The 72,089-nt window shown below is 33.9% G+C and overlaps 2 protein-coding genes, 2 non-coding genes and 1 pseudogene across 4 annotated transcripts; 2 read left to right on the top strand and 3 right to left on the bottom strand.

The window, feature by feature from the left end:
• Positions 1–38,746: 38,746 nt before the first annotated feature.
• TRNAR-CCU lies at positions 38,747–38,819 on the bottom strand. Its single transcript has one exon. It is a non-coding gene; the product is annotated as a tRNA-Arg (tRNA).
• Positions 38,820–39,259: 440 nt separating this feature from the next.
• On the top strand, positions 39,260–41,496 carry LOC120122672 (receptor-like cytosolic serine/threonine-protein kinase RBK1). The gene is made up of 8 exons (XM_039141794.1): positions 39,260–39,509; positions 39,599–39,970; positions 40,060–40,317; positions 40,399–40,553; positions 40,641–40,720; positions 40,799–40,937; positions 41,021–41,170; positions 41,242–41,496. Exons 1-8 carry the CDS (start codon positions 39,497–39,499, stop codon positions 41,401–41,403), a joined length of 1,329 nt encoding a protein of 442 aa, XP_038997725.1. The 5' UTR covers positions 39,260–39,496; the 3' UTR covers positions 41,404–41,496.
• Positions 41,497–43,367: 1,871 nt separating this feature from the next.
• On the top strand, positions 43,368–44,453 carry LOC120122722. The gene is made up of 3 exons (XM_039141836.1): positions 43,368–43,542; positions 43,654–43,937; positions 44,385–44,453. The coding sequence occupies exons 1-3, from the start codon at positions 43,368–43,370 to the stop codon at positions 44,451–44,453; spliced, it is 528 nt and encodes a 175-aa protein (XP_038997767.1).
• A 708-nt stretch (positions 44,454–45,161) lies between these two features.
• Positions 45,162–53,187, bottom strand: LOC120122721 (annotated as a pseudogene).
• A 17,816-nt stretch (positions 53,188–71,003) lies between these two features.
• On the bottom strand, positions 71,004–71,076 carry TRNAA-CGC. The gene has a single exon. It is a non-coding gene; the product is annotated as a tRNA-Ala (tRNA).
• Between the last annotated feature and the right edge of the window lie 1,013 nt (positions 71,077–72,089).

The raw sequence follows: 72,089 nt of genomic DNA, 5'->3' as shown, positions 1-72,089 counted from the left end.
TAGGTAAATTACAATGTAACCAGTATAATATACCGTTTATGAGAGAATATGTCTACATAATGTATCGACACAAATTTAAAAAGTGTCGATACATTTTGTCCAGAATGAATGCCAAATGAGGTGCACGCATAAAGTGTCGATACATTATTAAAAGTACGATCCCAAAACATCGAAACGATAATTACAATGTAATAGGTAAATTTACAATGTACTCGGTAGAAATATATCGGTTTTATGAGAAAATGTCTACATAATGTATCGACACATTTTAAGTTGTGTCGATACTTTTTTCCAGAATGAATGTCCAACGAGGTGCACACATAAAGTGTCGATACATTTATTAAAAGTATCGATCCCAAAAAATTCAAACCGATAATTACAATGTAATAGGTAAATTTACAATGTACCGGTAGAAATATACCGGTTTTATGAGAAATAGGTCACATAATGTATCGACACGTTTTAAGTTGTGTCGATACTTTTTTCCAGAATGAATGCCAACGAGTGCACACATAAAATGTCGATACATTTAAAATTGCATCGATCCAAAAACATTGAAACCGTAATTATAATGTAATAGGTAAATTTGCAATGTTACCAGTATAAATACCGGTTTTATGATAGAATATGTCATATAAGCGTACCTATTACATTATATAAACGCTACCTAATATTATTGTGCTTGATAATATTTCAGTAATTAACTTATTTTATATAAGCGCTACCTATTACATTACATAAGCGCTACCTAATTTGTTATTTTACTTAATAATATTTCCGGTTAAATGATAAAACATAACCAGTGTAAATTTTAACCGGTCACACCGTTTTTTAGCGCCGCACAGCAGAACTACCATACAAGTAGTTAATGCTATTTATTAAAATAGTAAAAATGTAGCATGAACCAACTTATCTTAATGGCTAAAGAAATCATTGTATTCTTAGAGGTTATGAGTTCAAACATCAACGACTGCAAAGTGATTAAACATTTTGTCAAATGATTAAGAGCACTTAAATAGATACTTTAATGTAATCACCTTTAACTTAAAAAAAATAGTAAAAATATTTAACGAAAATCAGTCAAACATGACCATTCTAAACATGTAAGCTTTTGAGCTTTAATGTAAGTGCATGGTTGAAAGAGAATAACGGTTTTAGAGTGTTTGTTTGTTATTTGTTTGGCATGATTACAAGGTAATATATGTTCGAAATATTATCAAACATTTGATAATGAATACTCAACACTCCTATAGACGTTGTACTCAAGCTTAAAAACTCTAGAGATAACAATCATCATTTTAATTATTGAAATCGATTCATTCGTACATAGTATGTACTTAAAAATAATTTATTAATGGTAACATATTGAACTCATTGAATGATCTCAGTGGTTAAAGAGAATGTTGTTATCTTTAAGTTCTAGATTTAAATAGTTACGTTTGCAGGTTGTGTGTAACTAATACTAACTAACATGCTTCTAGCTAATTAAAAATAAGCTAGCAACTTATGTACTTAAACGACTTCCAACATTCCCTCAATAAGATATTCATACTGTGTAGTTCAGAAAGCTTTTGTCATCGCTCTGACAGTTGCTGTCCGGTTGATAGATATTCATCACGAATGAAATCTTTTTATATCTTTTTTTTGAACAAAATGATAATTAATATCAGTAAATTTAGTGTGTTCATGAAACATTGGATTATACACAATTTACGGGGTCATTTTGTTATCACAAAACAACTTAGCAAGTTCCTTTTGGTTTATCCCGAGTTCTGTTAACATTTCATCTAACCAGATTAATTCAGTCGTCGTCATAACTATGCTCCTATACTTGCCTCTGCATATGAACTTACCACCGTATTGCTTCTTTGACTTTTAAGAAATCAAAAAAATTTCCAAATCAAGTTATTACTTAGTTTAATAGCAATCATTATATATTTACTCAAATAATCAATAATTAAGTTGGATCTTATGGTAATTCAAATGGTAGAAGATTGTTGATTATTAAGTTTATTTAGGCAATAATTTTATAGAGTAATGACTGTTGGTGAAGTTTATTTATCTATAGATATAAAGTAGGTCATAACCTTTGAATTATAGGTGAGAATAATTTTAGAGATGCAATCTTTTGTGACCTCTCCAACTTTGAATGTCAGTGGCAGAGATAAATTTTATAGGGATGTTAGAAGGTTTTTTTTGGGATACAAGAGAATTTCATATATTTGTGCTTTGTGATATTTATATTTATAATCAGTGGTAGATTTAGAAATAATTTTCAGGGTGGTCGCACAAATATATTAATCACATAAAATTTTATACAGGGTGGGCACATATAAAAGTTCAGGGTAGACACAACTATTAAAATAGTTATTATTTGAAGAAAATTCAGATTTAGGTGGGCACATGCCCAACCTAAATCTAGGGCCGACCTTAGGCCAGGACAAAAGTGGTACCGCCCAATGCCCATAATTAAATTTATTAGTATAACATTTTCTTATTTTCGATAAGAAATTTAAAACATATTGTAAAATAAAATAATGAGCCCCATAAATTTATTAAGATGACAATTTTAAATTATTGAATTTTTATATTAATGTTAATAAATTGTTCCACTTCCCATAATTCTCTAATTCAATATTTCTTTTCCAAATAAAAAAATTCAAATTGAATTGAATCTCTTTAATTTTAGTCTTCTCAAATTTCTACCATCAATGCATCAAATCTTTTTTTCAATTTTTCACGTCAATGAAATTTTTTATTAATATTATTTTTTTCTCTTCAAAACTCAATGGGAGAATTTTTTTTAAAGTATAGTTAGTCTTCTTCTTTGTCTTCCATATTTCACAATTCCTCTAAAATTATTACTCACTTTTAATTTCTAATATTTCTCAAAATACAAGTCACAATTGTTATCAGCAATTGTGGTGCTTGAATCATATTGAAGATTGTATTAAAATTCTAGGTAAGATCATGTTTTCAAATTATTTCTTTTGATTTTTATATATTTCCAAATCTATGTAATGTATTGAGAAAATATTCTAGAAAGCAATGATGTTTACACTATCATCAATGATTTTGCATAAGAAATATTGAAGGCAATATTTTTTATAAGTATTTGTATGCTTAAATATATTTGTGACATTTTTGACATTGTAATGAATTGCTATTTGATTAATTTAATAAAAAAATCTTATAAAATTTTTATATTACATATTTTTTTAATTTTATGAATTAGGGCCCATTTTTTAATTTTGTCCTGGGCCGAAATAAGGACCAATCTTGCCTGAATCCTTAATGAATTTGCCACTATTTACAGTGAATTTGTTTTTCTCATATGTGGAAGTAGACAATATTGAATCATGTTAAATTTGTGTGATCTTCATATTAATCAATCATTATTTTTAATCCTAACATATATTCACTTTAGAATTTGTTAGGGTATTATAATGATAAAATTTTAATAGTGGATATATTTTTTGTTATAAAAATATCTATTAGGAGTCTGTCAAATAGACAAATATTGATTGCTCTATTATGAAGTTGGGCCTCTAAGCTGTTAGTCAATTCACAACCCAAACTTTGGGTTGCCCTAGTGCCACAAATTTGATAAATTAAATGACATAAAGGGTTAGTTTATCGTTATTAATGAATTCAATCTCAGATTTTGGATGGTTCTAATTAGACATATTTGATGAATTTGTCGAATTAAAAAAAATATTGAACTTGAAAAGCTCTTAATTTATAGCTCTGATTCAGGTGGTCTATATCGAAATAAATTTAATGAAACTACCTGGTAAATGTTAGAACTAGCTACGTTCTACTTATGAGCACCCTATGCATTTAGCTAAGTATTGATCTTTCGTAGAACTCAAAGTGATATGAGATTAGTCAGGTTACGAGTTGATTCTTATCTTAACAAGTTCGAGATTGTGCAGTTATTAAAAAAAATTCTTATCTCACTATGTACTAGTTTAAATCTAACATATGTTGAACTTAAGTGACCGATTTCACAATTATTCTTTTATGTTATTTCTTTCTTTTCAAATCTATACCTTTTTTTGTATTAATGGGGATTTTTGGTATAATATAGTAATACAAAGAAGTAACTTGTATCTCACACCAGGGAGATACTAGCTTGATAAATATTTTATATTTGATCGCTTAGCTTTACTAATGTTGATTAACAAGGGATAATGCTCTTGTACGCGTACCGTAATCCTCTTGGTTCGATTTGTGTTTGTGTTAACATGTGTTATTAATACGACCATGTGCATATCTTTTGGGGGCCATATCCGTATTATTTTCACCAAACAAACTAAAATTTATCTGATTTGACAAAATCATATATCAATAACAACTTAAACTTCAAATCGGAGACTTATGGATAGGATGCATATTCTTACAAATCTGTTTAGATGATTCTATCTTTCTTTTTTAACTATAAAAAAAAAAGCGTCTTTCCCTCCATTGAAACTCATTCATAATCTTATTCTATCCCTTTTCTCTTCTCGTACCTTCGATATGTGTCACTTTCAGTATCATTACTTGTAAGTTTAATACTTGATTATGTGGTCATATGTAATCTAAACTTTGAAATAAACATATTTATATTTTATGCTAACATTTTCATTTTGTAAAATAAAACCGGCAAAATCTCTTTTGATCTTTGATATGTAATCCAATTAAAAAAATGTATTGTATATTCAAAGTTTATCAACCACAACCGTAATGCCAAGTGTGTTGGGTGTATAGAAAGCAAAAGACGATAACAAATTTCCTCAAAAATTTCATATATCATAATCTTAATTAACAAGGCAGTATACTTTATATACAAGGTATGTAACTAACTTCTTAGTTCAGCTAATCTAACTACAACAGAAATTAAACCAACTACTACTTTAATTCCAACACCCCCTAAAGTTTGGGGTGAAAACATCTTTTACCCCAACTTGGACAGAAGATGATCATGTTGCGTAACTCCAATGCTTGGTCAGTATGTCTGCTTGTTGCTCCCTCGTGGGCACATACTCCGTCTTAATGAGTCCACCTGAATTTCTCTCGCACGAAGTGACAGTCAATCTCAATGTGTTTCGTGCGTTCATGGAACATGGGTTGGCAGCTTTCTGCAAAGCTGCTTTATTGTCACAAAATATTGTAGCAGGTTGTGTCACTCACTCCCAATTCACTAATTAGGCCATGAATCCAAACTATTTCTGTTGTAGTTGCTGCTAGGCTTCTGTCTGCTTCAGCGGAAGACCTGGCCACTATTCCCTCCTTTTTTACTTTCCAAGAGATCAAGGATTGCCCAAATTTAACACAAAATCCCGTGACGATTTCCTTGACATGGGACATGTTGCCCAGTCAGAATCACTATAAGCTAACTCACATTTATTTGATAGCACAAAATCCCTGACCTGGATTTTTCTTCAAATATCTCACTACTCGCAGTGCCCCATTCATGTGTGTTTTCTTAGGCTGACGCATAAACTGACTAAAACATTGAACTGAATAAGCTATATCCGGTCTTGTACGTGTCAAGTATACAAGTCTTCCCACTAATTTCTGAAAAACAACTTTATCTTCCAACATTGCATCTTCTGTTTTCTATGATGCACTCGAATTAAACTCGACAGATGTTAATCTAGTAGTTTTCTATAAAGGTGTTGAAGCTACTCTAGCAAAACTCAAACCAATACCCTTGATCAGTTCAAGAGTGTATTTCCTCTGATTAATTATTATTCATTCCATAGACCTCAATATCTCATGTCCTAGGAAATATTTCATTCCCCCAAATATTCATCTTGAAGTTTTGATGATGGATTTGTTTGAGTTCTTCAATCATTACATCATCACTACTATAATGAGCAAATCACCCGCATATACCAACATTATCACTATCTTGCCATCTTGCTGTTTGGTAAACATGGAATACTCGTTTTTGCTTTAGTATAACTTACAACTAATAAGGCTTCTGTCAGCTCCAAATTTCAGTGCCTTGAGGCTTGTTTAAGCCCATATAAGGACTTTTGTAGTCTACACACCATGTTTCGCCCTGACTACAAAAGCCTTTAGAAGCTGATATATCTCTTCACACAATCACCCTGCAGAAAAGCATTGAAGACATCCATTTGCTATAAAGGCCAATCAAACATAGCTGCCAAGGCTAGAACAATGCGAACTGTGGTAAACTTAGCCACAGGTGAGAAGGTATCCGCATAGTCTACTCCTTCCCTTTGATTAGAACCTTTGGCCACAAGCCTATCTTTGAACAAATCACCCATTTACAATCAATAGGAACCTTACTGTCGCAATTGTCTTTCGGTTGTGCCCCGGAATTGGGCTTTGACGTGAAAAATAGATTGGGAGTCGCCACCGATCATTTACTTTACGAAAAGTGGGTTGATCGGATACCTTATTTCTTACATGATCTGCGTCTTACCAGTGATATGTCAGATCCGGGAGTCGGTTACGGTCAAGGAAGGATTAGCACCCTTGAACCGCCTTTTCGGTACTATGTAATTTCCAGTTGTCTTTAATTAAGAAAGTTGAAAGTTTAAATTGAAAGGTAAAATAACGATCCAAAACTTACATTTGATTGATTGAAAATGTACCCTTAAGAAAGTAAAAAAACCATGTTAGATAAAATGGTAAGAAGTTAATTAATTAAATTAAAATGAAAAGAAAACAAATTAAGTAAAATGATAAAATGAAGAAAGCAAGATAAAATAGTAAGTAAATATATATATATATATATATATATATATATATATATATATATATATATAAAAGAAAAAGAAAAGAAAATAAATAAAACAAATAAACAAAGTACAATAATATATATATATATAATAATAAAAAAGTAAATATACATAAATTAATAAATTAAATGACGAAAAGAACATATACACATATAATGTAAAAAAAAACAAATAAAGATAATTACATATATATATATAGTACCAATACTAATAATGTTAATAAGTAGTTAAAAAAAGACAATCACACCGAAAAGGGAAGAAAAGAAAGTAAGGTTTGGTGAAGTATAATTGAGAGGAAGAAAAAAATGATGAGGGGTGGGGACAAAGTAGGTAGATATAATTAACTTGTATAGAATATATATATATATATATAATAGTAAATGATATATAACAATAATATCAAAAAAAAGAAATAAATATAATATAATGATAATAAAAAATATAGAAAATTAATAGAAAAATATATGTATAATGGTTGTCCCTTTTTCCCATATGTATGGGGTAAGGGGGAGGTAAGATAGTAGGCTACCCCTAACACCAGGTTGAGAGCAGCTTCCGTAAGAGACCTTCGAATTATGAAATGCCCTCCGTGGGACTCGATCCCACGACCTCAAGGTTAAGAACCTTGTGCTCTACCAACTGAGCTGAATATTATAAAATATAGCACTTAAAATAAAAAAACCAAATATATATTAATAATAGGTATAAAAACTAAAATATTTAAAAAGAACATACGCATATATATATATATATATATATATATATATATATATATATAAAACAAAATAAATAATATAAAAATAATACAAGTAATAATACAAGAATAATAAAAAGAAAGAGAAAGTAAAAAATATAATAATAATAATAAAATATAAAAAATATACATATATAATATAAATAAGTAGAATAAAAGGAAAATATAATAGTAAAAATAATAATAAATATAATAGTAATAATAAAAATGCAAAGAAATAATATATATATATGGGTAATAACGTATATAAATAGAGAAAAATTAAAAAAGTGATAAATTAAAAATAAAATTAGCAAGTAGTATATATATATATATATATATATATATATATATATATATATATATATATATATAAACTAATTAAGGGATTAAAATGAAAGGAATGTAAATTAAGTAGGTAAATGCCAAAGAATATTGAAGATTAAAACCGGCAAAAATAAAAAGTTTTCATTTTTTGATAGATTTTCGTACTCTCATTCCAAAAATGTAATTTGTTTTTGCGAAATAGCCTCTAGGGAGCGTAGATCTGAAATCAAAGTTTCGAAAAAACTCCCTCTGGGTCATCGGCTAAAACATTTGTCTTTGGGGTTCTCCAAAGAAAACACGATTAATAACGCATGTAAGTGAAGAGTAAAGAGAAACAAACGAAAGATAAAAAAAGCTTTCACCTTTATTACTTCGAATCGTTTACAATAGCTTTGCCTTTGTATTTTCCGTGTTTTCCTCTGTATTTTGTCTATAAATCGTGTCTTACAATAGTGAGTTACAATGGCTATTTATAGTGCTTGTGGATCCTATCTTTAGGAGTTTAAATCATAGTAAAACTCTATCCTATTTTTAGGAGTTTAAATCCTAGAAAAATTCTATCCTATTTTTAGGAGTTTGAATCCTAGTAGAACGAAAATGTGTGTTGACAGCTGCCCCTCTTTGCCCATAGTCGTGTAACGGGGATAGGGCAAAGATTAAAAGACACACTTTTCGTTTGGTGGAGTTGAAAATTGACTCTGATGTTTCAATAACTCCCTGTCGAATTGAGTTACGGATGACTCCTCCGTCGTGAAGCCGAGTTCATCTTAAAATGATATGAAATTGAAGCCGTAGTTCGGAATTTAAATCAGCACGTGGCTTCTTGTTGCCCTTCGGTCTTCTTCTCGGTTTAAAGACCTTGGATCGGAATCGAACTCAGAAATCTTCATTGACAGATAGCTTTTGCTTGAAAATGGTTGCTTGTCACTAAAGCACGGTTAACCCAGGTCCTCTTCTCGACTTGAAAACCTCGACTGCAACCCGGAAAGTAGTGCGATTGATGTGTCATCGAGCTGAATGGAATCGAACTCGATAATTTTGATGGTAGATAACCCTTCTAGCCTTAGGTTATGCTGTAAATGATGTGCCTTGGAGCTGAGCGTAGTCGTACTCGAAGGTCTTTGTTGACAGATACTCCTTCTTTGAATTGGATATCCTTCGTCGTGAAGTTGAAATCAAATCTAAAGATGGATGATGCTTGTGTGCACAATTCCCTTCGTCGTGAAGTTAATACCGCGGGTGGCCCCTTCGTCGTGAAGTTGAGCCTGAAATTGGATATCCTTCGTCATGAAGTTGAAATCCAAGTAAGTAGCATTGTTCTGAGTCCAATATCCTTCGTCGTGAAGTTGAAATTAGCTCTGGAACCGGGAAATTGTTTGTTGACAACCAGTCGTCCCTTCTTTGTGAAGTTAAACTTGTGTTGTCTCGAGTCCAATATCCTTCGCTGTGAAGTTGAAATTGACTCTGAGTGAAATTTTGTTGACAATCAGCCGCCTCTTCGTCGTGAAGTTGAGCTTGTGTTGCCTTGGGTTCAAGATCCTTCGCTGAGAAGTTAAAATTGGCTCTGAAATTGGGAAGTTGTTTATTGACAACCAGCGGTCCCTTCTTCGTGAAGTTGAACTTGAGTTGTCTTGAGTCCAATATCCTACGTTGTGAAGTTGAAATTGGCTCTAAAATTGGGAAATTATTTATTGACAACCAGCGGTCCCTTCGTCGTGAAGTTGAACTTGCGTTGTCTGGAGTCCAATATCCTTCGTTGTGAAGTTGAAATTGGCTCTAAAATTGAGAAGTTGTTTGTTGACAACCAGCGGTCCCTTCGTCGTGAAGTTGAACTTGCGTTGTCTGGAGTCCAATATCCTTCGTTGTGAAGTTGAAATTGGCTCTGAAATTGGGAAGTTGTTTATTGACAACTAGCGGTCCCTTCGTCGTGAAGTTGAACTTGCGTTGTCTTGAGTCCAATATCCTTCGCTGTGAAGTTGAAATTGGCTCTGAAATTGGGAAATTGTTTGTTGACAACCAGCGGTCCCTTCGTCGTGAAGTTGAACATGCGTTGTCTGGAGTCCAATATCCTTCGTTGTGAAGTTGAAATTGGCTCTGAAATTGAGAAGTTGTTTGTTGACAACCAACGGTCACTTCATCGTGAAGTTGAACTTGCGTTGTCTGGAGTCCAATATCCTTCGTTGTGAAGTTGAAATTGGCTCTGAAATTGAGAAGTTGTTTATTGACAACCAGCGGTCCCTTCGTCGTGAAGTTAAACTTGCGTTGTCTGGAGTCCAATATCCTTCGCTGTGAAGTTGAAATTGGCTCCGAAATTGGAAAATTGTTGTTGACAACCAGCCGTCCCTTCGTTGTGAAGTTGAACTTGTGTTGTCTTGAGTGGCACGATATTCTCCGTCGTGGATGTTTGGCTTCGAGCTAGATATCCTTCGTTGTGAAGTTGAAATCTACTCTCGAGCAAATTGTGAGTTCGAGAGAAACTTTCAATCTGTCGAGTTGGTCGAAGTGTAGCTTCTTGCTGCTGAGTTAAGCAACCAACATGAATCTCTAAAGGTGCTTTTGGATCGAGTATCCTTCGTCTTGAAGTCGGAACTTGACTCTAAAAGCTGCAAAAAATTATGTATGTGGAAAATGATAAATATGATGCTCTAAAATGTATGCATAAGATGCATGCAACATGAATTGGTTATATTTTATCTCCTGAAAAAGGTCTGATAATTTGCATTAGGATGTTGAATCCCAAATGATGCCCCAATATCAAAAAATGCCCCAATATTTGATGTTGAATCTTCAAAGATGCCCCAAATGTTCCTCATTTCGTGCTTCAACATTGATTCTGAGCATGAGTTTTGTGTCTAAAAGTCACATGTCATTTACCAAGATCCACTCTAGAGAGACTGTCTTGTTTGAAAAAAATGTTTTTCTTTATCTTTTATTTTCAAAGTTATGAAAATATCAATTAAAAGAGTTTTGAAAAATGTTTAATCAAAAGTTTTGAAAATATTGTCTCTTTCACGGTTTTACAATTGAGACGAATCATAAAACTAGAGTTCATTGGATATCAAATGTTTAATTACAATGTTAATCCTTCAATAAATTATAGCTATTTGACACGTGCCAAGATCAAAGCTATCTTTAGGAAATGGTTAAGTAAGGAAATGATAAAAAGGTCTCAGGTTATTGTGTTTGGTCAAAGGTGTAGTATTTGATGCTCAAAGGTTTGGGATTTGATGCTCAAAGGTTTGATGGGGTAGCTTGCATGCTCCTCTACTAGAAGTGTTCTCCGACTCCCAGCTTTCATAGTCACATTTGGATTGTGCGATGCCTTATCAAGGAATTTGTGTGATCGCCTCAGTTGCAAAATTTTTATATTCGAGCCACATTTTCAGGTTTTCAACTCGAATCCTCCTTTAGTTTCAAGACGTTATTCAAGATTTACGTCTTGAATCCCCTTTGTTATTTTTTTCTACCATGCATTAATTACATTGTTTTTTGCAAACAAAGATTAATCCTGATGGGCGGGATGAAATCTGAAGATATTCTCTTTTGTTTAGAAATTCATGTATGATTAGAAGGGACTTTTAAGGCACATAATGTAGGCCAGGGTTCATGGTTATGAAAGAAAAGGATAAATAGGCCCAAACAAGTGTTTCAGGGTGTTGAACCAAGGATCAATTCAGTCTGATGCCTTCAATCTTGCTCAAAATGTTTCTCTCTCTTGATGCTCTATGATCTTCGAGTGAAGTGATTCAGTGATTCGGGAATGATTGTGCTTGATCAATCTCATAGTTTGAAGCTTGATGTACTATTTATCTTTAGGGAATCTTTGCATGTGCTTTTTTGTCCCTTTTTCTTTTTGATTTTTGTTCTTTCTTTTTTTTCTTATTTTTTGCTTCTTTTCTTTTTTCTTTTTGCCTTTTTTGTTCTGATTGAATCTTCGTACTTGGCATTTGGTTCACCTTTTGGTATCTCATCTGAATCAATGTTTTCGCTCATGTGAGCATATTTCTTCCACCTTGCCCCCCAGTGTGGAGGGTGATCCTTGGTTAGGGTTGAATCAGAAGAAAAATACTACATGCTCAAAAGGGGACACAAGGGATATATTTTTTCTCATGTTGTGAAAGGATAAAGAAAGAAAGCCGTTCATCATTTCATACATGTAAATCTTCACAGAAGAGGTATCCCCAGGGGGATAGATTTTCAAGATTAATTCTATTCACATGAAAACATTGTAATTAATGTATGATAGAATTATTTCGAATGAATTCTTCTTCTTTTTTCCCAGATGTCTCAATGTTCAGGCTCCCCGCGAGATGCCCCAAGTTGGTTCTTTAGAAGAATGCTCATGTTAAAATGAACAACTCAATGCCTTGGGTTTTAATGGTAAGAAAGGTTATTTTTAAGTCTAAAAAAGACAGTGGTGTGATCTTATTGACTCAAAGAAATGTATGAGTGTATCAAAAAGATAAAGGCAATGTTCAAGAATTTCAAAAGGAGGTAATGTCAAAATTTCATCTTTTGGTAATGACCACGAGTTGTTTTGGATAAAGAATCAAGGTATTTTATTCTGGGGTTTGAGACATGGTAAGAAAGGTCTAATCTTTCCATATGTCAAAAATCTATAATTCTTGAAGAATTAAAAGAATCATTAATTCATTTAATATTCGAAGAACTAAAGATTAAAATTTGTTCAATTGATCCACCTTAGAAAGCAGCATAAATTCAATCATTTAAAAGATTAAGCAAACATGAAAGATCAAAGACGTGTTCAAACAAAACAATCCTCTAAATGCAAATGGTATATGCCATGCCCCCTTTTTCGGCAAGCGCCTTACAGTTTTCAGAGGAATGTTTGGGGCTTCTTATGTGATAACAGCTAACAGCTTCAACATCGTAGCTCTTAGGATATGGGGATTCTTTTCTTAGATCATCCTGGCAGGCTTTGTCCTACAATCAGCTGATCAGGCTCCCACTGTATTGTTTTCAATTTTTTCTTTTGATGTTACAATCTTGCTTCCATTTGGTGTCATGTGGTTAAAACCACTTCATCGAATCCTCCATGAAGAAATTTCATGTTTATGAAAAAAAATGAAACGTAGATGCACAATGCAAAATGAAAAAAAAATGCATGAAATGTTCGAGGCATTGATCCAGAAAAATGTCCATTATTATAAATAATCCTTATTTTGACAAAAATGTTTTATCTTATAAAAATAATCAAAGGTACATTCAGACTAAATCCTCTAGACCCCGAACAACTTTCAGTAGGTTGACAAGTATTCTGTTTTCATCTGTCACTGGTTGTATGCCTTGTCGAACCACTCCAGCTTCCCTTGTCAGGCCATGTAGATGGCGAGCTGCCTTCTGTACTTGATCCAGGAAGTCTCGGATGACTGCGTCTCTGGCCTTCACCCTTTGTTATGCTTGCTTCAAACGGAAACGCCACTGCAAACCCCCGTCGAAGGGCATTATCTGAAGCTCGCTCGCTTGCTTTTTGAATCCATCTACAATAGCTTCTAACTCAGCTATTGTTTTACCATCTCTCTCATGTTGTTTCTCCAGATCAGCCATTTGGATTCTCAGGCGTAGGTTTTGATGCTGACTGTCTGCTAAGCGCCTCTGGGCAGTCTTCATCTGTTCCTTCCAAGTTCTCTCATCAGGCCCCTCGAATTTTCTTTTCAGGCTATGGGCTTCATCTTTCCAATACTCAGAGGACACATTCAACTTGGAGTTATCCTTGACAGCATCTTGATACCCCTTTCTCAAATCTTCGAGCTCAAAACGGTCTCTTTTCTGCTCTCTTTCCAGTTTATCTGCTCGATCTTTCTGAGAGTCGGCATCTAGCTTCCAATGATAGCGCTCGGCTTCAAGTTCTATGACCTTCTTCTTTAACTCATTTTTCACAGCTTCAAACTCCGCCTTAGCTATCTCAAGTTCAGAAGGGACATGCCTGAGATGCTCCTTCATGGTCTGTGTGTCCTCACAGTCTGGCACCTGGATGTTATCATTCTTTCTCAATCTTCGTCATTCCACATAATCCAGAGTGAGCATATCTCTAGCAACCACAACATCTATCCAGGATATTTTCTTCCATGACTCGACTATCTCTTTGATCTTCTTCTTATAACTGTCACCGTGATACACAAACTCTGATGTAGATAATCCGTATGTTGCTGGGACAAACTGGCGTGCCCCATACTATCTAAGTGTCAACAACGGAGCATACCCAACTACACCCCAAAGTCCAAGTAAGGTCATAGTGTCAGAATCCCCAAATCAGAAAAGAACGTCACTGAGGAACAACCAAGGGGCTCTCCAAGTAATATCTCGGTCCTGAAAATATGTGAAGACCTTCATCCATTTTTCCTTTGAAGCGCCTTCAAGCCATTTCATGGTGATGAACTCTCTCAAAGGTGAATATGTAGTGCTAAATCGGTGGTAGGCAACCCCATTAGTTTTCCAGAAGTGGCTGTGAATCCAGACTTGAAGGAGCTGAACACATCCAATGAATCTACCTCCGCCAGCTCTTCGGTAATGGTTGAGAGACCGAAAGGTCTTGGCTAAGATGGTTGGTGCTGGGTTGACTCGTTTCAGAAGTTGCTCAATCAGTTCCACCATGACTGCGTCAATGCATCCCAAAATCTTCGGAAATATGATCAAGCCATACAGACCTAGTGAAAAAAAGGTCTATAGTCTTCCATTCATCAGGGTGGTCATTCATTAGTTTCCTTATGTGGATCCACTCAATTCCTTGCCCGTTACCTTTGTTTCGGAGTCGGTCAGTCACCCACTTTTCATCAACCCCTGCAATCTTGGCCAGTCTGTTCTTGAAAGGCTGACTCTTGATGTGTTTGATGTAGGCTCGCTCCAGTTTAATGCTTTCACAGTGCAATAGTGTAGTATACTCCTCGATGGTAGGTACCATGTCCTATTGGTTAAAAGTGAAGCAAATGTATCTCGGGTTTCAGAATTGAACCAAGGCTCTGATTAAGGGCTCACCGGTGTTAACATGAAGCAAAAGTGCAATGTCACCATACTGCTGACTGAACTTCTGTTTTCGATCATTCTTCCAACTGTCCCAGATATCTGGAAGTTCTTGCACATTGTTCTATTTTAGGCTGATAGAGGCATAGTTAACAAGCTCTGACACATAACTTCCTTGAAGACTGTCTCCCTTTTCTTTCTGAGTCTTCTCGGACCATAGTCGTACCTCGGGGTTTTTAATCTCCTGTATTACAACACTTTTGTCCATTAATGCAGATTATTTATGGTTAACGAACACGTTTTTTGGTGGATCAACACCTATTTTGAATGATGCAGATGATGTAAATAAAATAAAAAGAGAGGAAAAAAATGAAAAGAGTTAGTAAGGTAAAGATAATAATCAAAGAAATCATGAAAATAAAAGTCCTACTCCACATGATATCTACCCCACATGCTTATTATTCATACCCGGACATGATCTCTATCCCGCAAGTTGATTTTTGAACAAGTCCTAACCGCATAAATTTCTAGTTCACATGTTTTGAACAGAAAGTAAAGCAGAAAATAATTTCGGCATCCTAGGGTTTAAAACGAGGTTTTAGGGTGGGCCCTAACTCCTTGTAGTCCCCGGGTTTAGGTTCTAAAAAAATGTACTCGAGTTCTCCTTGCCGGTGCCCCCTTGGGCTTGCCAGACCCTTAGTCCTAAACCCATCACAGGCTTGTGTGGACTAAGTTAAACTCGAGAGGACACATTCCCTTATGCCCACACGGTGAATAAATTCACACGAAGACATAAGGTATATGAATCCCGAAGGCTACTTGCTAGGCCCGCACGGTGAATAAATTCACACGAAGGCGTCGCTTTCACCCTCACTTAAAATAGGGTTTGGAGCTCGGGTATAGAGCCTTAGATGAAAAAAAAACTTTGAAGGCTGAAATCATGAGAAAACGATTAGTCCAACTATTTACTCGAAAATATAATCAAAAGTAATTAAAAAGGATCGAAATATTACCTTAAAATTTAAACTTACCATTTTCGTTAAAAAGACAACTGGAAATTACCTTAGCCTGACTCACTTACCTGTGTCCCCAGCGGAGTCGCCAAGCTGTCGCAACCGTCTTTCGGTTGTGCCCCGGAATTGGGCTTCGACGTGAAAAATGGATTGGGAGTCACCACCAATCATTTACTTTATGAAAAGTGGGTTGATCGAATACCTTCTTTCTTACCTGATCTGCGTCTTACCAGTGATATGTCGGATCCGGGAGTCGGTTATGGTCAAGGAAGGATTAGCACCCTTGAACCGCCCTTTCGGTACTATGTAATTTCCAGTTGTCTTTAATTAAGAAAGTTGAAAGTTTAAATTGAAAGGTAAAATAACGATCCAAAACTTACATTTGATTGATTGAAAATATACCCTTAAGAAAGTAAAAAAGCCATGTTAGATAAAATTGTAAGAAATTAATTAATTAAATTAAAATGAAAAGAAAACAAATTAAGTAAAATGATAAAATGAAGAAAGCAAAGATAAAATAGTAAGTATATATATATATATATATAAGAAAAAGAAAAAGAAAATAAATAAAACAAATAAACAAAGTACGAATATATATATATATAAATAAAAAAGTAAAATATATAAATTAATAAATTAAATGACGAAAGAACATATACACATATAATGGTAAAAACAAATAAAGATAATTACAATATATATATATATATATATAGTAAAAATACTAATAATGATAATAAGTAGTTAAAAAAAGACAATCACACCAAAAAGGGAAGAAAAGAAAGTAAGGTTTGGTGAAGTATAATTGAGAGGAAGAAAAAAATGATGAGGGAAGAAAAGAAAGTAAGGTTTGGTGAAGTATAATTGAGAGGAAGAAAAAAATGATGAGGGGTGGGGACAAAGTAGGTAGATATAATTAACTTGTGTAGAATATATATATATATATAATAATAGTAAAATGTATATATAACAACAATAATATCAATAAAAAAGAAAATAAATATAATATAATGATAATAAAAAATATAGAAAATTAATAGAAAAATATATGTATAATATTATAAAATATAGCACTTAAAATAAAAAAAACCAAATATATATTAATAATAGGTATAAAAACTAAAATATTTAAAAGAACATACATATATATATATATGTATAACAAAATAAATATATAAAAATAATACAAGTAATAATACAAGAATAATAAAAGAAGAGAAAATAAAAAATATAATAATAATAAAATATAAAAAATATACATATATAATATAATAAGTAGAATAAAAGGAAAATAGAATAGTAAAAATAATAATAAATATAATAGTAATAATAAAAATGCAAAGAAAATAAATATATATATATATATGGGTAATAACGTATATAAATAGAGAAAATTAAAAAAGTGATAAATTAAAAATAAAATTAGCAAGTATGTATATATATATATATATAAAACTAATTAAGGGATTAAAATGAAAGGAATGTAAATTAAGTAGGTAAATGTCAAAGAACATTGAAGATTAAAACCGGCAAAAATAAAAAAGTTTTCATTTTTTGATAGATTTTCGTACTCTCATTCAAAAAATGTAATTTGTTTTTGCGAAATAGCCTTTAGGGAGCGTAGATCTAAAATCAAAGTTTCGAAAAAACTCCATCTGGGTTATCGGCTAAAACATTTATCTTTGGGGTTCTCCAAAGAAAACACGATTAACAACGCATGCAAGTGAAGGGTAAAGAGAAACAAACGAAAGATAAAAAAAGCTTTCACCTTTATTATTTCGAATCGTTTACAATAGCTTTGCCTTTGTATTTTTCGTGTTTTCTTCTGTATTTTATCTGTAAATCGTGTCTTACAATAGTGAGTTACAATGGCTATTTATAGTGCTTGTGGATCTTATCTTTAGGAGTTTAAATCATAGTAGAACTCTATCCTATTTTTAGGAGTTTAAATCCTAGCAAAAGTTTATCCTATTTTTAGGAGTTCGAATCTTAGTAGGACGAAAATGTGTATTAACACTTACCATGTGGCAAAGAAACAACAGACCACGTGTTATTTAATTCTAGAGCCTGAATTTACTCCTTCATAGCATTAATCCAACGTGGAACCCCATTTTCAACCAATAGGACCCTTACCATGTGGCAAAGCAACAACAGGCCACATGTTGTTTAATTCTAGAGCCTGAATTTCCTCCTTCATAGCATTAATCCAATATGGAACCTTACAAGAAGCTTTGTAATTTTTTGGCTCAACAAATAAAGAAGTGGCATTAATAAAAGTCTATATAGAAGGAGGCAAATGAGAATAAGAGATATGTTAGAAATGGAATACAAACCTGAAAGTGGAGGTGATTGGTAAGAAGCTTGATTACAAACATAATCATGAAGCCATGTTGGTGGTTTAACTACTCGAGAAGTCTGTCTAAGGACATGTTCGGGTAAATCAGTGAAAATAAGAGAAGGAGCAGGTAAATCATGAGGTAAAACAGGAACAGGTGTAGGAAAATCAAGTGAGGGATTGATATTGATGTCAGAATCAGTAAATGAACCATTACTAGGGGAAGAAATAAGAGAACCAGTAGGTACATGACTACTAGGCATTGGTGGATCAAAAAAATCAGGTTGACAAAAAAATCAGAATCAATGACTTGTGGATGAGTAGGAAAGAAACAAAAGTCTTGAGAATCGATATGATGGAAAGGAAAAATATCCTCCTTAAAAACAACATATCTACTAACAAAAAAGGTTTTGAACTCAAGATTAAAAAGAATGTAGCCTTTTTGAACAGTAGAATAACCCATGAAAATAGATTGGAGAGCTTTAGAAGAAAACTTATCCCGAAATTTGTATTTGTGGCATAACACAAGTAACCAAAAACCCTCAAATGAGATAAACTGGGTATTTTATTGTATAGAACTTCAAAAGGTGACTTCCAACCCAACACACTAGAAGACATCCTATTAATTAACATGCTGTAGTGACACATTCTCCCCATAACTTAATAGGCACTTTGGAATGAAAACGAAGACCCCGAGCCTCTTCTAAGATATGCCTATGTTTTCTTTCAGCAACTCTGTTTTGCTGCGGAGTACAAACACAAGAACATTGATGTGTAATCCCTAGAGTGGAAAACAAACTTGAACAGGCTGAACCAATGAACTCATATCCATTGTCACTACGGACAGACTTAACAACAGTGGAAAAATGATTTTTAATGAAGGTAAAAAGGGTTTTAACAATTGACAAAGTCTCACTCTTAAATTTCAGTAGGTAGACCCAGGTCATGCAACTATAGTCATCAACAACCGTGAGAAAATATCGATGCCCACTGTGAGTTGAAATTCGATATGCACCCCATAAGTCCATATGATTAAGGGTAAAAGGTGTAGGTGATCTAGTTTGGCTAGTAGGAAATGACAACTTTGTTTGTTTTGCAAGAGGACAAATATGACAATTATGCAAGGAATCTGCATCAAACTTGACATGCTGTAAAAAAGGTAATTTATTCATTTTTAACAAAGAAGCATGCCCTAAACGGGAATGCCAAGTACAAGTATCTTTCACTATAAATGCGCACTTTAAAGAAGAAAGGACATTACAAGGACTAACAACATTAACAGACTGTTTATTAACAGGACAATGAGAAGAAAAATCAGAGAAATGCACACCGCTGCTTAGTTTAGGATAGATACTAGAGACTGAGCTTAAGAAACAAAGACCCTTGAACTCCTTACCAATCCCCTTCGTCCTTCCACTTAAGAGATCGTGAATAACACAAAAATCGAGATAAAAGGTAACTGAACAATTATGGTCACGAGTAAGCTTGGAAATAGAGAGAAGATTATGATGAAAATGAGGCACAAAAAGTACATTATGTAATGTTTGTTCAGGACTTATTTGACAAGTGTCAGTGTGTGTAACAAGAATAGTATGGTCATTAGGTAAAGAAACTGAATGGGAAGAGGAAGAACATGAAGAAGGATTATCCAAACTTTGAAAACCAGACAAAATATGGTCTGTAGCCCCTGTGTCCATGATCCAAGTAAGAGCTTCATCAGAAAATGGTACACATCCAGAAACAGTACCTGCATAACTGGAAGGTGAATCAACTGCAGGAGCCTTGAGAAAGTTCAATAGCTGAGCATACAGCTCTTATGTTAAACCAGAAAGATCAGATGTGGAATTGAGCTGCTCAGGAGGGACACGCTCCTCGAGAGCCTTGGAATTGATAGCCATGGCTTGAGATCCCTTTGGCTTAGTAAATTTTAAGTATAAAAGAAAACATTATTATCGTAACCGATTTTCGGCGATACGACAAGTCTCGACTCATTTTGTGAAAACCTGATTTTTGTAAAAGAAATATTTCGGAGTCGTCATCTACCTTTTGGATTAGGTAGGTCGAATATCTAAAAAATTTCTTTTAAAAAGAGTTTTTTTTTTAAAGAAAAACATCATTTTTAAAAGATAAATCGATCCAAGTGTAACCAGAAATTCATTTTTAGTAATAAAAAGGGATTCGGGGGTCGATTACGTGTGAGGAAAGATAAGCATCCCCACAACGCCCAAAATTGATACATATCGATTATATATTGTCTCTAAATAGTAGAAATTTAAGAATTTGAATATATATTTAAATTACGATTCCATTATTTCGAATTCAAGCATACAATATTATAGAACAAAAATTCTAAGGAAAAATATAAAATATTCTCTTATTTCCAATTGAAGAGAAAATACTCCCTAAAATACTCTAGGACGAATATTTCTCTTTCCAACTGAAATAAAAAGAATATAATAATTTTCCTAAGGATTCTATATTAAAAAAAATTATTCTACCAAAGAAAGAAATTGAATTCATTAATCCTAATTATATTATTAGAAAAGATAAGGGATATTCAATAATTTAAAAATACCGAGACTTAATCTCTAATAAAATTAGCAAATTGTCTTGATAAGTTTAAAATAGTGAATATTTCCTTTTCCCTTCAAAATTAATTAATTTTCAATGCAATCAATTTCTTTTAGGTTTTTCTAGTGGGATATTTATTTCTTTTAAAATATCAGAAAATGACATCTAGTTGTCTTAAGACTGTCCATTCTTAATATTTTAAAATACATAAATATTACTCTTAATCCAATTATGTAATCAGTTAAGTTATGCTAATGAGGCTTTTAAACAAAATAAAATATGATACATTGAAACACTTAAAGAAAAAAATATAAATACACATGGATTAAAAGAACAATTTTAAATTTATTTTTAACTTTATTTTACTTTATAAATATAAATATAAATATTTTCTAAATATTATATTAAACATAGAACATAATATTTATTCTAAAATATAATAAAAATAAAAAATAAAATATTTATATTATGCTATAATATTATGTACAAAGTAATATATAATAATAATAATACAAGCAAAATAAATATCTAAAAAAGAAAACATACTTTAATGGTAAAAATAAACAATATACATATGAATCTACTCATTACAAGACGATAAAAATAAATGAGTAGTAACCTTAGGATCTTAAACATTAATAAACAAATATCATGGCATGAAACAAGAACATAACCAAAACGAAAGCACTAGAATCATAATTAAACCATAACTATAGGACTAAAATGGAATATCATAAATATTAGTACCCAATTTCGAACAAAAAAAATACATACAACAGAGGACTAAATTAAAATAATACAAAACCCAGCATCTAATTCGTAAATCTTAGAAAATAAAAAGAAATGAGGACTAAAACGTAAACACGTTGAAGCTAGGAGGACTTACGGCTCGATTAACCCTGAAAATTGACTAGAACGTAAATCACATTAAACAGAAAGGACTAAAAGGATGATTTAACCCTAAATTGGTGACCAGAATGTGAAACACGCTAAAGGTCTAGGGACCTTAGCTTGGTTTACCCAAAAACCTTAAATATCAATTACTTCCCCGTTTCCATATTTCATTTTGCACTATATGAAACTAAAATCCCCAACTCTCCTTTCCCTTTCATTCCTTCTTCAACCCACAGCAGTATTCATCAAGGAAACCAAAACCCTCACCGTCTCGGCCACCCTACATGGGTGGTCCTTCTCTCATCGAAACCCATCGCCTCGTCGAAACCCAATGCCCATAAACCCTGATGAAAACCCATCCGAGCCCCTTCGTCCATCATTTTGCCAAGAGGTCCGAAACTAAAAACCCACCACCATATACGGCGGCGTCGATGCCCGAACTTGACTAACCCGACTCCTATCACCTCCCCTACGACCCTATTCACAGAGGAGCATCACAAACTCAAGGTACTCTTGCTCTTAACTTATTTTTCTTTCTCTATTACTATATAAAAAATTTAAGCTTTGTTAGTTTTATTATCTTTTTTAAAAAGAAATAAAAACGAAGATGAGAAGAAAATTACCTTAAAAAGGGTTCTGGTATTTCTGCTAAAAAAACGAGAGGAAGAGCTCCCTCTCGGTTACATCGTTTTGGTTTTTATAACCAATTTTACATAGGTTTAAAAAACAAATAAAAATATTCCTAGATCTACTGTGGTGTTACTGTTGTTGATGATGGTGTGCTTTTAATGCCCCGAATATTATGGGGTTTTATTGAGCAAGCTTGAAAAATGGCGGTGACGGCTGAAGCTGTGATATCTCTAGGGTTAGCTTGAGGTTTAGGGGTTATGAGATTTGGGGTATGAAAAAATGGTGGTTACAACTACTCCTCTTTGCTCATTGTTGTGAAATAGGAATGAAGCAGAGATATAAAAGCACCATTTTTCATATTGGTCTCTTCTTGTCACATTGCCACCTCTTTACTGCAAATGTCAATTATTTTCTTTCTATGATAGTTGACCCAATAGTGATGTCGATCATGCTCCTTATGTGATGGATTTAGATGACAATGTTTGATCCATCTCATTCTGTGATGAACGAAATATTGGTGATGTTCCAACTCCGTATGCGATGGAAACAAGTTAAGGTTAAACAAGTTCTTCTCATTATGAACTTCTTCTCCCTCATCAGATGAGTTCTTCTCATTATGAACTCTCCACTAAAAATGTTGATCCCTCGAGTGAGGTGTTGCTGATTCAACTCCATATGCGATGAATCGAGCTAAGGTTGAATAAGTTATTCTCATTATGAACCTCTTCTCCTTTTGTCGGATGAGTTATTCTCATTATGAACTCTTCTAGAAATGTTGATTCACCTCCTTCTGGGATGAATTTGAAAGGAACAAGATCTTCTCATTACGAATCTGTTCCTTTAGGACGAGTTCTTCTCATTATGAACTCTTCTAGAAATGTTAATTCACCTTCTTCTGGGGTGAATTTGAAAGGAACAAGATCTTCTCATTACAAACCTTCTCCTTTAGGACGAGTTCTTCTCATTATGAACTCTTCTGGAAATGTTGATTCACCTCCTTCTGGGGTGAATTATAGTTGTTGTTGAATATCCCTGCATTTCTGTCAAAGCATTTCAATGAACATGAATGGGTGAGTATGCTCCTATTTATAGATGGCTACTGATGTATGCATGATGTCGTTTTAATATTATGAGCTATGTTGTCCTACAAATCTTCAATTCAAATACGTCATTTGATCTTTCATTTGCGTTCCACACTTTGCTTGGGCTACTTTATACAAGTTCTCATTTTTCTCGTTCCCATACAAATCTTTTTCTTCTTCCATTTGAACTGCTCATCTCTGTCAGGTAAATAATTTCATGACAAGATTCAGTCTTAGCACACACCAAAATATCATTGTTTTCAATGTGCTTTTCAAGATTTTATCTCACATGCATTTTCCTTGGCCATATTTTACCCTACACTATTCGACTATATACACGAGTATTAGGGTCCTGACTTACTTTAGACTCTCTGTACTGGAAATATTAGTTCAAAGTAATACCAAGAAATCTTTTATTTTCTTTTTTAATACCATGTCAATCTTCTTACAAGATGTTTATGTGTATGTACTAAACAAATATAATTGGGCTTGAAATAACAAACTTCGAATTTACTGACAAGAAATTGAATTTACAAAGTGATGACAATCATATAAATAGTGGAAATTTAGAACTACAAGTCAGATGTCCCTTATGGATCACTAGTATGAGTGTTCCTGAACCAATCCATTTGATGTAACTTGGAGCATTAAATTGAGCTTATGTTTGGAGGACTTCAAATGTTGCCAGAATGTCTGTAGACGTGAAGCTTCTCTCAAAATGTCATATCTTCAAGAGGGTTTATCTGCCTGATGCCTAATCTCAAAATGCCTTTGAGCCGCCTTTTCAGGTTTTCAACTCAAAGTCTTCTTTTGGTTTCAAGATGTCCTTTGTGGATTTTCATCTCGAATCCTCATTTTCTTTTCTTTTTTTCATTTTTTTCTTCTTTTTTCATTTTTTTTCATTTTTTTCATTTTTTCATTCATTCATTTTTTCTCTTCAAACATAGTACTTCTTGACAGAGTCTGAGCTTACCGGATTTCTCAGTTTTTTTCCATCTGTCTCTGCCAAAATTAACGCTCCCCCAGAGAAGTCCTTATTGACAACATATGGAACTTCTCAATTAGGCATCCATTTTCCTTGGAAATCGTTATGAATTGGCAGAATCTTTTTTAGCACCAGATTACCCTCTCAAAATTCTCTTGGATGAACCTTCTTATCATGAGCTCTCATCATCCATTTTTGATACATCTGATCGTGACAAATAACTTTTAATCTCTTTTCTTCAATGAGATTCAACTGTCAAACCAAGCCTGAACCCATTCAGCTTCATCCAACTTCACCTCTTTCAAAATTCGAAGTGATGGGATTTCTACTTCCACTGGCAATACTGCCTCCATTCCGTAGACTAAAGAGAAATGTGTTGCCCCTGTCGAAGTTCGCACTGTAATTCGATATACATATAAAGCAAAGGGTAATTTGTCGTGCCAATCTCTGTAAGTATCAGTGGTTTTTGTAATAATCCTCTTAATATTTTTATTTGCTGCTTCCACTGCTCCATTCATCTTTGGACGGTAGGTCACTGAATTAGAATGTTTTATCTTGAACTGAGCACAAAGTTCTACCATCATTTTGTTATTCAGATTGGTGGCGTTATCTGTGATGATTCTTTCTGGCAGCCCATACTGACAAATTATCTCTTTCTTTATGAATTTGCAAAATGTCGATCTCGTGATATTGGCGTATGAGGTAGCCTCAACCCACTTAGTAAAGTTTTCAATTTCCACAAGGATGAAGCGATATCCATTCGCAACCTTTGGTGTAATTGCCCCAATGACATCCATGCCCCACATAGAAAAGGGCCACGGTGTAGTCATCACGTGCAACGGTGACGGAGGTGTATGAATCTTATCTCCATAGATTTGACATTTATGACATCTTCTTGCGTAATCAACACAGTCTGAATGCATAGTAGCCCAATAGTAGCCGTATCTCATATTCTTCCTGGCCATAGAAAGCCCATTTGCATGTGTTCCACATATCCCTTCATTTACCTCTTCAAGTATACTTCTTGCTTCTTGGGCATCCACGCATCTCATCAAAACTTGATCACTACCCTTTCTATACAAAACTTCCCCATCTAAGATATATCTAGCAGCTATCATTCTTATTGTATTTTTATCAATCTCAGATGCATGTTGTGGATAAGTTTGATGCTTGATATATTGCAAGATGTCATAATACCATGGACAACTATCTACCTCTTCTTCTAGGCTATAACAGTGTGTCGGGGTTTTATATATTTGCATTTTAATTGGCATCATGTCAGCTTTTCTATTTGCTTAAAACAATACAACCAATATGGCCAAAACATCTGCCATTTGATTATATTCTCTAGGGAGATAATTGAAAGTTACATCTTCAAATTCATTTACCAATTCAAGGATCAATCTTTTGTATTCCACTAATTTCAGATCATTTGTCTCCCATTCTCCTTGCAATTGGTACACCACCAATGAGGAATCTCCATATACTTTGAGCACTTTAATTTTTCTTTCCATGGTTGCTCTTAACCCCATGGCACAAGCCTCATATTCTACCATATTATTAGTGCAAAAAAACTCCAATCTGCTTGTAAAAAGATAATAGACATTTTATGGGGAAATCAATCCAATTCCTCGCCCTAAAGCATTAGACGCCCCATCAAAATACAACCTCCAAGACTTATCATCTGAAATTGTTTCATCCTCGGTTGTGACGCACATCAGATCTTCGTCAAGAAAATTAAAGTTTAAGGACTCATAATCATCCGAGACACGACTTGCAAGGAAATCCGCTATGACGCTCTATTTGATTGCTTTTTGGTTTACATACACAATGTCAAATTCTGATAACAACATCTGCCACCTAGCTCATCTACCAGTTAGAGCTGGTGATTCCATCAAATATTGCAATGGGTCAAGTTTAGATATCAACCAAGTAGTATGGTACAACATGTATTGCTTGAGCCTCCGGGTAGCCTATACTAAAGCACAACATAGCTTTTGAATTGGTGGGTATCTAATCTTGCAATCGGTGAAATTTTTACTCAGATAATAGATGACCCTCTCTTTCCTTCCAGATTCATCATGCTGCCCCAAGACACACCCCATCGAATTCTCAAAGACCGTTAGATAAATGATTGATGGTCTACCAGGGACTGGTGATATCAAAATTGGAGCATTGGACAAATATTTCTTTATTATCTCCAAAGTATTTTGGCACTCATCATTCCAAACTTCGGGATTATTCTTTCGAAGCAACTTGAAAACTGGGTCGCATTTCTCAGTTGATTATGAAATGAATCAAGATATATAATTTAACCTTCCCAGGAAACCTCGAACTTCTTTTTATGTACAAGTTGACGGAAGATCTTGAATGAACTTTAATTTGTCCGGATCGATCTTAATTCCTCTTTGACTAACCAAGAAGCCCAAGAGTTTCCCTGACATTACCCCGAAGGTACATTTAGTTGGATTGAGTTTCAATTGATATTTTCTCAATCTTTGAAAAAGCTTCCTCAAGTTTTGAATGTGTTCTTCTTCAGTCTTGGATTTGGAAATCATGTCATCCACATACAATTCAATCTCCTTTTGCATCATGTCATGGAAAAGAGTCACCATAGCTCTTTGATAAGTTGCCCCAGCGTTTTTCAAACCAAATGGCATCACTTTATAGCAAAATATGCCTCACATAGTCATAAATGTGGTTTTTTCCATGTCTTCAGTGTTTATTTTGATTTGGTTATAGCCAGATAAACCATCTATAAAAGAAAACCACGAATTCCCAGCAGTGTTATCCACTAGAGTATCAATATGAGGCAACAAAAAATTATCTTTTGGGCTTGCTCTGTTTAGATCTCTATAATCCACACACACATACAGACTTTTCCATTTTTCTTTGACACTGGGACTATGTTAGCGACCCATTCCGGATACTTTGCTTCTTGAAGAAACCATGCATCAATCTGTTTCATCACTTCCTCTTTAATTTTTAACAACATTTTTGGCCTCATTCTTCTGAGCTTTTGCTGAACTGGCTTACACTCAGGCTTTATCGGAAGCTTGTGCACCACTATGTATGTACTCAACCCTGGCATATCTTGGTAAGACCACGCAAAGATGTCTTTGAATTCTCAGAGAAGATCTATTAGGTCTCGTCTTATTTCAACTGAAAGTGCACTGCCGATCTTTACTTCTCTCTTTTCATCATCAGTTCCCAAGTTTATAATCTCAGTCTCCTCCTGGTGAGGTAAGATCTGTTTGTCCTCATTTTCCACCAGTCTTAATAGTTCATTAGGAACATCACATTCTACCTCATCCTGACACTCATTGATTTCTTCCAGACATATGGGCCGCTCCAAGTTTATCTCAGTATTAAATTCAGAAACATTCATGCTATTGATATTATAACACCTGCAAAGGGAAAAATTGAATCGAATATATATTTGGGAAGAGAGATAAAATTTATGAAATGAATGTAAAGAATGAAAATGTAAATAATGATGGCCATTTAAGAAACAAAAAAATATGTCTTTCATTGAAAGAAAGTAGAGTTAACATAGATGCCCTTACAAAAAGATTCCTTAATACTCACGGGCACAAGTATAAGTATTAGTTCTGGGTATTACTCTGAATTAATCTTAAACACTATAGGGAGATCCTCTGTAGTCCAATTTTTCAACGTTTCTCCTGGGAAACAAGGACGGATTCCATCCAAATATTTTCCCACTTTGTTGTCCCCAGTTATCATATATTGATGACCAAACCCTCCATGGCTTCGTCAAACAAGTCTTTGTCTTTCATCTGCTTTCCTTCATCAATTGCTCTGGCTAACTGTTGCTCCATATCGTACACTCCTCTAAACTTGAATGAGCTTTTTAGGGGAGAGAAAGACATACGATCCTACGGAATGTCCGCTCCTTTAGTCTAGCTCTTCTTATTTCACCTCTCTTCTTTAATTATTTCTTTCTTTGCTAAAAATCAGGCTCAAACCCAAGCCGAAAGAGGTCTCTCTTCATCATGACAAATTTGGGATGTAAAGTCTCATACATGCCTCTACTGAGACCCTTTCTAATTTTAGCTCATTTTCCTAGAGTCTCTTGTGCATTTATCTTAGTGCAATCGGAAAAACGCGGATGAGGAATCTTGCTTCCTTTAGCAATGAAAGTAGCATTGACAAATTCTAAGGCTCTAAAGGAACACTCTAGGGTATTCTCATTGGTCTTAACGTATGGGGTGTCAGTTATCAGGGAAACAATGATCTATTCCTCTGCCCCAATGCTGATCAACTGGCCATCTATCATAAATTTCAATTTTTGATGCAAGGACACAGGGACTGCCCCAGCAGAATGAATTCATGGTCTCCCAAGCAAGCAGTTATATGATGGGTTGATGTACATTACCACAAAATCAATATTGTAGACAATTGGTCCAATCAACAGTCGTACCTCCATCTTTCCAAGCACATCCCACTGGGTTCCATCAAAGGCTCTAACAACATTTTGGTAGGCCGTCATATATGAACTGTCCACTGGTAATCTTCGTAATGTGGCCATAGGCATATTATTGAGTGCTAACCCATTATCAATTAAAACACCTGGTAAGACATGACCATGGAAGTGAGTTGTAATATTGAGGGCTTTTACCGATCCCATTCCACCATCAGGAATTTCATCATCAGTGAAAGTTATGCAATTGTCTGCAGCTATATACCCCACAATTCGATCTAACTTGTTCACTGTTATATCCTCAGGCACGAATGTTTGATTGAGCACTCTAAGTAGAGCATTCTGGTGCACCTCTGAATTCATTAATAGATCCAAAATTGAAATTCGTGCTTGTTGCTTGTGTAGCTGCTCTAGTACACTATACTCACTATATTTTAAGAATTTCAGGAATTCTTGTGCTTGTGCTTCAGTTATCGGATCATTGATTAGTGGTGGAGGCTCATCATTAAATATATTTTGCGGTACCACTGCAGCTTTTCCTTTTGATTTCACCGTGTCATTTTCTTTTGATGTTTCGGGAGAGTAGCACCTCACACTTTTTGGAAAGTGCCCTACTTCACTTACTATTTCATTCATCAAGTTGTGTCCTGGTGTTTTCTCGTTTTCTTCAGCTACTTTTGTTTTCTCTAGCGAACCAGATCCCCTTTTCATTGAAACATTGGCAGTGTAGTTCCAAGGCACCTTGCGAGTATCTTTAAATGGAAATGGTGAAGGGGTTGTGATAACAACTTTTGGCTTCACCGACACGAAATTCATTACAGATGACCTCACAGTGATGACCACGGGCTTGTTTGTCTTATGCATTGGCTTGGAATTTTCTGTTGTGCAAACATCTTCTCCTCTTATTTCCTCATATCTCTCAAAGAATTCTATTTCCTTGTTGTCCATCCACTTTTGTAGTAATCCCCTAAATTCAAGGCAAAACTGAATTTTGTGTCATTCTTCTTGGTGATACTCATAATAATTTCCGCATTCATTGGGTTTTGGTTTAGAATCTTGTTGAATCATGTCGGCCTGATAAAGTTGTTAGAATACCTAACCGAAGGGAGATCTGATTTCATCAACAACCGTCTTCGCTTTTCTCCTATTATCCTCATAGACTGCATTCACACCTTTAACTCCATGATTTGGTAATGGGTGTGTCGATACATCTGGTGAGTCAAATTGCAATCCCCCAGTATTAATCAGATTTTGCACAACCTTTTTGAAGGCTAAGCAATTCTCAATAGAGTGACCAACAATTCCATCGTGGTAATCACAGTATTCATTTACGTCATACCAATGAGGGTACGGCGGTTGCAGATGAGTCAAACGATAGGGGCGCACCACATCCGCCTTTAACAACGAAGTGTATATCTCAGAGTAGGGTACTGGTAATGGTGTGAAGGACATTCTCTCATTATCCTTGCGAGGTCCCCTTGAATCATTTCTGGCAGTGTTTGTGTCATTCCTTTAAGCTCTTGGTTGGGTTATTGTGACACTTTTTGCAGTATTTTTATTGTAGAGATTTGCATTATTAACTTGATTCTCTTTTTTTTCGGTATACTGGTTTTTTCGAACTGGAACCTTCAACTGCCTCGATCTTACCACTTTTTATAGCGTTTTCGATGAGTTCCCCCGAGATAACCAGATCAGTAAAGTTTTTGGTGGCATTTTCAAGCAGATGCCCTAAGTACGGAGCCTTCAAGGTGTTGACAAAAATTACATTAGCTTTTTTTCGAGTAAAGGGGGTTGAACTTGTGCAGCTACGTCACGCCACCTCTGAGCATATTGTCGGAAGGTATCATTATTTCTTTTTTTCCCATATTCTAAAGAGTCCACCGATCAGGAACCATATCTATGACACGGCAATACTGTTATAGTAATACCGTTGCTAAGTCTCTCCATGATTTAATGTGAGCCCTAGTTAATTGGTTGTACCACTTGGCGGCAGATCCTTTCAGACTGTCTTGAAAATAGTGAATCAGTAGCTTTTCATCTTGCACATGGCCGACCATCTTTCGGCAAAACATAGTGATATGAGATGAAGGGCAAGTGGCGCCATCGTATTTTTCAAATTCAGGAACCTTGAACTTCATAGGGATGATCAAGTCTGGGACCAAACTCAGCTATGTGGCGTCAAACCCATAAAATGGTTCAATCACTTCTACCGATTTTACCCTTCCAAATTCTTCAACTGTTGATTTATTTCTTCATTGGCTTTCTTCTTTCGGCTAACTCATTCAAATTAGGGATTAGGTGCTCAGTACCAAATTCTCCTAACCTTACACTTAGAAAAGACTGATAACTATTTGGGAATGTGGATCCCATTTGGTGTTGTTGATTCTCGTTGCTGATATATGCATGAGATCAGGCTTCTTGAGGTACTGAAGAGAAAGCAGAGATGTGTATAGGTGTGAAATCAGAAGGAGGACCAGATTATGTTGTGATCCTTGGAGGGGGTATAGAATCTTGGTTAGAGGAGGCGGGATTTCCAATATGACTCTTTTCATCATGCTTCTTGAATAGTTCCTCGAATTTCTGCAGCATATTCAGTTGTGAACTGGCAATGTCGGCCTCGATCTTTTCAAATTTGTTTCTCATTTCTACCTACATGACTTTTTGCTCTTGCTCGAGACGGTCCATTGTTCATCTTCTTACTCACGTTCCTGGTATAGTAAGGATGTTGCGTTTCTTTGTTGATAACAGGGGCCAGGGTAACTGCGTTTGGAAACCTTATCGTATTATTTTGGTGTTTATAATTAATGAATGCATGTCTTAATGCAAAATATTTAAAATTCATACATAAATAAATAAATGAACAATGAATGTATGCAATGATCCCAAAAAATTAATTGTCATAGAACAACTTCCATTATAACAAAAAGTTTTCATTACATAATAGTTCATTTCTACAGATACAACTTAGTTCAACTTTTATTGAAACAAAAAGTTCCATTACATAATAGTTCACAAATATGACCTAGCTCTTCTATTAAGCTCCACAATTTCACTAATCAACCACGACATCTTCTTCCTACACTTAGAAGCCGAATTGATATGGTGCTCGATGACCTTTTCTTCGACAGCTACTTCTTCAATGTATCTGGCAACTTCACTCATCTATATTATGGCCTCGACTATCATGTTGCTTCTGGCTGCATTTTGTTCTTCGTAGAAATCATTTGATTTTTTCCACTATTCAGTAGTTCCTTGAAGATTTCTCTCTAACTCAATAATTCATACTTGACAACTCTGCAGTGCTCTTTCCAGATGTTGAATTCGCTTTCTTAGAAAGGCATTCTCTTCAATACTTTTCTAAAGATCACTTGGTCTCTGGAGAACATTTTATTGGAACAAGGATTCTTCGAGTTATAGGATGTAATCATTGAATTCTGTGTTTTTAGCCCGACATTGAGCCATATCCTCTTTAAGTCTCGTCTGTGTTTCCTGCATCCTTCGATTGAGACTCTATACTTCTGTATTTTTGTCTCTACACCTTTTTATCCAACCGTTGGTTGTCTCTTGCCTTGCTTCAAGCGTAGTATTAAAGTGTTGCTTTTCCAATTCCCATATATTCCTTTCAGTATCAAATTCTTCAATTCTTTATCCTCCAATATCAAGTTCGGCAAGCATGTTATTCATTTCAGCTTCAAATCCTCTGAACATGATGGTCTTCTCAGCCTCGAACCCCTCGAGAATGTTATTCTTTTCGTCCTCCAGTTCTTTGACACGATCTTTCTCCCTTTTTAATTATTTCATATCTTCGTGGCTCTCAGATTTATATTTTATGATCCGTTCCCTCTTATCAAGATCAAGCTCTTCTATTTTTTGCTTCCCTTTCTCTAAGCTCTTGAGTAGACAATCGTTTCTTACCTTCAAATTTTTGACTCGATTTTTCTCTGCGTTTAACTCTTTTGGTTAATTGTGCTGACGCTCTGCTTGACCCAATTATGGACCTAGATTTTTGCAGCTTGTAGTAATGCTTCTGCAGATCTTTTAAATCCGATTCTATTTTTTTCTTTTCTCACTTTTAGCATTGCAAATTGTGTAGCATGAAAGTCAGCATCGATACTCAACATGTATTTGTCTCGTCGCATCTGTTCTAGTTCTTTCGACCAACCTTCTTTCTCGGCTTCGAACTCTTCTCTCAAGATATCTACCTCTGATGGGACTATCTGAATTCTTTCCTCCATAGGGATATCCTCATTTTGGTAAGGTAGAGGAATATTTTCATTCTTTCTAGCATACCTTCACTCCTCATAATATGGCGTCAACATCACTTTGGCTGCCTTAGCTCTAGTACGGAAAGTCTTTTTCCATGCTCTAACTGTCTCAAGGATGTTTTTCTTATAATTGTTTCCGTGAAACAGGAACTCATTTGATTGCAATCCAGCAGTGATTGGGACAAATTGACGACCATCATATTGCCTCAAAACCAAAAGGGTTGCATACTCAATTCCTCCCCACAAACCAAGCAGCATCACCCAATTGTAGTCACCATATTTATAGAGGAACTCACTTTGTATTTGCCAAGGGGCGCGCCAAACGATGTCTTTGTCTTGTATATTTCTGAAGGAATCTATCCACATATCTTTAGTGACTCTTTTCGGCCAATCTTGTTCGAGGAATTCTCTCAAAGGCGAGTAGCTGGTGCTAAAACGATGATATGAAATCTTTTTATTTTTCCAAAAATGACTTTGTACCCAGATATATAATAGTTTTGCGCATCCTGAAAATCGACCACCTCCAAGCCTTCGACAAGCATTCAATGATCAGAAGGTCTCTGCTAAAATCACAGGAGCAGTGTTAATCTCTTTTGGTAATTGTTCAAATAAATCCACCACTGCAGCCTCAATATATCCCAAGGCCTTCGGGAAGATGACTAAGCCATAAATACCCAGTGCAAAGAGATCAAATCGTATCTTCTCATCAGGATGACTTTGAATGATTTCCTTAATAGCAGTCCAAGAAATACATTCGCTTTCGCCTTTTTGTTTGGTACAAGCAACCATCCATTCTTCGCGTACTCCTGTAATTTTTGCTAATTTGATTCTGAAGGGTTGAGTTTTGATGGACTTGGAATAAATCCGATTCTCTTGAGCCTCTTCTATGTGCAATAAGGCAATATATTCTTCAATGGTAGGAACCATGTCTTCTTGATTGAAAGTGAAACAGTGGTATCCTGGATTCCAAAATTGAATCAAGGCTCTGAGCAGCTCATAATCTATGTCAACATACAACAGATAAGAAATGTCCCCATAACATTGGTAAAACTGCAATTTCTTGCTCGAATCCCATTTTTCCCAAATGTCTCGTAAGTCTTGGACGTCATTTCTTTTAAGAGAAATAAGAGCATAACCCAATAAATCTGACACATGATCGGCTTGCAAACTGTCCCCTTCTTGTCTTTGTAGTGCTTCAGACCACTGTCGTACCTCAGAGTTTTGAACAATTTGACTCAAATACTTTTCGTCCATTACTGAAAGCTTTCCAATTTGACGATTAACTAAAGATAAACACCCTTAATCTTCAATGATGCAATGAAAATAGAAAAAAAAAAAGCGAGTTAGTACATGTAATGAGTTAATAAAATTTTGGCAAAATACCTACCCATCATGATAGCTACCCAAACATGCTTTTTAATAAATATCAATCCTACCCAAACATGCTTTCTAACCCATATACTTAAGATAATAAGATAAACCTTAAACTGCATAATTTTCTAATTCACATGCATTTATAAAAAAAATATATATATATTTTAAAAAATAAAGGTTAGAGTTCATTTCTCCTTTGTGTACACTTATTTGGGTACCTATGGACAGAGTTTCGGCATGGTCTTAAATCGGGTGGGTTTCTACAGTTTATTATATGCAGAGTTTCGGTTCTAAGAGTAAAGGTATTCGAATTGTCATTGTCGGTGTCCCCTTGGGCGAGCCAGACCCTCAATCCTCGCCCATTATAGGCTTAAGTAGATCAAGTTCAATTCGAAGGGGCACATTTCCCTATGTCTGACACGAAAGAATAAATCCTCATGAAGACATAGGGCATATGAACCCCAAAAACTACTTGCTAGGTCTGGCACAGAGAATAAATTCTCACGAAGACGTCGCTTTCACTCCCACTTAAAGGGAAGAGCTCGGGTATAGAGCTTATGTTATGCAATGCAGGTGTCATGTGTGAGGAGAAATTATCAAACATTTGATAAACAACCACACAAAAATGAACTTAAAGCGAATCTGAGACTTTAACATCTAAAAATCAATCAAATACACACATTAGTATACAAAGATATAAAATTAAATAATGATTGAAAGGAATCAAAGGAATCATAAATTAAATAAAATCGACTTCTCAATTTCTAACTATAGAGAGAATATATAATCGATTTATGGCTTGACCCTCTAAGTCCTCAGTGGAGTCGCCAAGCTGTCGTAACCGATTTTCGGTGATACGACGAGTCTCGACTCATTTTGTGAAAACCTGATTTTTGTAAAAGAAATATTTCGGAGTCGCCATCGACCTTTTGGATTAGGTAGGTCGAATACCTAAAATAATTATTTTAAAAGAGTTTTTAAGAAAAACGTCATTTTTAAAAGATACATCGATCCACGTGTAACCAAAGATTCATTTTTTAGTAATAAAAAAGGGTTCAGGGGTCGATTACATGTGGGGAATGATAAGCACCCCCACAACGCCCAAAATTGGTACCTATCGATTATATATTGTCTCTAAATAGTAGAAATCTAAGAATTCGAATATATATTTAAATTACGATTCCATTATTTCGAATTCAACCATACAATATTATAGAACAAAAATTCTAAGGAGAAATATAAAATATTCTCTTATTTCCAATTAAAGAGAAAATACTCCCTAAAATACTTTATGACGAATATTTCTCTTTCCAACTGAAATAAAAAGAATATAATAATTTTCCTAAGGATTCCATATTAAAAAAAATTATTCTACCAAAGAAAGAAATTGAATTCATTAATCCTAATTATATTATTAGAAAAGATAAGGGATATTCAATAATTTAAAAATACCGAGACTTAATCTCTAATAAAATTAGCAAATTGTCTCGATAAGTTTAAAATAGTGAGTATTTCTTTTTCCCTTCAAAATTAATTAATTTTCAATGCAATCAATTTTTTTAGGCTTTTCTAGTGGGATATTTATTTATTTTAAAATATCGGAAAAAGATATCTAGTTGTCTTAAGACTGTCCCTTCTTAATATTTTAAAATACATAAATACTACCCCTAATCTAATTATGTAATCGGTTAAGTTATGCTAATGAGTCTTTTAAACAAAATAAAATATGATACATTGAAGCACTTAGAGAAAAAAATATAAATACACATGGATTAAAAGAACAATTTTAAATTTATTTTTAACTTTATTTTACTTTATAAATATTTTATAAATATTATATTAAACATAGAACATAATATTTATTCTAAAATATAATAAAAATAAAAAATAAAATATTTATATTATGCTATAATATTATGTACAAAGTAATATATAATAATAATACAAGCAAAATAAATATCTAAAACATAAAACATACTTTAATGGTAAAAATAAACAATATACATATGAATCTACTCATTACATGGCAATAAAAATAAATGTGTAGTAACCTTAGGATCTTAAACATTAATAAACAAATATAATGGCATGAAACAAGAACATAACCAAAACAGAAGCACTAGAATCATAATAAAACCATAACTATAGGACTAAAATGGAATATCATAAATATTAGTACCCAATTTCAAACAAAAAAATACATACAACAGAGGACTAAATTAAAATAATACAAAACCCATCATTTAACTCGTAAATCTTGGAAAATAAAAACAAATGGGGACTAAAACATAAACGCGCTGAAGCTAGGAGGACCTACGGCTCGATTAACCCTAAAAATGACTATAACGCAAATCACATTAAACAGAAAGAACCAAAAGGATGATTTAACCCTAAACTGGTGACTAGAATGCAAAACACGCTAAAGGTCTAGGGACCTTAGCGTGGTTTACCCAAAAACCTTAAATATCAATTCCTTCCCCTTTCCAGATTTCATTTCGCATGATATGAAACTAAAATCCCCAACTCTCCTTTCCCTTTCCTTCCTCCCTCAACCCACGGTAGTGTTCATCAAGGAAACCAAAACCCTCACCGTCTCGGCCACCCTACATGGGTGGTCTTTCTCTCGTCGAAACCCATCGCCTCGTCGAAACCCAATGCCCATAAACCCCAGTGAAAACCCATCTGATCCCCTTCGTCCATTATTTGGCCAAGAGGTCCGAAACTAAAAACCCACCACCATATACGACGGCACCGATGCTCGAACTTGACTAACCCGACTCCTATCACCTCCCCTACGGTCCTATTCATAGAGGAGCATCACAAACTCAAGGTACTCTTGCTCTTAACTTATTTTTCTTTCTCTATTACTATATAAAAAAAATTTAAGCTTTGTTAGTTTTATTATCTTTTTTAAAAAGAAAAAAAACGAAGATGAGAAGAAAATTACCTTAAAAAAAGCTCTAGTATTTCTACTGAAAAAAACGAGAGGAAGAGCTCCCTCTCGGTTACATCGTTTTGATTTTTATAACCAATTTTACATAGTTTAAAAAAACAAATAAAAATATTCCTAGATCTACTGTGGTGTTACTGTTGTTGATGATGGTGTGCTTTTAATGCCCCAGATATTATGGGGTTTTGTTGAGCCAACTTGGGAAATGGCGGTGACGGCTGAAGGTATGATATCTCTAGGGTTAGCTTGAGGTTTAGGGGTTATGGGATTTGGGGTATGAAAAAATGGTGGTTACACCTATAAACCGGTAACAATTTTTCTTCTTATGCCCTCTTTTCTTGCAATGATTACACGTACCAGTGAATTTACTTCGTTCATACATGTTCAAATACATCGTTGCAGACTCCACAAGAGGCAATAGAGTAGAAGAAGTAGATAAATGAAATCGTTGCGAATCCTCTTGGATTATCATCGAGTAGGCTTGTTCACATTCGGGAGCGGCTTCATGAGTAAGATCTGACTCCTGATAGCTGAGTACGACTCATGAAGCCCCATCAGAAACTGGAACAAACACTGTTGCGCAACATGTTTGGCCATCTGTTGCGAACCGTCACACGCACAAGAGGAAAACAGAACTAAAACATTGTACTCGTCCCACAACAATTTGAGTTTAGTGTAATAGGTAGAAATCGTGAGCTCCCCTGTATTAAAGTGGCAATCTCTTGATGCAAGAAAAAAACCGTCGAACTATCAACTGTATGAAATCGTTGTTTGAGATCTTGCCAAACAAGTGCCGCTGTCGATGCAAATACTATTCCAGCAGAAAGGTCTCTACTAACGGTGTTTAAGATCCATGAGAGGACAATAGCATTGCACCGCTCCACTGCGAATGCAACGATTCTTCAGAAGCTTCCTTAAAGCAATCCTCGTCAACAAATTCGAGTTTATTCTTCGCGAGAAAAGCAATTCGCATAGAACGACTCCAAATATTATAATTCTCCAGCCCCGTCAACTGATGAGAAACGAGCAAAGATCCCTGCGTATCTGAAGAATGAAGCAATAGAGGGTGATTGGAATCAATTTCAATGGATGAAGGCATTTGCAATGAATCGGGATGAACCCTAATTTCAAAAGATACGAAATTAGGGAGAAAAGAAAGCTAACCGCTGAAGCAAGGCAGTTGGGGGAGAAAACAAAATTAGGCCAAGTGAAAGTCGTAAGCATAAATATCCGGCTTCTAATGATAAATATGAGTCAAGATGTGATAAAAACATTAACAGGGTTCCAATTATCCCCTTTCATTTAAATGGTGTTTATGTTATTTTCCCCCTTTTTTTAATGCAATTAGAATAAATAGTTATTATTTTAAAACATAAGAATTGGGTTAGCAATAAAAAGAAGTATAACCGCGCCAGGTAGGGATCGAACCTACGACCTTCTGCTTAGGAAACAGACGCTCTATCCACTGAGCTACAGGCGCTTCTTTGTTCCATCCATCTTTTTAACTATATGCAAATCTTTACTAAATTCCTATAGGTAATAATTGTATATTTTAAACCTTTTATACATATATCTTAATATAACAGAAATGTTTTTAAGAAAAATAAAGAGTTGAGTCATTACGATTCGATAGGAATTATCGTTTGGATATAAAGTTATAGAATTTTGATAATAACTAAGACGAATAATCCCCTAAAAATAGTCGAGGGATTCAATAAAGAATTGTCTATAGTTTTGGGACTATTTGTATATTTTACAGTAAAATTTAATAGTTTTTTTTTAAGTGAAAATTGAGAGAGTGAGTGTGTAAATATAGGAGAGATTCCTTGTGAATGTCATGAGGTTAGTTTTTAGCATTTGCTTTGATATTTCTAAGAATAACAAACTTCCAAAGATAAACCATGTTATTGCAAAACCACCCCACAAAATTCCAGTGGCTAAAAATCAATCTTTTGTGAAAGAATTGGAAATTGGCATCCCTCAAAACATGAAGACATGGAAGAAGATTAGTTAATTCATTTTGGGGGCAAGCGGGAATGTTCATCATCCAAGAACTTTTCAAGTTCAATGTTGAAGGAGAATTTTGTTTGAACAACAAATTACAAAGTTTTTCTTCATCCTCTTAGTACTTGAAAAGCCTTGGATAATAATAATAATATGGCTGTGGAAGGTAATATCATTTCCAGTTATTTCTCTTGTTTTCCTATGGTTTTAATCAAAGATGCAGATTTTTTGTTGTTTGTGTTTTTGTTAATGCAGAGACGGTAATGGCAGAAAAGGAATGGCCGAGAGGGGTGTTGCAGAATCCTGGGGTTGGATCAGATTCAGAAAGAAAGAGTTGCAGCACCACTTCAAGCTTACCAGTTCCTTCCCAAAAGAACATCAACCTTGATTTTAATGGTTTCCAATTCAAGCAAATATTTGGAACCATCAAGAAGAAAGCGCCCATAAGTTTCTCAATCTTTCCTTTGGCCACCACTTATGAGGTTTCCAGGAAGAACGTGATGAAGAAAATTGCAAAACTTTATGGCACCGAGGTAGATGATGACTGCTGCATCCCCAATGTTAAACCTTCATGGAAGAATTTTACTTACTCTGAGCTTGCTGCTGCTACTGATAATTTCAGTCCCGGTAAGCAAATTATTCACATCTTTAACCCCATTTTTTTATATTATATTTCATGGAAGAATCTTTGATTTGCATTGTAAAACACAATATAGATAAGTTGCTTGGAGAAGGGGGAAGTGCACAAGTATACAAAGGGATGTTATCTGATGGTCAAGTTGTTGCGGTGAAGAAGTTCATCAAGAATGAAAAGGAAAATGAAGAGAGAGCCACTGATTTGCTTTCAGAACTTGGGATTATTACTCAAATTAATCACCCTAATGCAGCTCATTTGATCGGTTACAGCATCGATAAAGGCTTGATTTTAGTCCTTCAATTTTCCCCCCATGGCAGCCTTGCTTCTTTGCTTTTTGGTACTGTGCCATTGCCATTTGCTATTGCCGTTCCCATTGCCATTGCCATTGGACTAATGAGGAAATGTTGATGCGCTACAGGTTCAAATGAGGGCCTTGATTGGAAGAAAAGGTTTAAGGTGGCTCTTGGTATCGCAGAAGGATTGAAATATCTCCATCACGAATGTCCGAGGCGAATCATACATCGAGACATCAAAGCATCCAACATATTGCTCACCGAAGATTACGAAGCTCAGGTACTGCAAACTTTAAATGCGCTCCGGTATGAATAGATTTCTATGGAGTCTAATGTAATGCTTTAGGATTTCATCGGTTCAATGCAGATATCGGATTTCGGTCTGGCAAAATGGCTCCCGGAGAATTGGCAACACCATGTGGTCGATCACATTGAAGGAACATTTGGGTAATGGCATCCATTCCTTTTAATTTCGTCAGTTGATTTTGTCATTGGTATTGGTCATTCTCATAACGTTGGCCCCAGGTATTTAGCACCAGAGTATTTTATGCACGGCATTGTTGATGAAAAGACCGATGTATTCGCATTTGGAGTTCTATTATTAGAGATAATAACAGGTCGTCGTGCCATTGATACATTGTCGCGACAAAGTCTTGTCATTTGGGTACATCTTTTGCACTGAAACTCATTAAAATTAGCAAAACATGATCCGATCCAAATAACTTATTTTTTGCTTCTGATTTACAGGCAAAACCGATGCTGAAATCGGGTAATGTTAAAAACTTGGTGGATCCCCTACTTGGAGACAATTATGATCCAACTGAAATGAAACGTGCAATGTTAATAGCTTCACTGTGCATTAGCCACTTAGCTTCCATGCGACCGAGTATGCAAAAGGTAGCAAAAAGATGTCGGAAACATGTTCGGATATTTCCCTCAAAATTCATGCCGGAAACTTTGATTTTCAGGTTGTAGAGATGCTTAAGGGCGAAGAACAAGATGCTCCAGAGTATCAGCCGAAGAGTTTTGGAGAAGAAGCAATAATCATAGAAGATTGTGACGCTCAAGCTTATAATCGAAGCAGCTATCAAAATGACTTGAATCGTCATATGCAGCTAGTTATGGAGTAATGGATGCTTGATGTTGCTGCTGTTTTTGTTAGTTTTTTTGAGTGAGAGATTCAATCCAATGGACTACGGCCTTGCACTTGCAGGGTGGATAAAGTCCCCATTGAATCAATTCGAAACTGTTTGATCTTCAGTATTTTTTTCAGCTTCCTAAACTGGCTTTTATTTATTCAACAGCCATTCAGACGCTGCAATGATCTGAAGAAACTATCAGAAATCAGATGCAAATGATCCATTTTTTATTAGTTATTTGTTTTCAAAAAACTCATGTTATTAATGGAACCCCTAGCATATAAGATTGTTGCAGCAACACAATATCACATGATTTTCAGAATAACTTCAAACCTTCCTATATGTACATGTTAATATCAAACAATCATTATTTATTTTACTACCAAAATAATTAAAATTTAAAGAAAAAATAATTAAAAATATTAACTATTTAATTAATAAATTTTCATCCTTCAAACAAAACCTTAGAGCAACACTTTGTGGTCTTGGAATGGACATGAAACGTTGAATAACACTCTGCAAGAAAATGGAATGAATTTTGCCAATTTTAGCATGTTGCTCATCTTTTAACATTTGAAGAAGCCTTTGGCAAGACCTTAGAAATATTGAATCCAGGTTTTCTGATTACCCTTGGATATTGGGAGGTGACTATAATGCCACTATGTATCCTAATGAAAGCTCCAACTGTGGGCTTCTGGGTCCTATTACCTCCCCTGACATGATTGACTTCCAAGAACTCTTTCAAGATCTTCATCTACAAGATCATCCTTATTTTGACCCTACTTTCTCTTGGAGTAACAAACAAAGTGAGAACTTCCTTGCTAAAAAAACTTGATAGAGTGTCATTAACTCTCAATGGTTTGAATCTTTTTCTAATTCCTTTGTGGAATTCCTTGCCCCTGGACCTTCTGATCATTGTATGGCTATGGTGACTCTCAACAAAGGTATCCAACTAAACAAGCCCAAGCCTTTCAAATTCTTCAACTGTTAGACCCTTTCACCAAAAATTCTTAGACACTGTTAGGAATTCTTGGCACCAACCTTGTTATGGTAATCCTATGAAGAAGCTTTTCCTCAAGCTTAAAAGGCTTAAAGTTTGCCTAAAAAATATTAACAAGGATTACTACAGTGATATCTCTGCTCGAGTCAAAATTAAAAGGGAAGAGATTGAGAAACAACAAATTCTTACTCTTAGAGGTATTGAGCCAATTTATAAAGAGATCGATTTGCAAAGGGAGCTTAATTCACTCGAGGAAGTCGAGTCTATGTTTCTTAAAAAAAAGCTAAAACTCATTGGTTGAAAGAGGGGGACAAGTGCTCCAAATTCTTTTATTATGTCATATCTACCAAGAACAAACGTGACACCATAAGAGCCTTAGTTGATGACCAAGGCAGAAGGTTGGAATCATTTGATGAGATGTCCTCTAAAGCTATTAATTTTTTCAAAAAACTTTTGGGTTCCTCATACCCTGAAGTTAAAGATTATTTTGATAGTCTTCTAAAAGGTTTGATGCATCATTTTCGTTCCCCTGAACACTACGAGGGGCTCACTAAGGAAGTCTCCATTGAGGAAATTAAAGAGGCAATTTTCAATCAAGGTAATGACAAAGCTCCTGGTCCAGACGGTTATACTCCTCTTTTCTTTAAGAAATCATGGACTGTGATTGAAGAAGATGTGACTGAAGCTATAAATTATTTCTTTCAAGAATCTTTCATCTTTCCTGCATTCAATGCTACTACTATAGCTTTAGTTCCCAAACTCCCCAACCCTTGCAAAGTCTCGGATTTCCGCCCTATATCTTGTTGTTCTGTTATATACAAGTCATTACTAAAATCATTGTGAAGAGGATCTCTCATTTAATTCCTATGATTATTTCTCCTAATCAAACCGCTTTTGTCAAAGGGATGAGTATTGTTGATAACACCCTCCTTGCTTAAGAAATTGTGAAAGGGGGATGAAGAATATTTCTCCTCGGTGTGCTCTTAAAATTGACCTTCAAAAAGCTTTCGACTCTATTCATTGGGGCTTCATTCCTATCATCCTCAATGCCTTAGAGTTTCCAAGTAAACTCATTGACTGGATTTCTGCATGCTACTCTAATGCCTCCTACTCCATTGCATTTAATGGAAGTTTGGTTGGTTATTTTAAATGAGCAAAGGGTCTTAGACAAGGAGACCCATTATCTACTTTATTGTTTGTTCTTGTCATGAATGTTTTATTCAAACTCCTAAATAATGCAGCTGAAAGAGGAATATTTAGCTTTCATCCAAAGTACAAGAAAATAGGCCTGACTCACCTTACTTTTGCTGATGATCTGTTAATTTTCTGCAAAGGTAACCTTGAATCTGTCATGGGAGTTGTTTTTGTTCTTGATTATTTCTATAAGCTATCTGGGCTTAAACTTAATGCTCTCAAGTGTGAGATCTTTACAGCTGGCATCTCTGTTCACTCTACTCAAAATATCATTAACTTTTTTGGTTTCCAACATGGGCTCCTGCTTGTCAGATACTTGGGAATCCCCTTGGTCAGCAGAAAACTCTCTATAAAAGACTGCTAGCCTCTTATTGCTAAGATTCAAGCTAAACTTCACAAATGGTCTAGGATGAAATTGAGTTATGCGAGCAGGCTTGAACTTGTTAAAACGTCCTCTTCAGCGTTGCCAATTATTGGTGCAGGCAGCTTGTAATGCCTCAATCCATCATCAACAAAATTGAGCAAGTATGTTCTAGATATTTCTGGAAAGGGTTAGATATTCCAGCTACAGGAGCTCGTGTTAGTTGGGACACAATATGCACTCCTAAGTCTGAAGGAGCTTTAGGTCTTAAAGACATTAAAACCTAGAATATAGTGTGCATTATCCACCTTATCAAAAAAATCCTTGCCGAGGATGGCTCATTATGGTCGCATGGATTCATTGTTACATAATAAAGCATTCTAACTTTTGGTTCATGGATGAACATTCTTCTTGCAGCTAGAGTCTCAGGAAAATTATGAAGCTTCGAAGTGTCGCTCATCCTCTTCTTTCTTCAGGAGTTACTAGTACTAAATATATTTGGGAGCAGATTTGACTGAAAAACAACAGTGTTCACTGGCAGAAACTCATCTGGTTTCCCCTTCACATACCGAAGCACAACATCATTTATTGGATGGTAGTTCTAGATCGTCTTCCCACCAAAGAAATGTTGCAAAGGTTCGGTCTAGTCACAAACGATCAATGCATAATCTGTTTTGAAGGTAGCGAAACTAGAAACCATCTTTTTACATAATGCAAAATGTCTTCTTCAATTTGAATTCCATTCTACTTCTTTCAGGCATCAGAAAACCTCTTTTAACTTGGTCCAATCTTCTGGTTTGGGCTACAGCGAAATTGAAGGGTAAATCTTTAATTACTGTCATTCTCAAACCGTCTTGGTGTGCATTCATCTACACCATTTGGGAGAAAAAATCGAATGATTTTCAGAGGCATTAGCATATCAGAGGATGATATTATTATATTAATTAAGCATGCTATAGGTTTTCAATTAAGCAATAGAACTATCAATAGATTAGATAACACTAATTTATATCTTTGTAATTAATGGGGTATAGTTTGATTTTTTTTATTATATAGGTTCCCCTTGTTCTGTTCCTTTCACTGGATTGATTTTTTGTAGCAGGTTCCTGCTTCCTTTTTGGATAATAAAATCTTGCTTATCCAAAAAAAACATTTAAATACAAAAATACTTTATAAAATCCAGCCTTCAAAAGAGGGGCTCAGTGGGAACATGTCGCCTGTTGAAACTAAGTTAGCTGAATTGCAAATTATTACTTGGTAAAACACCGGTTGGGTCATTTCAGCAAGGATGGTGAGGCCATAAGAAAAACTGATCAGCCACTGCTACGACATTAAGGTCATTGGGGTGGCCATTGTTGAGGAAGAACCAGGGGATCGCCGAAAAATAGCGGAAAATTTAATTTTTTCGTAAAACATGTAAACTCATAAAATCATTTATGAATACAAAATAAAATTTATCAGTATTCGAAATTAAAACAAATTTTCAGACTCTTATATAAAACAAAATACAATTACATGCCCCCTAATCACATGTATCATACTCTGCAAGCAATGCCATAATAACTCCCTTATTGATGTCGATAGTTGTACTGGTACAATTCTTTTAACATGTAATGGTGAGTAATAGAGTGAACTTCAGAAAGCTCAATGATACAGAACTACCAGGTGATGCTATATGACATGCAGATAAATGGGAAGCCATAATTTCCTTATTGAATCAAACGTATACCAGTTTGCAGGATAATCTGGGGTTCCATTAGTAGTTCATCGAGTAGAAACCATGAAGATCACAGTTCATAAGAAGCATTCATAGTAACATGCTTTCATTAGGTCAAATAGGATGTCTAGTATGTTCCAATCAAAACAGTGAATCAAAACCAGTGAAAAGATATAATTCTTTTAAAACCATAGTGGAACCCTCCAACCAAACTCCATTATGCAGTTCCTCAGAACTGCATCCGTAGGGCTTCCCCTCAGCACACAGCAAAAAGGGGAGCCAACCTAAGGATATACCTTGGGGCTTATGGGCCTACCCAAGGGTATCCTTAGGTCCATAGGGTTACCCTAAGCACACAGCAAAGGGAACCAACCTAAGGATATACCTTGGGGCATATGAGCCTACCCAAGGATATCCTTAGATCTGTAGGGTTACTTAAGCACACAACAAAGGTAACCAACCTAAGGATATGCCTTGGGGCCTATGGCCTACCCAAGGATATCCTTAGATCCGTAGGGTTACCTTAAGTACACATTAAATGTAACCAACCTAAGGATATGCCTTGGGGCCTATGGTCTACCCAAGGGTATCCTTAGATCTGTATGGTCTTACCAGTTGGATCAGAGCTGTGGCTCAATACTTCAGAATCCTATCCATATAAAAATCCAGTAGAAATCAGTTTAGCTGTAAATCGTAATACGTGGATCATGATCCAGTAATATGTCACAATCGTGTTAATGAAATAAATTGTATAACCAATTTTCACCTGTACATAATAAGTAGTAAAATAATTAACCCAAGGAAGTACCTTGGGGTCTGAGAGCCTTCCCAAGGATTTCCTTAGGTCCGTAAGAAATTTCCAGCTTGATCAGAGATATACCTCCAATCTACCCATATAATATCCCAGTAAAAGTTCGTGTATAATCAATGAAACATAAAACCATGGTTCATAAATCAATAGTTTCTGTGATTCCATATATCAGAAACAATTCATATTTTTCGATAAAAAATCATAATCATATATCACATACCATGTCACCATGGTTCATAAACCAGTAAACCAATACTTGCATTAAAACTCATTTCAAAACATATAAAACCGTCATGTAGTACATATGGAACACACTAGAGGATCCAAGTATTTTTCAGAGGCGTTTTGTAGTTATCAGTATGGATAACATGAATTTGTGCAATTTGCTCAGATTATAGGAATGATGTCCTATTGAAGAGAATCAATTACTAACCGATCTAGTTAGACATTTAACGTTGATACTTCAGAATCCCTCTATGATTCATATGCATCAGGAAAGTGTTCAGGTATGACCGAGTGATTTGAGCTGATAAATGAGAAATGAAGATTCAGGGCACTTATCATCCATGTGAATCGATCGGATTATCGATTAACCCCCCAGAACTGATGTATATCAATTGGTCTATTCATTGCCCTTCCATGGTATTCACTCTTTAATACCAAAATTCTTGTCTATATATCATCTTCAGAATCATCGTTGAATACATCTTAAGGAAGCGATAGGGGATCCAAATAATCTTTACTTTTTCCACATGGCAACAATATCATTAATTGTCAACGTATTTAATTCTTGGTTCATAACCAATAAGAATGGTACACTATGTAAACTCATCAGAGTTTTCATACTTATCCAAATCACTTACCTAATCCTCAGTCGTTGAGGTTACTTCGTTCATTTAATAGTCAAATCTATCTCATTTGCTTCAAAGTCTTCCCAAGTAATTCAGACACTTCTGAGTTTCAAATACATGTTGTACTTCCATTCAGTTCACTTTGGTCATATACTAAAATCATTTTGGTATTCATGGTTGAATTATCCAACGAATATCAACTTCTTAATATCGAATGCGCTCTAGCGTTGAGCTGAGTACTTTCATAATTATCATCAATCCAAACTTGAGGAGACGAACAAGCATTCAAGTGATACATATGCCATTCAAGTACTGAGACCGACCTAAGTTGCGTTCCATAACTTTTAAGAGCAGTACAACAACCTTGTTTATCTAAATTCCTTAATTAACTCAAAACATTTATTTAGTCTAGACCATAAGGCATTTTGGTCATTTTGGTGCACAACGTTTTTCCATTCATTTCAAAGCTTGAGGATATCCATTAATTCCTGGGCTTGGTGATATTTTTGAGTCATTTCCATTACAGGGGTATTTTATTCATTTTACAGATCTAGTGTATTTCAATCTTTTCCTTCCATATGATCATATTATTTACTTCAAACTTATCATTTACTTCAGTCATTTCAAACAATTCTGACAAAAGAGCACCATCTATAAAATATTCTTCATGTACTTACTCAACTCGGAGATTTCCAAGTTAAATGCCCTCTCAGATATTACTAATGAATTATCAGGAATATTTCATACAAAAATAGGATCTCAACAATTAAATCAGTAATTTATCAATTTAAATACAAATTCTTAGGTTATTATCTAATTCAGAGTCAACTAGGACTATTTTTACCTCTTAAGGGCATTTTCGTAATTTTATAACCAGATAATTTCGGTGTTAAATTCTTAACAAAGATAATATAATTTAGAGATCCTAAGGTTAATTGTTTTCCCAGATAATCTCTGAACTTGAAATTATTTCTTATCAAACTTCCAGAGTCGATTATTATCTTTTTTACAACTTAAGGGTATTATCGTAATTTTACCTAATCAAAGTATTCTCATAATTTATTGCTTAAACTGTATTTAGTTCGAGTCCATCCATAATCAAACAGGCATCATAGTTCAATCATATACATCCATGCATTTTTACCATTAACAACATATTCTATAAAGCATAAAGAGGTAGTAATATATTACCTCGATTTTCGTGCCATGCTGATCGACCATATAAAATTCATTTGAACGCCTCTGATCTTGAAATCATCTCACAATAATTCATCAGATACATATTAACAGAAATTACATAAAAACGGAGCTTAATTCTGGAAAACAATCGAATCGGGTGATAAATCAGTGAAAAACAGCTTATCGGGTTCAAATTTTGCAAAACGGACCCAAAAAACGGACTCAGGACATCGAAAAACGTCAGGATAGGTGTACCTGAAAAAAGTAAACGGCCACTAAATAGTCGGCCAACGCTGGTCAAAGTTCTAGTCAACGGCGGTCAGCGGGTCGGGTCGGGTCGGTCAATCTTATTTTCTTTCTTTTTGTCTGCTGCCAGACGAAGCCCACTCTCAGGGGGTGGCGCGTGAGGCACGTGAACAGTGTTACTGTGTCCGAAAAATTTCTAAAAATTATTTTAAGGCATTTTGAGACATTTACCAAGCTCGGTTCAAAATTTTGAACGGCGAAGAGCTCGATTTCGGAACATCGAAAACTATGGCTTTCTCACCCCTCCCTCCACGCGCCAGCGACGACGGAGACACGGATGACACCGGTGAACTCGGAACGATGCAAGGAATACGATGGTGCGGGAAGTGTCGAAAACGGGTGATCGGATCGACGTGAATCGATAAAAACCAACGAAAATCAAGTTAAAATCGACGATACTTCTGACTGAAATTAACGACGAAAGATTTGAAGGGTTTTGTTCATCGGTCGATAACGAACACGATTATAATTTGGATTCGTCAAACGGTGATCGAACGATGACAGAATCAAAATAGAGTTGAAGGAAAGAGGAATGAAAACATTTCTTGCAGAAACAAACGGGAAATGAGTTTATATTTTCAACATATAAAAAAAATGATTAAACTATGAATTTAACCCCTGAATTTTTACACTTCTTAAAATGGTCTGTCAACTTTAAAATTTTACAATTTAATCTTTAATTTCTCCCAAAATACCAATTAAAATTCACCACTTTATAATTTCTAAAATTTAACCCTTAAATTGGGGTGTTACAAGGAACATGCCGCCTGTTGAAACTAAGTTGGCTGGATTCCAAACTATTACTTGGTAAATCACCGGTTGAGTTATTTCAGTAAGGATGGTGAGGCCATAAGAAAAATTGATCAGCCACCTACTGCGACATTAAGGCCATTGTTGAGGAAGAACCAGGGGGATTGCGGATGCCGATGTTGGCAGCCTGAAGGTGCTGGTAGAGATTCTGCTGATAAAATGCAGCTGCATCAAAAGGAATTCCACAGGGAATAGCAGATATCGACTGCTGGATGGGGGCAAAACTTATATTGTTGCTGTTAGAGCTGCACTGGGATTGTTGCTCATGGTATACAATTGGTTTTTGCTCCGACTCAAGGGAAAGCTTTAGCAGCTTAGCTGCCTCACCAATGGGGAGAGAACTCTTGGCAATGGCTTCGACATCATAACTGTTCCTCTCAAAGTTGGTCACTGCATTCACACCCCTAAACTTGATGGCATATCGTAGGCCTCTGCTGCTTCCTCTTCAGTAGCTATCACCATGCATAAGATGAAAACTATCAGCTCACGGCAATAATATTCTTTATAAATAGTCTACGATACAATAACATAGAGGTTCATCACTCATAATTGATGCCTTACCAAAAGTCCCTAAGTAAAAATTAAGATGATAAATTAATGCATCAGTAATTGTTGTTCGCAACAGAATTACTACAAGTCACATAATCGATAACACATCATTAAGATATAATTCAAATTCCATGTTAGGATGTTCTAACCTTGTGACACCTCTGTAAATTGATGCTCCCCATGAAAATCCACTGCTCTTCCTATTAAATTTCAATCAAGGCATATCATAGATAAAATTACTGCAAGTAGCCGAGAAAAACAGGCAAAGTGATTAAGAACACATGTACCTCCTTAAAGATGCGATAAACTCTTGCTTGGTCACATCTTTCATCTCCTCCAACTCTTTTGAATAATTTGAAATCTAAAACAAGCAAAACAAGAAGATAACATGAACATGCTTTAGGGAACATAAAATTCATGAAGAAACAAAAAGGATCATTAAATTAACTAGTTTTGAGTGATAAGAAATGTTCATATATATATTACCGGGAAGTTAGTGGTTGCGGTAGGACCCCAGTATTTTAGAGCCGCCAAGTCGTAAGCCCGAGCTGCCTTTTCTTCTTTATCATAGCCACCTAAAGGTTACAAGATGTCACGTTTTCAGCCAACAAATCTAAAATAAAAAAAGAAGAAAATGTAAGAGTTTTCTTACCTAAGTACACTGTTGAAAACAATTTTCAATGTCGGTCAAGATTTCATCAACGGCACATTTTCATGCAAGAAAGTAAAGCAAAGATTGTTAATATCAGGTAACAAATTGGTCAAAAGTTTCTGCTTGCAACCATATTTACAAGGCAATGCAAGTCCAATATTTTGCAGGAACCATCCATGTTGCTTTTGTTGGCGTATGAAATGGTTAAAACAGAAACAATGTAATGTTCTTTAACCCTACCTTCCTAGCAGCCATTTTTATACTCTTTAATCTTGCAGTTCACTATTAGCAATAAAGGTGCTCTAAATTTAATTATAGGTTGAAATATTTACAGTAGCACTGTGGCTAGAGTGTGAACCAAAACATAGCCCACATTACCAGTCTTACCCCAAAAACACTGTCAACAAGCTTAGACTATAATAGTGGAGGGGCTAAACATACTTTTTCATCTTTAAATCCTTAATATTATTCAAATGGCGGCATATCTTATCAAATCAATCAAAGGTTTAAGAGGGGAAAATGGAAAAATAGGTTTGCCAGTAAAAATAGTACCATTTTGTACACTACATATAACATCAGTCTTTCAATCATCTGAAAAGACTGACACCAAATGCTCACTTATTCCCCACTTATCTATCCATTATCTATGGTTTTGGAATAATGTGAGAAAGAGAAACGACCTTGACGCCCTTTTCTGGCCTGACCCTCTCTCCTACAGCTGTTATCCCATAGATGAGCTTCATAGCTGCCCGTCCATCGGTGTCTGCATTTGCCAAAGCCAACAAAAGCAAAATGTTCAGACCAAAAACCTATGGAATTTACTAAACAAATTAATGGCACAAAAAACTATATAAAACTTGAAAAAGGATGGGAAAAGAAGATAGGATTGAAAGGATGTTGGACATGGTGACCCCTCTATAAATTAAGGTCGCTGACCAAAAGTATCAAAAATCTTCTTTGAGCAATCGGTATCAACTGAAACAATGGCTTTATTATAACTATTGTTGTTGTTTTCGAAACTTTGATTAACCCCCAGTGACAAGGCTTCACCACAGTTGCACAACTGGAATGACTAGGAAACTCCACTGCAGTCAACTGAGTCCGACCCATTGAAGCCGAGTCATCGACTTCTGACCCAGAGTTTGTCGAAAACGCTTGGAACCCAGTAATGGCGTTGAGATCTTGGTGCTCATTGAAGTAAGCAGCGCCGCTATGGTCATAGATTTGGGTTAAAGATGAGCCTTGGGTTTCGGTTGGCTATCCGAGTATCGAACAATCGATGAGGAGTCGCCAAGGAAGTCTTCAAGCTTCGTTACTTGATGGGGGAAGCTTGTGGGAATGGGACATTTATCAGCCGTAGCTGGTGCTTGAATTTCTTTGCTTTGGGTCACTCCTTGCGTAAAAACTTGTTTTGGATTCGCCCAGTCTTCAAAAAACAAACATGCACATAAATGAGTCAAATCACAATATTTTACACAGTTACAATACATGAACACAATAAAGAATTTCTGGGTTTTTTTGGGATATAACAGTAAGCTTTCTAAGTCGGTTTACTTGAGTAACCAGCTCGAAAGAACTGAGCTTAAAGCATGTGAACTAAAATAATCCATCCGCTCTCTCGTATTTTCATGGCAACCAAGCATAAGTTATGGAAAGAAAGAAAGAAGAAGGGTTTACCATTGGCATAGAAGTTATCGACAAGGTAATGGGAAGAAGCAGCAGCATCGGAGGATCCTTCATATGACACAAACTTAGGCTCAGTAATGAACTCAACATCTCCATTGGAGATAGTGAAAATGAAAGCCAGTTACTCGCTGTCGCTGGTGCCGTTTAATATTCTTATATAAATTTCTATAACCTTCAAAAACTTGGTTTCTTTGAAACAACACTAACGGTTCCTCTGAACTTAAACGGTTCTCTGGTAATTGCGATTACTGCAAGATTAAAGGTCACAATAAGGATCGGTGTTATCGACTAATTGAATTTCCTTCCAATTACAAGTTTACTAAGAAGAAAGTAGTTTCAAATGATGTGGCAAATTCAACAGTTTCTGTTGATTCGATGGCTACTTCCACTCGATACAGTTTTGTTTTTTCTGTTCCACTGTTTACTCAAGAACAGTATGAATAGAATCTGAAGTTGCTGAACAAATCACCCTTTGCAGAATCTACTGTTAACCTTGCAGGTATATTTGCAGGTACTTAATTGGATTGTTGACACAGGAGCTACAAATCATATTGTATTTGATTTTAAGAGCCAGGATTCTCCTAGTCCTTATGATTCTTCCACAAGATTTATACATCTCCCTAATGGTTAAATTGTTCCCATTACTCACCTTGGTTCATGTTCTCTTACTTCGGATTATAACATTGAAAATGTCCTATTTGTTACATAATTTAAGCATAATTTACTTTCAGTATCTCGACTTACTCGTGATCTTGGTTGCTCCCTTATCCTGATTTTTGCCTCTACAGGATCTCTATACTGGATAGATGAAGGGGATTGATAGGCAGTCTAGAGGATTATATTTTTTTGAGTCTACTTCTTTTGCTTCTGGTTTGTTGTTCTTCAACCCCTGCTTTAAATCATTTTTCCTTTACTACTCCTTGTATGAATTCTGCCAAGAGTGATACTTGTATTTGGCATGCTAAATTAGGGCATGCTGCTTTGTCTAAAATGAATAAAATATACTGTTTACAGTCTGTTAAGTTTCAGCATGATTTAGTGCATAAATTATGGGTTTCTACACATTGACTTATGAGGAGCATATAGAGTTTCTACACATAGTGGTCATAGGGTTTTTCTCACTATTGTTGATGATCTTTGTAACATATCAAATTATGGGTTAGTGACCAAATTGTAAATTTTAAAAATTTGGTGACAAAATTATAATTTATTAAAAAGTTCAATGATTTAAGTATGAATATTTTAGTATTGGATTAAATGCTAATTAGGGAATTATGGAAGGGATATAATGGTCTTTTTATGAAAAAGATATTTATCTCTTATTAAAGAGATAAGCATATGGGTGGTAAGTATCTAGAAGCTTATTTTCTTCTTCTTCTCTTTCTTCTCCTTCTTCTCCCCGTAAGCTCCATGGCAAAGGTAAGATTTCTTAGTTGTTAATTATTAGCTAAAATTTAAGTGGGGTTTTAATCATTAGGTGATACTTAAGCTTAGGGAAAGCTTAAGTTATCTTAAAATCAAAAGATGAAGAGGTTATAAAAGATTAAAGAAAATGAGTTTTAAAGTGAATTTCTGAAAAAGAGTTAATAAATGAACGTTGAGATGAAATTTGACTTGTCATAGGTTTGAATAAGAAGTTATAAGTGTTAAATCAAAGTTTAGATAACATGAAAAATTGGGTATGATTCTTAATTTTAAGAATCATGAAGAGATATGGAAAATAAATATAGTTTATATGGATATAAGTGGTTTATGAAGTGATAGTTGAGTTTAATGACATGATAGGGGCTTAAAATAGAAGAATTGAGTGAAGAGTTGATGATTTTCGGGCTTGAAATACAATTTCTGGGTAAGGTGTATCGATACACATTCAAAGTGCATCGATGCACCCTTTAAAGAAAAAACATCGAATGTAATTAGTGCATCGATGTACTCCCTTGATACAAAAACATCGAATGTATTTTGTGCACCGATGCACAAGTAAGTGCATCGATGTACCGTTAAGGATGCATCGATACACTGTATAGTGCATCGATACATACCTTCATTAAGAGTTAAAATTAACTTTTCACTTAGCCTAAGAAGTGACAGTTTAAGATATATCTAATGTAATTAGTATATGATATGTATCAATGTATTGCTATGTAGATTTAGAGCGTAATAATGTTCCGGAACAATCGAAGGATTAGGATTGATTCAAAGCAAACAAGGCAAAGGTGAGTGCAATTTAAATTGTACTTATAGAACGAACATTGGCTTGCGATGAGCCACTTATGGAGTTACTATGGTAAGAAGTAACTCTTAAAATGTTATTGTATGTGATATGTTTAACATGTTTTATGTGTTGTGTGATATATATATGTGCTTACATAAGAACATGAGAGATCAAATAAGCTATGTGATAAGGATATAGAGAGTGAAATGAATGACATGAAAATGCATGTGTGTTTGATTATATGTGTGGATATGTTCTTGTAAATGTTATGTGGCTTATATAAATAAATGGAAAGATTAATGTGATATATATGATATATGTGAAGCATATGATAACAAGAGATACTAGTGATATTCATGTTATATGAACATGAGAAGTGTTACAAGTTAAATGACATATGAATATGAATCATATGAAAGTAACATGTACATGTGAATATGTGAAAGTGTGATAACATAAATAATAATGCCCATGTTATGTTATACGAGAGCTAGGGGTATAGTTGGCATGCCAAGAGTCGAGGGTTTACCTATGTTCTAAGGAACATATGGACAGTTTACCTAGGTTCTTCGGGACCTATGGACAGTTACCGAGGATCTTTATGACCTCTGGATAGTTACCGAGGACCTTTTTGACCTCTGGATAGTTACCGAGGATCTTTATGACCTCTGGATAGGTCCTTCGGGACATTTATACGAGTTATGGTGACAGTATAGTGGTGCACAACCTCAATAGACTCACGTATCTACAGTTCTCACATATATACCATGGGCTAATAAAGAGATAATATTAAAAACTTGATATGATGATATACTTATTTCCTTATGAAATGTTATGTGTGATATATGATTGTACAAGGGTAATTATAAGATCATACGATAAAAGGAATCAATGATAGTTATAAGAGATATGAATAATAATGATATATATATGTGTGTATATATGTATTTGTTACATGTAAAAGTATATGAATTGTATGGAATGATAGTAGTAATTGTTTATGTATGATTATTAGATAATGCTTACATTATATGTTTATTGCCTCACTAAGTCATAGACTTAGCGTGTGAGTATTTCACACGCAGGTTCTTATAAGCTTATGGATAGTTGGGGTGCAAGACATGTCAGTTCTCCTTACTGAAGGTCAGATAAGAAAAAAATAAATGAACAATATGTATGTTAGTATATATATAAGTTCATGTTGGCATGTATTCAAAAGAATATGTTGTATAGTCTCGGAATAATTTTGTACACGCTTTGAATAAGTTATATGTAAATGAATAAGTGAATTATGCACGCTCTGATCGGTTTTGCAATAATGGAAATGTATTTTATGTAAATTGGTCAATTATATGTTATAAAAGTTTTTAATTACTCACTATTTTATGCAAGTAAATGATTCGATATGTCAGTGTGATACCTCGGATTCATATCCGGGTCGGGTACGGGTTGGGGTGTTACATTTAATGGTATCAGAGCTATGGTTTAGCCGATTCTAGGCTAAAAACGAAGTCAAAAGTGTTTTAAAAAATATACATGCCAACATAAAGTGAAAAATTTTCTGATCTGATAGGGTAAGGAGTGTGTTTTCTTGTTAATAGAGTTAAATTTTTTTTATGTTATATAAGATAAGTGAATACCTGAGAATGATTTATTAGATATATATGTTTATATGATATGATATATGATATGTGAACATATGCAAATGACATGTTATATGATATGAATTAGATGATCATATGTACACGTGATATGTGATAGAAGAAATGATATGAGCACATTAATATATGAAAGTTTCCAAAGAGAAACACAAGGCAATAACTGAAGGTAATAGCATTCATCTGCCCTGGCCAGGCAGGGAGAAGAGCGAAAACCTCAGGGAGTGCCTGTATAAGATTAGAGAATATTATATGATGTGGAATGATATTTTAGTATGATTTCAATTTTATACTGTTATAATTCATAGAATGAATGTATCAAAGAGAGTTGAGAATACCCATGTTCAAGGATGAATTTGAGAAATGTTATATTGTTATAGAGATTTGATTAAATTATTTGAAGATAATGTTAGAAGGTTTTCATTTCTCCAAAGTGGAAAAGTTAAATTGAGTAGTTTTATTACTACAAGGGTAATCTAGAAGTATGGTGGACAAATGTCACCATAAGAATGTTAAAAGATTAAGTAACGTGGTTATTGTTGTAGAAGAGTTCAAGAATAAGTACATGGATAATCAGTTCATAAGATAAATGAAGTTCAAATATATGAACTTGAAGCAAGGGAATTACACATGCATGTGTATGAGTATAAGTTTAATAAGTTAAGCAGATTTATTGTTGGGTTGATTTTGATTAAAAAAGATAAGAAGGATACCTGTGATTGGTTGTCTAGGGCTTGTTGTGCCTTAGATTAAAAGAGTGTTACTGGTTTTAAATTTGTTTTCATTTTTAAGAAATGGTTAATCGCGTTAAAGTTCTTGAGAGAGCTCAAAATAAGAGGATTGGAGAAAAAAAATCTTAGAGGATTAAGAAAATTAGTGCTTAATAAAGTTAAGCACCATCAAAGAAAGATATAGAATATGGTTTTCAACTTTAAACTAGATATGAATTAGTTGTATTCTCCGCTAGAGAATAAAGCCAATCAGTTCAGATGGATTGGAAATTATAGTATTAAAGGAACTTTATCGTTCTGAAGTAGAATAATTTCTTTACAGCATGAGCAAGATAAAGTGGAAGAGATTGATGTTAATTAGAGAATATTAAAAGACCAAGGAAGGGTTTAAGATATGTATATCAGTGATCAGTTATAAGACAAAGGTAAATGGAATGGTTGAATTCGAACCAAAGGAATCGTATTATGGACGAGAGAGAATGAAGGTTTGATAAGTGAAGGAAAGAGCGAATGAATTATTTTGACTGTAAAGAATATATATATTTGAATAGTTTAATGAAGGTTTATGTTTTGATTGAAAGGAATAAGTCGAATAATAAAGTAGTGGGATAGTGAATGTATTAAAGTAAAAGGATTTGTATGTTTGACGGAAGCTAAGGATTGAAAGAAAGGTTAAAAAGGATAAAGAATGAAAAGTATCAAGGATAAGAAAGGAATGTAAAAGCATAAGAAATAGGGTAATGAAATAATTAAAGTAATGAAGTGAAAATTATGATAGCACGAAAGATTTATTGAAGAGGTAATCTGTGAAAAGGAATATTAGTCATGTAAATAGTATTGTGTATAAGCAAGAGTGTGGATGTGATGAAGAGAATGAGATAAAGATTCTTTTGTTTAAGGGAAGTTAAGGATTGATAGAGAAGAGTAAAGTAATATGAAAGGAGTGAGGAAGTATAAAAGAAAAGATATGACCAATGTTGTAAGGATATTTTGATTTATGGAAAGTAATGGAATAAGAAAATGATAAAGTTTACAGAATCAGATATGACAAGGGATATACAAGAGGTATAGATTATAAGTTTGATAAAGGAATAAGAAAAGTGTATAAAGTAATATGAAAAGATCATGTGTATTGAAGTGCAGACAATGATTAAGAACTGAGGAAAGGTTAGGTTTATGTTGCAAAGCAATTAGAAGAGAATAAAAGAAATTAATTGAGTTATGATATCGAGAAGTAAGGATTGAATTTTTCTGTATATATGAGTAACAATATATGGATTTATAAAGGTCGGATATATGATTGATTAATTAGGGCTTGTGCCCTAGATTTAACCGTTGATATTTGCTAATTGTAATAGTAAATGTGATAGAGTTATAAGATTGAAAGAAAAATGAAGTGAGTTAATTAAGTATGATATGAATTTGAATATGATTATGTATTTGGATCCTATATAAATATGACGAAGGCAAAGAGAAGATTATTTACAAGTTTAAAGGGAGCTTTGAGGAAGGAAAATACAAGTGCAAGAGGTGGTGAAGAATAAGGTTATGTATAACTAAAGCTGATTATTAAAGTTATAAAAAATAGAATAAAGAAATGAAAGGATGAAGTTTAAAGGATCAGATGTGATAAAGGTTATATGGAAGTGTAAATGATAAGTTTGATATAGAAATACGAAAAGTGTGCAAGGTGATGTGAAAAGATTGTTTGACTTCATAAAGTATATGTTTAATCACAATTGAAAAGATTTAAAATCGTGTTTTGGTCAAATGATGACGGAATAAAAGTTTGGTATAGTTATAAGGTAATTAGAGCGTTATGAAGAAATATATGGATTTATGATACAGAGCGGTGGGATGATTGTTACTGTCTACGTGATAAGTGACATTATATGAAATTTTAGAAATATCAAAGGAAAAGGCAGATTGAAGGAAAGAAAAGACGGTAATGAATTGAATTCTTTGGAAAATGGAAGGCAAATTATTGATTATAAATTGCGAAGGGATAAAGTTGTGAAAACAACTTAAGAATATTAAAAGATATGTTCTTGTCAAAGTGTGCAATGAAAAAATCGAGGACGAATTTTCTTAAAAGGATGGGAGATTTGTAACATCCCAAATTATGGGTTAGTGACCAAATTGTAAATTTTAAAAATTTGGTGACAAAATTATAGTTTATTAAAAAGTTTAATGATTTAAGTATGAATATTTTAGTATTGGATTAAATGGTAATTAGGGAATTATGGAAGGGATATAATGGTCTTTTTATGAAAAAGATATTTATCTCTTATTAAAGAGATAAGCATATGGGTGGGGAGTATCTAGAAGCTTATTTCCTTATTCTTCTTCTTTCCTTCTTCTCCCCGTAAGCTCCATGGCAAAGGTAAGATTTCTTAGTTGTTGATTATTAGCTAAAATTTAAGTGGGGTTTTAATCATTAGGTGATACTTAAGCTTAGGGAAAGCTTAAGTTATCTTAAAATCAAAAGATGAAGAGGTTATAAAATATTAAAGAAAATGAGTTTTAAAGTGAATTTCTGAAAAAAGAGTTAATAAATGAATGTTGAGATGGAATTTAACTTGTCATAGGTATGAATAAGAAGTTATAAGTGTTAAATCAAAGTTTAGATAACATGAAAAATTGGGTATGATTCTTAATTTTAAGAATCATGAAGAGATATGGAAAATAAAGATAGTTTATATGGATATAAGTGGTTTATGAAGTGATAGTTGAGTTTAATGACATGATAGGGGCTTAAAATAGAAGAATTGAGTGAAGAGTTGATGATTTTCGGACTTGAAATACAATTTCTGGGTAAGCTGTATCGATGCACATTCAAAGTGCATCGATGCACCCTTTAAAGAAGAAACATCGAATGCAATTAGTGCATCGATGTACTCCCTTGATACAAAAACATCGAATGTATTTTGTGCACCGATGCACAAGTAAGTGCATCGATGTACCGTTAAGGATGCATCGATACACTGTATAGTGCATCGATGCATACCTTCATTAAGAGTTGAAATTAGCTTTTCTCTTAGCCTAAGAAGTAATAGTTTAAGATATATCTAATGTAATTAGTATACTGATATGTATCAATGTATTTCTATGTAGATTTAGAGCGTAATACTGTTCCGGAACAATCGAAGGATTAGGATTGATTCAAATCAAACAAGGCAAAGGTGAGTGTAATTTAAATTGTACTATAGAACGAACATTGGCTTGCGATGAGCCACTTACGGAGTTACTATGGTAGGAAGTAACTCTTAAAATGTTATTGTATGTGATATGTTTAACATGTTCTATGTGTTGTGTGATATATATATGTGTGCTTACATAAGAACATGAGAGATCAAATAAGCTATGTGATAAGGATATAGAGAGTGAAATGAATGACATGAAAATGCATGTATGTTTGATTATATGTGTGGATATGTTCTTGTAAATGTTATGTGGTTTATGTAAATAAATGGAAAGATGAATGTGATATATATGATATATGTGAAGCACATGATAACAAGAGATACTAGTGATATTCATGTTATATGAACATGAGAAGTGTTACAAGTTAAATAACATATGAATATGAATCATATGAAAGTGACATGTACATGTAAATATGTAAAAGTGTGATAACATAAATAATAATGCCCATATTATGTTATACGAGAGCTAGGGGTATAGTTGGCATGCCAAGAGTTGAGGGTTTACCTATGTTCTAAGAAACATATAGACAGTTTACCTAGGTTCTTCGGGACCTATGGACTGTTACTGAGGATCTTTATGACCTCTGGATAGTTACCGAGGACCTTTTTGACCTCTGGATAGTTACCGAGGATCTTTATGACCTCTGGATAGGTCCTTCGTGACATTTATACGAGCTGTGGTGACAACATAGTGGTGTACAACCTCAATAGACTCACGTATCTACAGTTCTCACATATATACCATGGGCTAATAAAGAGATAATATTAAAAACTTGATATGATGATATACTTGTTTCCTTATGAAATGTTATGTGTGATATATGATTGTACAAGGGTAATTATAAGATCATACGATAAAAGGAATCAATGATAGTGATAAGAGATATCAATAATAATGATATATATATGTGTGTATATGTATTTGTTACATGTAAAAGTATATGAATTGTATGGAATGATAGTAGTAATTGTTTATGTATGATTATTAGATAATGTTTACATTATATGTTTATTGCCTCACTAAGTCATAGACTTAGCATGTGAGTGCTTCACACGCAGGTTTTTACAAGCTTATGGATAGTTGGGGTGCAAGACAGGTCAGTTCTCCTTACTGAAGGTCAGATAAGAAAAAAATAAATGAACAATATGTATGTTAGTATATATATAAGTTCATGTTGGCATGTATTCAAAAGAATATGTTGTATAATCTCGGAATAATTTTGTACACGCTTTGAATAAGTTATATGTAATTGAATAAGTGAATTATGCACGCTCTGATCGGTTTTGCAATAATGAAAATGTATTTTATGTAAATTGGTCAATTATATGTTATAAAAGTTTTTAAATTACTCACTATTTTTGCAAGTAAATGATTCGATATGTCAGTGTGACATCTCGATTAGTATCCGGGTTGGGTATGGGTTGGGGGTGTTACAATCATACTAGGATGACTTGGATATATATGTTGAAGCATAAAAATGATGCTCTGTCCTTTCTAAAACAGTTCATTTCGTTAGCTAAAACCCAATTTTCTGCCTTGGTTAAAGTAATTAGGAGTGATAATGGTTCTGAATTCTTTAATTCAGAATGTTCCCCTTTCTTCTCTTCCCTTTGCATTGTTCATCAAAGTTCTTGTGTGGGCACTCCTCAGTAGAATGGGGTTACTGAGATGAAACATATACATATTTTAAAGGTTGCCCGAGCCTTACGTTTTCATTTTAATGTCCCTCTTAAATTCTGGAGTGAGTGTGTACTTATTGCTTGTTATATCATCAATAGGCTCTCATCTTCTGTGATTAAATGGAAAACACCATTTGAGATGCTTTATCATAAACCACCATCTTTATCTCATCTTAAAGTCTTTGGTTTTTATGCTATGCAACTAAGCCACACCATAGTGATAAGTTCTCATAAAAAGCCATTCATGTTGTGTTCTTTGATTATTATGCTACTAAAAAATGTTACATTCTCTTTAATCTTAAAATAAAAACTTTTTTTGTTAACCGAGATGTCATCTTTCATGAGGATGTCTTTCCTTTTAAATTTGCTTCCTCTGATCAATCTTTTTTCCTCCTCATCCTGACATCCCTGACTCTGATTTCTTGCAACTCTCATTTCCTTCATCACTTAATATAATTTCTTCCTCAGATTTGTTTTGTCTTTAGCCTCTTCAGAAGTATCCACCAATCCTTTATCCACTAGTTCAGTAGATCTTTCTAATGCTTCAACAGATGTAGTTCCAGCCATTATTCCTCAAGCTCCTGTCCCTAGTTCTGTGACTACTAGAGTGTCTTCTAGAATTTCTAAACCTCCATCTTGGTTGAGTGATTATGTTAATACCTGTCAATCCACTTTTCTTTCAGGTCAGTATCATATATCTAACCATGTTTCTTATTCTCATTTACCAAATCATACACAGTCTTTCATACTTTGTGTTTCTCATTTCATTGAACCAAAAACCTTTCATGAAGCCCAATCTGATCCTAGATGGGTTAAGGCTATGCAAGAGGAAATTCATGCTCTTGAATTAAATAAAACTTGGTCTCTTGTTCCCTTGCCCCCAGGAAAAGTGTGCATTAGGTGTAAATGGGTGTTTATAGTAAAATTCAAAGCCTCGGGAGAAGTTGAGAGGTTCAAGGCAAAACTTGTGGATAAGGGTTATAATCAAAGAGAGAGAGTTGTTTTTGTAGATACTTTTTCCCCTGTTGCTAAGCTTACCACAGTTTGTTTTGTTCTTGCACTTGCTGCCATTTTTTATTGGCCTCTATGGCAAATGGATGTTCATAATGCCTTCTTGTAAAGTGATTTACTTGAGGAAGTTTACATGGAATTGCCTCAAGGTTTTTGTAATCAAGGGGAGAATTTTGTGTGTAGACTACAAAAGTCTCTATGTGGCTTAAAGCAAGCCTCGAGACAATGGAATGCTAAGCTCACAGAAGCTCTCGTCTCAGCAGGTTACAGTTAAAGAAAACATGCCTATTCTATGTTTACTAGGAGACAAGGGGATCATATAGTAGTTCTCCTAGTCTATGTTGATGACCTACTAATCACAGGGAATGATGCCGAGATGATTTCAGAATTAAAAGGGGTACTGCATAAGAACTTCAAGATGAAAGATTTGGGTGAACTGAAATATTTTCTTGGCTTAGAAGTTTTAAGAACAATGGAAGGGATATTATTAAATCAGATGAAGTATGCTCTTGAGCTTATTCAAGATACAGGGATAGGGGTGCAAAACCTGCTGCAACGCCCTTGGAACATAACATTAAACTCACAACAGTGGAATATGATCATTCCATGCAACATGAAAACAAAGGTGAGGATTGTTTAGCTGACAAAGCAGAATTTTAGAGGTTAATTGGCAGGCTGCTTTATTTGACACATACAAGGCCTGATATAGCCTTTTCAGTTCAACATCTTAGTCAGTTTATGCATCAACTGAAAAAAAAACACATGGAAGCAGCTCTTAGAGTGGTCAGGTACATAAAGAATAGTCATGGGTTGGGAATTATCTTGAAAGCTTCAAGTAGTTGTCAACTGGTGGCTAGCTGCGATTCGGATTGGGCAACATGTCCAATGACAAGGAAGTCAGTGATAGGTTTCTGTGTAAAGTTAGGAGATTCACTAGTTTCGTGGAAATCAAAAAAAACAAAGTACCATAGTGAGATTTTCAGCAGAAGCTGAGTACAGAAGTATGGCAGTGACAACATCAGAACTGGTTTGGTTGCAAGGGTTGTTAAAGGAGCTTGGAGTCAACAACAATCAACCTGCAAAAATCTTCAGTGATAGTAAAGTAACCTTACAAATTGCAGCAAATCCAATGTTTCATGAGAGAACAAAGCATATTGAGATAGATTGTCATTTCATAAGAGAGAAGATTCAGCAGGGCTTGGTTCAAACAGAATTTGTGCCAACTGCAGAGCAACAAGCGGATTTTCTAACAAAGGCTCTTGGCGTTGCACATCACAAGTATCTTTTATCCAAGTTGGCAGTTAAAGATGTATTTCACTTCCCAACTTGAGGGGGAGTGTTAAGAATAAAGAAGTTGTTTTTGGTTAGTTAGGAATCAGTTAGTGAATTAGTTAGGCAGTTAATTCTGTTGTAAATGCTATATAAGTGGTGTACATGAAATAATTTAATATAGTGAGGCATTTCCAGTAGTTTTCTTGTTTTAACAAAACCAAAACAAAATCCTCAGGATACAAACAAAAAACTAGCTCGGAAACCTTGTTTAACCTCGAATAATATCCTCCAAAACTGAAACTGATCATATACCAAACGTTACTTATAACTGCCCCCTTTCGGGTAGAAACAAGTACGATAATCACGAAGCTTAAAAATAAGAAAGATGGGTTTTTTTAGGCTTAAAAGAGGCCAAGTGCATGCAAAACTGGTCTGGGTTTTCTTTGAAGAAGGAAAATAAAAGATAGAGAAGTTGTGTTGGGTTTATAAAGGGATGGAGAAAGAGAATATGGGGCAAATAGTTGGCCACTTTTAGATGTTTAAAACCGGTGAAGCCACATTCAAATAGAGTTGTTTGAGAAAGCCACAAAAGAAATGAAGGTTGATAAATAATAAGAAAATGGAGGGGGTGACCTTAGTTCTGCGCGATGAAGTAATTGTCTGAAACATCGTAGCGAAAGAACCGGGCTAGATTGATTTTTTATGTTGATCACACCATTCCTTAGTTTATTTAGAGAAACCCTCCCCATCTCTAATTAATTACGGTAAACTACTTATTTAATCGCTTTTCTTATTATTTTGTTTTTATTTTGTTTATTAAATATTTTTATTTCTCAAAATCGTATTTAATATTATGTTTCATTTCTTTTTGGTCACTTGTCGTTAAAAAATTAATAACTAAACAAATATTATAATTTTTAATTTTTTTATTTATTTTAATGTCGGTAATTAAGTTGCAATTTTTGATTAATTGTATTCAACCAATAAGGGTCACCACCCTATTGAAATAAAATCATATCTAATATTATATTTTATTTTTATTTTGATTACTCGTTAAAAACTTAATGATGATGTTGGTGTAGTATTTTTTATATAATATATTAATTTCCATGTCAGTAATTAAGTGCTATTTTTAATTAATTTCATGCAACCGGTAAGGCGATGACACATGTCACACCCTATTAAAATAAAATTATATCAAACATTACGTTTTTCATAATTAAAAATTTTAACGAGTTGACTTTATGTTTTTAAATAAAATTTTTAATTTCCACATTAAGAGTTAAATATATATTTTTAAATTAATCTTATTCAACATCAAGTAGTGGCATACAATACCACCTTATTAAATTAATGAAACATATTTGACAAAACTGACTCAATCCTTAACCCTTCCAGAGTTGATGGAGACACTTCGTCACTAAGCTAAGCATATTACTAAGTTTAATTTTATCACAACTTATATTTAATTTATATTAAAATAATATTAAAATAAAAATGAAATATAACGTTAAATATGATTTTAAAAAAATAATTTGATGATCAAAATAGAAATGAAATAATAGGTGAGTGATTAAATAGGTAGTTTATCCAAGTAATTACTAAAATAATGTGTTTTTGTTGATTTTCAGTTAATTATAATTTTTTTATTGAGTAAGTGTGCTTATGTAAAATAAAAATTTGTTTCTCTTATGTGTGGGAATTACCAAAGTGTCTTTACGTGGGGAAAATTATCAAAATATCTCCTACTATTAGGTAGTTAGCTAATTGAGATTAAAATGCCTAAGTTGGTTGTAAATTCATTTGATGACCTTATGTTAGTTTTTATATTTATATTTTGTGTGACTATAAGGTCCCAACACGATCCCGACAAAAATCAGATTAAAAAGTACTATCAAAGAACAAAGAAATTAAAAAAAAACTTATAAATAAGAAACCAACATTGGTCATTTATTGCCAAACTACCGTTTAATGATTCGTTTTTAAATCATGTCCATCTTCATTATACTAGGGGTCAATTTGAAACTTTTCAAAAGTTTATAGACTAAAATGTAATTATTTAAAAGTTAAAGGGTTATATTGAAAAATTATTCTAAATTCTAATTTTATTAATATTTCTACTAAATATGCCTCGAAACAAGTTAATCAAACTTGGAAGTTTTTAGGAATCATCTTGTCACTTGCTAGAAACTTAGGGACTAATACATGAATTTTATACTAACATATAAGGATTAAAAGAATCATTTCTTCATTTTCCTTGCATCAAGTTTCGAAACTAGAGGTGGGATTTCAAAACCCGCCTCAACGTTTTGAAACAAGAAAAATTTATGTTTCTTCAAATTTGGAAACTCTCTTTGACAAGTATCGAAACCCCAGACAATTAGTTTCAAAAACTTATGCCTTAATACCAAAATAGTTTTCTTAGGACTCAAGAAATACCTAATATTGACCTTAATCAACAAGCCACATCCACAAACTATTCAAACCTTTATTAGACACATACAACATAGGGACGGACGTTAAGATTTGATGTGAGAAGAGACGAACTTATAAAATTTTAAGTAGGGGAAAACTTATAAATTTTAAGGCAATCGTCCCCTTATAGGTCCATCCTGATACAACATGCACTTACTTTACCAAAATGCAACAAAATGCAAGCCTTTTGAGATCTTTAAACCATCATACAACCTTAATCTAAAATGTTTCTACAATCAAATGTATTAATCAAACCCAAGCATCAACACGGGACCATTTCATGCGAAACTTACCATGTGAGAGCTTAGCACTTTGGCTTGATTTAATGTTTGACCCTTATGAACATACTTAACATGGAATCAACTTATAATGTCTTACAAAATAAGTCAGCATAACATATTATGCTACTTAGTTACATATACACATGACCAAACATACCAAAATACATAAAAAATTATAAACAATCACAACCCATTTGAATTTATATACAAATGAATAAAAACCATCAGAATTCTAAAAACAAAAGCAAAAAAAAAACTACAAATAACATTAGTTTACGTAGTAGTAAGAAAAGGTAAAAATGGCAAGGCGAGTAAAAGTAAAAGATGGTGTAGCAGGTAAATGAAAACACTAGTTAGATAATAGCTTTACCCAAGATTCGGTCAAAGGAATGGTGTAGCAGGTAAAAGAACAAATGTTTTTTCTCGCTTTGAAAATGCAAAAAGAAGCCAAGAAAAAAAGAAGCGTAAAATATACATTTAATATCCCAACTATCACTTTTGTTTCGTTTCTGTCACCCAAGTTATTTTTTATTAAAATCATACCTAACGTTTTTTTTTGTTTCATTTGTTCACCTACCATTAAAAAATTAATGGTGATATTGATGTGTTATCATAAGATAAAGTCACATCATCATTGAAAAATAAAAATATAATGTCAACGGTTCTGCTAATCTTTTTAACTGTGAGTGGTCAAAATAAAACCAAAACGTAATATTAGGTATTATTTTTAAAAAAAATAGTTTGATAATCAAAACAAAATAAAAATGATAATTGGGGTACTAGCCCTGTAGGTTACCCAAGGAAAAAGAAAAAGAAGAGTGTGGGTCGGTGGGGGGGGGGGGAGGAGGAAACCAATGAAGTGCTAGACCAAAAAGTGAGAAAACCGGGAAACAATAAGCCCCGATCACCAGGGCTTGCTGCTCTCAAAGCTTCGTTTCCTCAGTGAAACCGAAACAACCTATGTATCCCCAGCAATTTAGGCATGTAATTTTTGCCATAAATAAGTCCCCCAGTTGCCCTAATTTGTGGTACCACCCATGCATGTTTCATCTTCTTAACCATTAAAGTGTTTTGTTGTTATGTTCAATCTTAAGTGCGTTGATGTCATGAAGTTCTTTCTCCACTGTGAATATGGTTTCATCAGTTAAGAAAGTTTGGCTTTAGTGTGGATTGCGAGTCATTATATAAGTTTATAGTCGAGATAGTGGAATGGCTTCGGTGTTATTTGGTTTCACGAGTTTTTGTGAGGTTGTGGTTAGATTTTCAAAGAAATTATAGTCGTTTACGTGGGTTGGAAGATGTGTTCAGTCTGATTGGTATGGATTTGGTTTTTTTTTTTTTTGTACTTTTAGAAAAATATAATTTTTTAAATAAAATTAATATTTTTTTAATTTTTATTTTTTTTTTAAAAAAAATACCTAAATGCGACCTACGTTATTTAACGGGTTCTTTTAGTTGTAGTTACGATCGAGACACTTAAAATAGTAACGTTTGTAAAGTTAGGCACCTAAATTGATCCAAAAAAAATTAAACACCTAAATGAAAAAAATATATAATTTGGACACGATTTTATATCAATCCTTTTAAATATAAACTTTCATTTCTCTCAAACATTTTATTGATTAGAATGCGTTTTCATGCTTATTGGGTAGCTAAAGAAGCGGGGGTAATCAAAGACCAAGGGAAAATGCATTATTATTGAAGAGTGGGGGTTGAGTACACATTAAGTTTGAAGTATTTCATGATTTTTATAAGTGTGATGCCTTATTTGTTCAATATATACTTGATATTGTATTTTGATGTCTTGTTTGTTCAATATATGATTGATATTGTGTTTTGGGTGATTAATATTTTATATGATGATTTAGTGTTATTGTTATGTTATATAATAATGCTTAAATGTCTAGAAATGTTTATACGAATGTATGAGGTCTTAAAGGGATTAAAATATTTTTGGGATAAATTGGGGTCGATTTGCATGACTTTTGAGTTTTTTAGTATGAGTATCATTATCTTATGAACAAATATTGATACTTAAAGTTTGGTCAAGAAAGTTTTGAAAGGAATATCGATATTTATTCTTAAAGTATCAATACTTTTTTATGAGATATTCATATTTAGAGTAAAGTAACGATGTTTAGTTATATGATATCGATATTCGATGATGTTTGAACAATTCAATGTGTTATTTTATTTATCGGTACTCGCTATGAGTATTGATACTCATGGAAATGTGCCTTTTAAACATCCAATATTACTGTAATTAAAAAGTATTAGGTGTAATCAACATAGGTTGATTCAAGTTGTAAGCAATTTGTTATCGTTTAAGCAATGTCTTGAGTTTGAGTTTTTTTGTATGCAGAAAATTCTTACTAGGATACTTAATCACCAAAATCATGTGTGAAGCCTTGAAACCGAGAAATAAAAAAAGTATTAGATGTAACAATGGATATATGTTTCGGGTTAAATATCCAAAGCAAGTTGCTTTGGTCTAAAGTTTTCCAATGAAATTTTAAAACCAAGAATTTATCATTCAAATCAATTTTATTGTTTACTTATAATTTTGGGTATACCGGGTATAATATAGGACTAAAATGAATTTCGGACATAGTATTATATATATCTGAATTATATTTATAATTTCAAAAAATTTATATACTTATATATAATTAATTTTAAGGCTTAAAAATTATATTTCTCTTTTGCTTTAAGCCCATAAATTATTTGTTGTTAAAATAAATTATTAAGCTTATTATATGTAATCAACCATTTTAAGTATCTTAACTATTTTTTTTTTTTTGCTAAAATAAGTTCTTAAATTATATCTCTCTTTTTTATTTAAGCTCATAAATTATTATTTTTTTGTCAAAACAAGTATTTAATTTTGTATGACATGTAAACATCTTATTAACAAAACAAAAAACAAAAAAAAAAGTAACAGGACCCAAAGTGATTATGTATACAAGTTTAAATACTTATTTTGTTTTAAAATAGTTTAAAAACTTAAAGTTAAAAAGGAGTATAATTTAGGGATTTTTCTTACTTTAAGTCTTAATTTTTTCAACAAGATTTGGAAAATAAAATTAAAATTCCCCTAAAATTTAACTTTTGTTAGACTGCAAATATTTTTGTACAAATATTCATGCCGACCGTTGGATCATGAGACGCTGTTACAGAGATTGTCTTATAAGGGATTTGACTTATAGTGAGTTATATAGGAAGCATCTCTTTCAAATATCATACGATATAATAACTGAATAAATAAGTTATGTTCATGACACATAAAAATTTATCATTTGTTCCATTAAAGTTTTCATTTTTTTATAATTTTGATATATTTTTATTAGAAAATATTAAATATAAGAATTCAGACTTGGGAAATACTGAGCCACAATTATGAAAACAGCCCATTCAATCAATAACTGGGCTCTGGCTGAAACAAAAAAAATTTAAGAAGATGCACTTGCGAACGGGTTTATGAAGTTAAATGGAGGTGCGGGGAATCAAATGCAGTTAGGGATGGCAAAAAAAAATTCGAACCCAACGGGAAAAATTGAAAATCGAATTAAACGGGTTGGATTCGGGGATGATAAACGGGGACGGGAAAAACTCGTTTATGCTAAACGGGAACGGGGACGGGTTTAGTAATCCTCGCCCCGATTACCCAACCCGATACCCGGCCCGATAAATATTAAAAATAATTATTATATATATATATATAATATTAATAAATTTAATTTAAATTAAAATAATTTTAAGTGGGGACGAGTACAGGTTTTTTAAACAGGGACGAAGATGGAGGAACCAATACCCGGCCCGTTGCCATCACTAAATGCAGTGTCTCTCGCTCTACCATATGAGCTATACCTCCACAATGATAAGAGTGGGATAAATTAATAACTCATTTTTTTTTTAAATTATGTCCAATATAATAGAATGGTTTGAATGGAGATGCGGGGAATCGAACCCCGCGCCTCTCGCATGCGAAACGAGCGCTCTACCATATGAGCTACATCCCCAATTGGCTCATCCATTATAAAATACTAAAATTATATTAATATTAATATGATACTAGAACAAGAAACTCAAAAGCAAAGCACAATAAGAGAAAAAATAATCTAAAATGAAGGTTGTTGAGGGAAAAATAATAATAAAGTGGTTGATGGTCACTATTTATGTTTTGGGTGTTGCGTTCAGGTAATGTGGTTGGTGGAGATGTTTCTCGTCTCCCTCCCTCCCTCGAGTTTTATCAGATGGGTTAATCCTATATTATTTTAGTGTGACGATTAGATTTAATGATGACAAACTGCAGGTTCAGATTCGAGATATTTTAAATTAATTTTTTTTCTTCAGAATTTGGGCCTTTTAACTTCGAATTCTTTGAAAAACCATGCATGTTTATACAAGTTCAAGTAATTTTAAACTTTTATAATTTATAAATATTATATCATATGGCTAATAACAATTATTTTAATTACTGATGAAAACTATATTATATGTATTACTTACTAATCATGATATGTATATAAATCTTATGAATTTGATTTACAATTTTAAATTTTCTAATGATATATTACATCCATTACAATCTAACGTGTAACCAAATCAGTAAGGAGAACATTACAATGTAACGTGTAACCAAATTAGTAAAAAGAAGCAACATGGATTCTTTTTAAAACAATTATGGTTTTTTAAAAGAAGCAACGTGGACTTTTTTTAATGAAATTTTTAAAAGAAGCAGCAAATCAAACAATTCGATAATGTAAAAGATCAAATTTAAAATTTGAACAGGTGACCAAATCGATCAAATTAAAACAAAAGGGATAAACAAAAGAGACTATACGTACAGTTTACCTTAAACATTATAAACATGATTAATACAAATATAAATTATTAGTAATTTAATTTTATTATAATTAAATAAGGTGATATGATTCATCATACAATTATTATTATATCGTTAATATGATTATTATATATTATGATTTGAACCCAAGATTCCAACCCCGCATAAAAAACTAGACATTTCTAA

Source organism: Hibiscus syriacus, unplaced genomic scaffold, assembly GCF_006381635.1.
Source record: "Hibiscus syriacus cultivar Baekdansim isolate YM2019G1 unplaced genomic scaffold, ASM638163v2 tig00110387_pilon, whole genome shotgun sequence".
Lineage (NCBI taxonomy): Eukaryota > Viridiplantae > Streptophyta > Magnoliopsida > Malvales > Malvaceae > Hibiscus > Hibiscus syriacus.
This window is presented reverse-complemented; position numbering and strand designations above follow the sequence as displayed.

What these genes read in the sequence shown, in the direction of transcription:
- LOC120122672 (XM_039141794.1), top strand. An exon ending in CCTTGCTTCTTTGCTTTTTG is followed by an intron (nt 40,318 to 40,398) that starts GTACTGTGCCAT and finishes GATGCGCTACAG; the next exon opens with GTTCAAATGAGGGCCTTGAT. An exon ending in CACATTGAAGGAACATTTGG is followed by an intron (nt 40,721 to 40,798) that starts GTAATGGCATCC and finishes CGTTGGCCCCAG; the next exon opens with GTATTTAGCACCAGAGTATT.
- LOC120122722 (XM_039141836.1), top strand. Translation starts at nt 43,368, where the DNA reads ATGAAGAATATTTCTCCTCGGTGTGCTCTTAAAATTGACCTTCAAAAA. An exon ending in CTCCATTGCATTTAATGGAA is followed by an intron (nt 43,543 to 43,653) that starts GTTTGGTTGGTT and finishes TAAATAATGCAG; the next exon opens with CTGAAAGAGGAATATTTAGC. An exon ending in GATACTTGGGAATCCCCTTG is followed by an intron (nt 43,938 to 44,384) that starts GTCAGCAGAAAA and finishes TTCTTCTTGCAG; the next exon opens with CTAGAGTCTCAGGAAAATTA.